General features: G+C 43.3%; 1 protein-coding gene across 1 annotated transcript; it reads left to right on the forward strand.

The window, feature by feature from the left end:
- The first annotated feature begins 6,948 nt into the window (after nt 1–6,948).
- On the forward strand, nt 6,949–55,979 carry CLDN19 (claudin 19). Its single transcript, XM_056542046.1, has 5 exons — nt 6,949–7,520; nt 42,551–42,715; nt 44,885–44,969; nt 50,398–50,547; nt 53,695–55,979. Exons 1-5 carry the CDS (start codon nt 7,298–7,300, stop codon nt 53,735–53,737), a joined length of 666 nt encoding a protein of 221 aa, XP_056398021.1. The 5' UTR covers nt 6,949–7,297; the 3' UTR covers nt 53,738–55,979.
- The last annotated feature ends 16,110 nt before the right edge of the window (nt 55,980–72,089 follow it).

Below are 72,089 nucleotides of genomic sequence, written 5' to 3' on the forward strand. Positions count from 1 at the left end.
ACTCCCAGAATGTTGCACCATAACCTATACCAGTGTTTCCCAAACGGAGAGACTCCAGCTGTTGCAAAACTACAACTACCAGTATGCCCGGACAGCCAACGGCACCCAAGGAGCTGACAATGGGGTGATAGAGGAAAACCTCTTCTTCTGTCAAACAACTTACATGCTGAAGTCACTGTTGATTTAAAGGGGTACTCCGGCGCTAAGACATCTTATCCCCTATCCAAAGGAGCATTGTGACATCACGGCTCTGCCCCTGTGTGACATCACGCTCCACCCCCTCAATGCAAGCCTATGGGAGGGGACGTGACAGCTGTCACGCCCCTCCCATAGGCTTGCATTGAGGGGGGCGTAGCATGATGTCACACGGGGGGCGGAGCTGTGACGTCACAATGCTCCGGCCCTGTGATCGCCAGTCATCAGACCCGGAGCGAACACGCTCCAGGGGCTGATGGTAACGGGGTGCTTCGTGCAAGATCACGGGGACCCCCGGGATCAGGCATCTTATCCCCTATAATTTGGATAGGGGATAAGATGCCTTAGCGCCAGAGTATCCCTTTAAGTGGTTGATATTTTCAAATCTCTATTTAAGTTCTATGCAGGCTAGGCTCTGGTTGGTAAACACTTGGAAAAATCCTGGCCCTCCTCATGGAGAATTGTATCGTAAGAACCATTGTACCATGGCCTAATCATATCTCAGACCAGAATACCATTAGTAGGATGGACTGGATGACAGTGTGCATTAAGTATAGTACTACAAGCTGTATCCTTCCGGTATGTTCTGGTAATAATACAACCCGTATAAGCCTCCCCTTAATAAAAAGATTTAAGAATATCAATTTGGTCACAACTAATGTTGCGGGTGAATTTGGGTGGGTTGTTATTCATGTAACTCATGAACTTTATAGGCGACCTCCTTATTATTTGGGGGTTGTCTGTAGTGGCCGTCCGGCCACTACAGACAACCCCCAAATAATAAGGAGGTCGCCTATATAAAGGCTGTACCAGTCAATGGGGTCATCATCCAAAAAAAAGATGCATCCTCTCGTACTTCTTTAGTGCATTGAAAGTATCTAGTCTTGAGATTGTAATTTTTACATATGACTGGTCTATACTATTGCTTTCTCTACTGGCACTAGTCATGCGTAAGGACCCATGAGGTCTTAAAATGTGTTGATCCCTCAGAAGTTTAGCGTTTTGTTTCCTGTATTTTATGGGATTACCACTATAAGGGTGAATGCTTTTACTGGATGGCTGGTTTCTCCTTTCCTCCTGGTACTTTCCATATGTTTACTGACACAAGACCAGACCATTAGTGTGTATAAGGTGGTCACCACACCTGCTTTGGTTCCTCTCTAACCTGTACATTGCTCTCTGGGATGATCATGTCCCTTTGTCATACAAATATTAACACATCTGTTAAAGGGGTACTACTATGCTGACAACTTATCCCCTATCTAAAGGATAGATAATAAGTTGCCTGATTGCGCGGGGTCCTGCGGCTGGGGACCCCCGCGATCTCGCACGCAGCACCCCGCTCTCATCAGGCCCCGGAGCATTCACCGATCATGGGGCCGGAGTATCGTGACGTCACGCTCCGCCCCCTCAATGTAAGTCTATGGCAGGGGGCGAGACAGCTGTCTCGCCCCCTGCCATAGACTTGCATTGAGGGGCAGAGCATGACGTCACACGGGGGCGGAGCTGTGATGTCACGATCACTGGCCCCGTCATCAGACCCGGAGCGGATGCTCGCTCCGGGGCCTGATGAGAGGGGGGTGCTGCATGCGAGATTGTGGGGGTCCCCAGCGGCGGGACCCTGTGTGATCAGGCAACTTATCCCCTATCCTTTAGATAGGGGATAAGTTGTCAGCACGGTAGTACCCCTTTAATGTACATAGACAGCACAAGATCCATTGGATGAAGCAGCATTAGACTTTAAGGCACAGGATGCTTTTTTCAGATAAGACAGCAGTGGGCCTGTTCTGAAGGAAACTACTGTGACTGAGAAAGGCCTCCTGCTGCCTTATCTAATGAGCAGTAATATGACCTCACCTCTTCACATCACAGGTCTCGCCCGGAGCAGACATGAGGGGGGGGGGGGGGCAGGGACAAAGCTGACTGCATTCAAAGAGTGTGACTTGATGTCACAGCTAGAAGCTAGACAGGTCAGCTGGTATGGAGAGATCCCTGCACTATGGCTAGTAGCATTAGATTAGTAAGTTGCCTTACCATACCATACACAGGTTGTTTCTTTCTGTTTCTTTCGCTGAACAACCCCTTTAAAGGGGTAATCCGGTGGAAAGCTTTTTTTTTTTTTTTAACCTCTTCAGGACATAGGGCGTATGGATACGCCCTGCATCCCGAGTCCTTAAGGACCGAGGGCGTATCCATACGCCCGTGGGAATTCCGGCCCCCACCGCTAGCCGGTTGGGGACCGGAGCCGGATGCCTGCTGAAATCGTTCAGCAGGCATCCCGGCATATCGCCCAGGGGAGTCATTATGCCCCCCCATGTCGGCGATCGCCGCAGATCGCTGGACAATTCAGTCCAGCGATCTGCGGCGATTCCGGGTCAATCGGGTCTCCAGTGACCTGATGACCCGGAATTACTGGCTGTTCGGGGCCGTCTCTGATGGCCCCGAACAGCCAGAGCCTGCAGGGGTGAGGTGGCACTGGTGCCACCTCACGATCGCCCTGATTCGTCAGCCGGATTACCGGCCGACCAATCAGGGCACCTGCTGCGGGTGTCACTCCCGCACCGCCCCTCTTCTGGAGGACGTGAGCGGGTGCGGGACGTGCACCCCGGGTGCTGGGGACCCCGATCCCCGGCGCCCCTGTTGGGATCGGGGCCCCAGGAGCAGCTGCGGCGGCGGGACTGACCTGCAGCATCTGGATCGTTGGAGGTGAGTGACAGCCTCCTGCTGTTGCTTAGCAACAGCTCCCAGCATGCAAAAAGGGCATGCTGGGAGCTGTAGTTATGCAACAGCAGAAGGCAGACCACCACAACTCCCAGCATTCCCTTATGGGCATGCTGGGACTTATGGTTTTGCAACAGCTGGAGGCACATTCTTTCTATGGAAAAGTGTACCTTCAGCTGTTGTATAACTACATCTCCCAGCTTGCACAAACAGCTAAAGTGCATGCTGGGAGTTGTAGTGGTGCATCTGCTGGTTGCATAACTACAACTCCCAGCATGCCCGTTGGCTGTCGGTGACTGCTGAGAGTTGTAGTTTTGCAACAGCTGAAGGCACACTGGTTGTGAAACTCAGAGTTTTTTTTTACCTAACTCAGTGTTTCGCGACCGGTGTGCCTCCAGCTGTTGCAAACTACAACTCTCAGCAATCACTGTACACCATGCACCGTACATGCTGGGAGTTGTAGTTTTGCAACAGCTGGAGGCACACTGGTTGTGAAACACTGTGTTAGGTCACAAACTCAGTGATACATAACCAGTGTGCCTACAGTTGTTGCAAAACTGCAACTCTCAGCAGTCACTGACAGCCAACGGGCATGCTGGGAGTTGTAGTTATGCAACAGCTGGATGTCCCCCCCAATGTGAACGCACAGGGTACACTCACATGGGCGGAGGATTACAGTTAGTATCTGGCTGCAAATTTGAGCTGCCGCAAACTTTCTGCTGCAGCTCAAATTGCCAGCGAGAAACTACTGTGAACCCCCGCCCGTGCGACTGTACCCTAAAAACACTACACTACACTACAACAAAAAATAAAATAAAAAGTAAAAAACACTACATATACACATACCCCTACACAGCCCCCCTCCCCTCCCCAATAAAAATGAAAAACGTCTGGTACGCCACTGTTTCCAGAACGGAGCCTCCAGCTGTTGCAAAACAACTCCCAGTATTGTCGGACAGCCGTTGACTGTCCAGGCATGCTGGGAGTTTTGCAACAGCTGGAGGCACCCTGTTTGGGAATCACTGGCGTAAAATACCCCTATGTCCACCCCTATGCAATCCCTAATTTAGGCCTCAAATGCACATGGCGCTCTCACTTTGGAGCCCTGTCGTATTTCAAGGCAACAGTTTAGGGTCACATATGGGGAGAAATTGTGTTACAAATTTTGGGGGGTATTTTCTGCTTTTACCCTTTTTAAAAATGTAAAATTTTTGGGAAAACAAGCATTTTAGGTAAAAAAAATATTTTTTTTTTACATATGCAAAAGTCGTGAAACACCTGTGGGGTATAAAGGTTCACTTAACCCCTTGTTACGTTCCCCGAGGGGTCTAGTTTCCAAAATGGTATGCCATGTGTTTTTTTTTTGCTGTTCTGGCACCATAGGGGCTTCCTAAATGCGGCATGCCCCCAGAGAAAAATTTGCGTTCAAAAAGCCAAATGTGACTCCTTCTCTTCCGAGACCTGTAGTGCGCCAGCAGAGCACTTTTCACCCCCATATGGGGTGTTTTCTGAATCGGGAGAAATTGGGCTTCAAATTTTTAGGGGTATTTTCTGCTATTACCCTTTTTAAAAATAAAAAAATTTTGGGAAAACAAGCATTTTAGGTAAAAATTTTTTTTTTTTTTTTTTTACATTTGCAAAAGTCGTGAAACACCTGTGGGGTATTAAGGTTCACTTTATCCCATGTTACATTCCCCGAGGGGTCTAGTTTCCAAAATGGTATGCCATGTGTTTTTTTTTTTTGCTGTTCTGGCACCATAAGGACTTCCTAAAGGTAACATGCCCCCCAAAAACCATTTCAGAAAAACGTACTCTCCAAAATCCCCTTGTCGCTCCTTCCCTTCTGAGCCCTCTACTGCGCCCGCCAAACACTTTACATAGACATATGAGGTATGTCCTTACTCGAGAGAAATTGGGCTACAAATACAAGTAAAAATTTTGTCCTTTTACCCCTTGTAAAAATTCAAAAATTGGGTCTACAAGAACATGTGAGTGTAAAAAATGAAGATTGTGAATTTTCTCCTTCACTTTACTGCTATTCGTGTGAAACACCTAAAGGGTTAAAACGCTGACTGAATGTCATTTTGAATACTTTGGGGGGTGTAGTTTTTATAATGGGGTCATTTATGGGGTATTTCTAATATGAAGACCCTTCAAATCCACTTCAAACCTGAACTGGTCCCTGAAAAATACTGAGTTTGAAAATTTTGTGAAAAATCGGAAAATTGCTGCTGACCGTTAAAGCCCTCTGGTGTCTTCCAAAAGTAAAAACTCATCAATTTTATGATGCAGACATAAAGTAGACATATTGTATATGTGAACCCCAAAAAAATGTATTCGTAATATCCATTTTCCTTACAAGCAGAGAGCTTCAAAGTTAGAAAAATGCAAAATTTTCAAATTTTTCATCAAATTTACGGATTTTTCACTAAGAAAGGATGCAAGTTACCACAAAAATTTACCACTATGTTAAAGTAGAATATGTCACGAAAAAACTATCTCGGAATCAGAATGATAACTAAAAGCATTCCAGAGTTATTAATGTTTAAAGTGACAGTGGTCAGATGTGCAAAAAACGCTCCGGTCCTTAAGGCCAAAATGGGCTCCGTCCTGAAGGGGTTAAATCAACTGGTGCCAGAAGGTTAAACAGATTTGTAAGTTAAGTCTATTGAAAAATCTTACCCTTCCAGTACTTATAAGCTGCTGTATGCTCCAGAGAAAGTTATTTTCTGTCTGGCCACAGTGCTCTCTGCTGACACCTCTGTCCATGTCAGGAACTGTCCAGAGTAGAAGCAAATCCCCATAGCAAACCTATCCTGCTCTGGACAGTTCCTGAACAAAACAGAGGTGTCAGCAGAGAGCACTGTGGTCAGACAGGAAAGAAATTAATAAAGAAAAGAACTTCCTGTTGAGCATACAGTAGCTGCTATGTACTGGAAGGATTGAGATTTTTAAACAGAAGTAATTCACAAATCTGTTTAACTTTCTGACACCAGTTGATTTAAAAAAAAATATTTTCCACTGGAGGACCCCTTTAATAGAAAGGGATCCCCTGTTCAAAATTGCCCTTTCTTGGTGAACATTGAGAGCAGCAGCAACAAGTCTTTCTTGCTTTGGAGGACCTGTCCTGCATTACTCAGACAACCTAATGATTTTAGTGGGCACGGTGTAATGCCTAATTTCCCCTTTGGTGGCACTTCATGGATATTAAAGGGGTACTCCACATAAAAACAAATTTTTTTTTTAAATCAACTGGTGCCAGAAAGGTAAACAGATTTGTAAATTACTTCTATTAAAAAATCTTAATCCTTCCAGTACTTATAAACTGCTTTTATGTTCCACAGGAAGTTCTTTTCTTTTTAAATGTCCTTTCTGCCTGACCACAGTGCTCTCTGCTGACACCTCTGTCCATTTTAGGAACTGTCCAGAGTAGGAGCAAATCCCCATAGCAAACCTATCCTGCTCTGAACAGTTCCTGACACGGACAGAGGTGTCAGCAGAGAGCACTGTGGTCAGACAGAAAGGAAATTCAAAAAGAAAACAATTTCCTGTGGATCATAACAGCAGCTGATAAGTACTGGAATGATTAAGATTTTTTAATAGAAGTCATTTACAAATCTGGTTATCTTTCTGGCACCAGTTGATTTAAAATAAAAAAATTTTTTTCCAGTAGAGTACCCCTTTAAACACTTACTGCCAGGTTTCGCCCCAGATTCAGAAGTGGGACAACCCGGTAAGTGTAACCTGGTGTTTTGCAACCAGGGTGGCTCCAGCTGTTGATAAACTACAACTCCCAGCATGCCCAGACAGCCGAAGGCTGTCTGGGCATGCTGGGAGTTGTAGTTTTGCAACATCTTAAGGCGTCCTGATTTCTTTCCATAGGGGGGGATTACAATACCGATAGCAGTCCTATAGTTCGATTATAGCGTAACTCTCCGGCTGACAAAGTGTTAATCCCAAATTCCATGAGTGTTGCCTTTTCCTCTGTGGGTGTTCCTATGAATTCCATTAATCTGAGGACCAGCCTCCTTGCATTCTGCGAGCTGCTTGGAGACATCATTGCGTGTGTGTGAGTGTGTTTTTGTTTTTTCTTTTTTTTTCTTTTCCTCTTCTTATTATCACTTTGTCCCCTAAGTGTCCTAGAGACTCATCCGAGTGTAAACATGAAGTTCTGGCCACACAAGTGTCCCCTCCGCATCTCGGCTTGGAAGAGCGCTGCCATATATTTCGACTGAAGGGTATCATCTTCTCATCCTCCAAAGTGACTGTTCTGAGACTTGCAACTACAACCCCTACTATCTCTCCATTTCTCCAACTCCAGAAAAAGTTTGGGGGGGGGTTCTCTTTTTTTTTTATTTGTTTGAACTTTATTAACCAAATTATGGCAAATTCAGGGATCCAGCTTCTTGGCTACTTTTTGGCATTGGGAGGATGGATTGGAATCATCTCGACTACAGCGTTACCTCAGTGGAAGCAGTCGTCCTATGCCGGAGATGCCATCATCACGGCGGTGGGACTATACGAAGGCCTGTGGATGTCGTGCGCTTCCCAAAGTACTGGGCAGGTGCAGTGCAAAGTCTACGACTCTCTTCTCTCCCTGGAAGGTATGTGAGGGGACAACCACGAAAATATAAGGCGGTCATATTAATGCACTTGACTCTAGTGCACCGGTCTCCAAACTGTGGACCTCCAGATGTTGCAAAACTAAAAAACGACACCTCCCTGCAGATTGTGCTGTAGTTTAGCAACATCTGGAGGTCCACAGTTTGGAGACCACTGCACCAATGCAATGGGGAGTAATTGGTGTAGTAGGTTCTGGAGGGATAGCAACAAGCTGGTCATGCTATAGCAGTATTTACCATCCAGGGTGCCTCCAGCTGTTGCAAAAATACAACTCCCAGCATGCCCGGACAGCCTTTGGCTGTCCGGGCATGCAGGGAGTTGTATTTTTGCAACAGCTGGAAGCACCCTGGTTGGGAAACACTGGTTTATACATACAGGGCTAGGGCAGCAAACTATATAATTGCACCCAGATAAAGAAAAGTCAATGTAATGCTGGGAGTTGTATTTTTGTAACAGCTGGAGGCACCCTGGTTGGGAAACACTGGTATATAGATACAGGGCTAGGGAAGCAAACTATATAATTGCCCCAGATAAAGAAAAGTCAATGTAATGCTGGGAGTTGTGTTTTTGTAACAGCTGGAGGCACCCTGGTTGGGAAACACTGGTATATAGATACAGGGCTAGGGCAGCAAGCTAAATAATTGCCCCAGTTAAAGAAAAGTCAATGTGATGCTGAGAGTTGAATTTTTGCAACAGCTGGAGGCACCCTGGTTGGGAAACACTGGTATATAGATACAGGGCTAGGGCAGCAAGCTAAATAATTGCCCCAGGTAAAGAAAAGTCAATGTAATGCTGGGAGTTGTATTTTTGTAGCAGCTGGAGGCCCCCTGGTTTGGAAACACTGGTATATAGATACAGGGCTAGGGCAGCAAGCTAAATAATTGCCCCAGGTAAAGAAAAGTCAATGTAATGCTGGGAGTTGAATTTTTGCAACAGCTGGAGGCACCCTGGTTGGGAAACACTGGTATATAGATACAGGGCTAGGGCAGCAAGCTAAATAATTGCCCCAGGTAAAGAAAAGTCAATGTGATGCTGGGAGTTGAATTTTTGCAACAGCTGGAGGCACCCTGGTGAGGAAACACTGGTATATAGATACAGGGCTAGGGCAGCAAGCTAAATAATTGCCCCAGGTAAAGAAAAGTCAATGTAATGTTGTATAGTCACTGGGCTAGGGCTGGACAATGGAGATAAAAAGCTTCAGTTGCCCATAGCAACCAATCAGATCGCTTCTTTCATTTTTCACAGGCCTTTTTAAAAATGAAAGAAGCGCTCTGATTGGTTGCTATGGGCAACTGCACCACTCTTCCTCTGCGCAGGTTTTGATAAATCTCTTCCAATGGGGGAGATTTAGGAAAACCTGTCCAGAGGAAAAGTTGCCCAGTTGCCCATAGCAACCAATCAGAGCGCTTCTTTCAGTTTTGAAAAGGCCTTAGAAAAATGAAAGAAGCGATCTGATTGGTTGCTATGGGCAACTGCACTGCTCTTCCTCTGAGAAATTTCCCCCAATGACTTTATTTAGAGGCATTGATGTTCTATATGAATGTGGGAAATATGGGCGACATATCAATGTTTTTCTACATACAGGTTTTGGTGTTTTTTTAAATAATTTTTCATGGCTCAATTTCTTTTTTAATATTAAAAGCTATGAAACATTTTTTTTCCTTTCCTGCACAGATTAGCATGAAGATTGTATATATTGCTAATTCTTCACACGGAAAAAATATCACTTGGGAAAAAAAAAATAATAATAATAATAACATAAAACTGCTTTACCGAAAATCATATTAAGGGTACGTTCACAAGTGCGGATTTTTTAGCGGGTTTTCCGCTGCGTATTTGAAAGTGGGCGGGCTCTACCTGGCTGTCCGCAGCAGATTTTCCGCGGCGGAATGTACACTGCGGAAAATCCGCCGCAAGCCCCATTGAAGTCAGTAGGGAGTGTGGCGGATTTTCCGCAGCGTAAATTCAGCCGCGGAAAATCTGCTGCGGTCAGCCGAGAAGAGCCCACCCACTTTCAAATACACAGCGGAAAACCCGCAAAAAAATCAGCGCGTGTGAACGTACCCTACAAGTTGCCCAGTGTCTCTATTAAAGGATTAAAAAAGTATAGCTCCTTTCTTCAACAAAACAGTGCCACCCCTGTCCTCAGGTTGTGTGTGCTATTACAGCTCAGCTTCATCCCCTTCATTGTAACTGAGCTGCAATACCACACACACACTGAGGACAAAAGTGGCGCTGTTTCTGGAAGAAAGCAGCTATGTTTTGATAATATTAGATTATTACTTTAGGCTCCATTCATAATGGGCTGAATTTTCTGTGTAAGGGTACGATCACACAGGTGGATTTTTTTTTTGTGGGTCTCCCGCTGCGTATTTGAAAGGGGTGGGCTCTTCTTGGCTGTCCGCAGCATATTTTCCACGACGGAATTTACGCTGCGGAAAATCCGCCACAAGCCCCATTGAAGTCAATAGGGACTGCGGCGTATTTTCCGCAGTGTAAATTCCGCCGCGGAAAATCCGCCGCGAGAAGAACCCGCCCACTTTCAAATACGCAGCGGGAAACCCGCGAAAAAATCCGCCCATGTGAACGTACGCTTAGTCAAGTTCTTTTTGCCTCCGTTTGCCTGGGTGAAGATGTGTTTTCCCCCCACATTTTAAGGAGGTGCACGTTCTTCATAAATAGCAAAGTATCTTAGAGGTGCAGTCTGGGCTGGTGTGAGATTTAGCAAAAATGTTAGTGTCTGCGCAAACATTTAGCAACAATTTTTAAATAGTCGGCGTTTCGATAAATCACCGACCACTGCAAAAAAATAAATTAAAAAAAAAGCACAATGTGCCGCACTACATTCAAGTCAAAATAACATATGCTAAAATGTTGCCACTTTTGCAACATTTAATCCTTGTTGCAACTTTTCATCCATTGCGCAAAACTGTGCTGATTTTAAATACAATATAAATGGGTAAAAAAAAAAAAAAAAAACAATGATAAATCACCCCAAATGTTTTTGAACTACTCCGCTGTTCTATATATGTTGGAATAAGGGCAAAAAAAGGTATTCGGATATATATCACGGTGTACCTGGGGCTCGCCCATTGACAATACCTGTGGCTCGCCCCTGCGTCGTCTTCTAGTGACTACATGAAGTCAAACAAATACTTATTTTTTATTTTTTTGGGAGGGACTCAATAGCGTAGCCAACATTACACACACAAAAAAAAAAAAAAAAATATATAAAATATATATATATATATATATATATATATATATATATATATACGGTATTTATATTTACAACAGATTTAATGTAGTTACTAGTACTGGTTTCTAAAGTCATCTGTACATGTAAGAGAATGGAAACTTACACAACCTCTTGCTACAGTTCATCACATGATATAAGTCACTATTTATTTTGTTTATGAATTTATATCTTTATTTTTATTATTTCTCAATAATAATAATGTAATATGATTATTATTAGTAGTAGTAGTAGTAGAAGTAATAGTATTATTATTATTATTACTACTATTATGGAAATAACTCATTTATATACATTTGTATTAATTGGGGACAAGTATTATAATAATAACATTAATGCTGTAGTAGTTGTGGTAGTAATATGAATAATTCTACAATAATAATATCTTCTCATTATTGTTGTCAATATGTATTATTATGATTTATTTATTTTTTTCTTTATGCTGCTTTTGTTCAGTAAAATTTCTCTAAATTAAGCTTTATGTTAGAAAACGTACAGGCAGGTTTCCTGTATGTATTAATGAAGTAGACGCTTTACTGCGCGGTTCATTGTGAAATCCAAGGACAAAGAAGAGTTTAACATTCCAGACTAATTATCCCGAGAGATTTATAAGGGGCAACGTACATGTCCTCTGTATGGCCAGTGGCATTTTACTGTAATGGTTTATTAATGATGAATGGTAAAACAAAATAAGGAAAAATCAGGCTCTGTTTACACTGTTGTCATGGTTTTTGTTACGATTACGAAATACATTTTGATGACAGTGTCTGATATATCACACAACAGACCCATCCATACCTAAGGGTCTGTGGGGGTTCCGCTATAGTATCTGTCGTTTTGATGGAAACAATAGTTTTGTATGTTGCCATGACAGAACTGCTGTTGGGTCTCCAAATATAGCCTTTGATGGTAGCGTGCACCCAAAGTTAAGTTGGCCATAACTATGCAGATAGCCGTCTCTCCCAATCCTCCCATACACATGTGTGATCAATGGAGACAGGTGGGGTAAGCCATTAGGAGTCACTTCTAAAGGAGGTTGAAGTCTAACTGTCTGATAGTGTTGCTCGCGAATATTCGCAATTTGAATATTATTCGCGAATATCGCATATTCGCGAATTCGCGAATTTCGCGAATATAGCGCTATATATTCGTAATTACGAATATTCGTATTTTTTTTGTTTTTTTTTCTTCACAGTACACATCACAGTGATCACCCCTCTCTGCTTCCAGCTTGTGTGGTGTAAAGAAGGCTCTAATACTACTGTGTGAGACTGGCGCGCGAAAGTTCGCATATGCGAAAATTAGCATATGCTAATTTTCGCATATGCGCATATTCGCGTATGCTAATTTTGTATATGCTAATATTCACTTATGTTAATTTTAGCATATGCGAATGTTCGCATATGCGAAAATAAAACGAGAATATAACGAATATGCGAATATTCGCGAATATATGACGAATATTCGTCCATATATTCGCGAATATTCGCGAATTCGAATATGGCCTATGCCGCTCAACACTACTGTCTGACCCTTATCTACCATAGCTTCTACTGTTGGTGAATAGTTGGGATGCCACCATGCACATGGTGATGGTGGCCAGTCTTGCTAAAATTTACAGGTTTGGCTGGCACACGTCTAATGTGTATGGCTTTAGAGTGGTACTGGCCTATGGTAAGAGGGGTTGATTAACAATGATCACCACCTTTTCTTTGCCCTGTTAGGCCATATAGATGTAATACCAGTGGGGATCAAAAGTTTGGGCACCCCAGGTAAAAATTTATATTCAAGTGCAAAAAGAAGCCAAGGAAAGATGGAAAAATCTCCGAAAGGCATCAAATTACAGATTAGACATTCTTATAATATGTCAACAAAAGTTAGATTTTATTTCCATCATTTACACTTTCAAAATAACAGAAAACAAAAAATGGCATCTGCAAAAGTTTGGGCACCCTGCAGAGTTAATATCTTGTAATGCCTCCTTTGGCAAGTATCACAGCTTGTAAACGCTTTTTGTAGCCAGCCAAGAGTCTTTCAATTCTTGTTTGAGGTATCTTTGCCCATTCTTCCTTACAAAAGTCTTCCAGTTCTTTGAGATTTCTGGGCTTTCTTTAAACAAACAATTACATTGACGTGATCTGTCTGTCACGCACTGCTCTATGAAGGTCTATCCATAGATTTTCAATGATGTTGAGCTCAGGAGATTGTGAAGGCCATGGCAAAACCTTCAATTTACGCCTCTTGATGTAATCCCCTGTGGATTGCGAGGTATGTTTAGGATCATTATCCATTTGTAGAAGCCATCCTTTCTTTAGCTTCAGCTTTTTCACAGATGGCATCAAGTTAGCATCCAAAATCTGCTGAAATTTTATTGAATCCATTTTTCCTTCTACTCGTGAGATGTTCCCTGTGCCACTGGCTGCAATACAATCCAAAGAGTTGGACAGAGGTTCTTTTCATTAAATTCTGTTCTCCTTCTTCTCCAAATGTACCTTTGCCCATTCCGGCCAAAAGTTCAGTTTTTCTCACAATCCTGCGAGCTGTTCTGTCTGATACTTTCTTGGTCTTCCAGATCTTGCTTTAACTTCCACTGTTCCTGATGACTGCCATTTCTTAATTTCATTTCGAACAGAGGATATTGACATCTGAAAACGTTTTGCTATCTTTTTATAGCCTTCTCCAGCTTTGTAAGCATCAACTATTTTCAGTTTCAGATTTCTAGACAACTGCTTAGAAGAACCCGTGGTGCTGATTGTTGGTGCAAGGTCAGATGAGTCTGGGCATTTAAAAGCTTTGAGATTGACATCACCTGGTAGCAGTAGGCGCCAGTGGGACAGACCAATAGGTGTAGGCAGCAGTCCAAGTCATACACTTAGGGATGAGGCAGAGACATAGTCAAATGCAGGCAGATGGTTGAGGCAGGCAGCACAGGTTCAGGTCAGCAATCCCATGCTTGAGTCTTCTCAGTAAAAAAAGGAAGAGAAACTTATTTTTTCACATGAGTCCCTGGCTCCTGTACTAAACTCACCTGAAGCAAATCACAAACATTCCAGATTCGAGTTTGTACCAAATCAATTCACTCCTCACTACTGATAGGGAAAGGACGGTCATGGGCACATCTATAGCCAAATCTCCCAAAATGGGATTCCCAGGGTTAATAATCATCCTTCTGGGACTAAAATTCCCAAACTAGGGAACACCATTAGATATATAAATTGATAAAGCCATCCGTAACAGCTTTATCAAGGGCTGAGGTGAGTATACACACCTCAGCCCTCGATAAAGCTGGTTATGGTTGGCGAAACGTCGGGGAGGTGTTAGAGTGTTTTGTCTTTTAACCAGCAGCATATCTGGGTCAATGTATAACAGTGTTGGAATATTAGGAAAGTCCATGGAGGAAAGAGTTAACAATTATTAGCATTTCGATGGGGAGCTATAAGTCTGATTAAAGAGTAATGAATAGGAGTATGTACTCCCTAAACCAATGATCTGGAAGCTGTGTTTTAAAAACAGATTATATATTTAGATTTTCATCACACCATTGTATTTTTAAAGATAAACTAATAAAGAGAAGTTTGATATATCTATTGGGGTTCCATCGTTTGGGAATTTAGTCCCAGAAAGGTGAAAGCCCTGATGGGAATTTGAAAATATTGGGTTATGGACACATGACCAAATCTGCTTTTACTTCTTTGCCTCTAAGTTGAGTAAAGGCAGTGTGTAAAAGTGGAATTTTCCACTCGCTCAAGTAGACAGGAAATGGAGTCCAACTTGGCTGAACACAAATTAGACCCTGAATGTTTGCTTAATAAAAAATATTATTATAACTGGAGTGCAGGACAACCCCCACATAATACTACTTGGATCTGTCAAGCTGTTTATCCGATACTGCATCCGTGCACCTGGGAATCCTTATCGGAGATCAAGCTGTACACGCATCTGGTCAGCCCTGATGAAGCTACCTCCACCTATGAAATCGCCACAAAATGTACAAAGTTACAATGATGAAAACAGACACCTGCTGTCAGGCTTGTGATCTAACAACATAGATCAATGTAACAAGCGACCAAGCTCCCACAATACTCTTCTCATCGGTCACAGGAAACCAGATTTCTAATTCAGGTTTATGCTTTAATGGAAGAAAAATAATATAGTAAAATAATGCGATAGAATGATGTCACAGTAAGAGTAATGCAACATGTGTTCATGCACATAGACATGTTTTGCAACCTTTCTCAAGACTTCTCACAGTTCTAAGCAATTTCCTGTGACAACGTAAGTTGACTTTTTGTGTATTACAGATGTATTGAGGACCTGGAATTTGCTATTAGCAGCAAAGTAACCTCAATGTCAGTGCAGGTCATAACAGATAAAACGAATTAAATCAATGAATGTCTTTTAGAGAAATGGTCTTCTGATCTGCAACAGAAGAAACAGTATGTATGGTATAGGTAAAGGTCAGGATACACCAAATCATAAAGGAACTTTAAAGGGGTACTCCACTGGAAAACATTTTTTTAAATCAACTGGTGCCAGAAAGTTAAGCAGATTTGTAAATTTAAAAATCTTAACCCTTCCCTGTACTTATCAGCTGCTGTAGTTCTTTTCTTTTTGAATTTCCTTTCTGTCTGATCACAGTGCTCTCTGCCGACACCTCTGTCCATTTTAGGAACTGTCCAGAGTAGGATCAAGCCCCATAGAAAACATCTCCTGCTCTGGACAGTTACTGACATGGACAGATGTTAGTGGTATTGCAGCCAACAGGATCAGGGCCATTCATGTCAAGGTGATTGGTGAAAGCCCACAAGTCCTGTTGTAGCACAATAGGACAGGCTGAAAGGCGACATTCACCTTGGCACAAGCCGACTTAGTGGGACCTCTAGAAGAGGTGAGGTTCCTGGTCCTGGACTGAGAGCCTCTCTAGAAGGACATGCCAAAATACACTGACGTTCATCACACGTGTTAAGTAATGTTAAGGAGTATTTGGCAAGTGTGCCTTCTATTAAAGGGGTACTCCGGCCCTGAGACATCTTGATAGGGGATAGGGGAGAAGATGTCTCACCGCCGCTGGGGACCCCCGCAATCTTGTGTTCGCCACCCACCTGTTTGAGCTGCACGCTGCGGTGCCAGCTCACAAACAGCCGGGTGGCGACCACAGGGCCGGAGTATGGTGATGTCACGACTCTGCCCCCGTGTGACGTCACCCCCGCTATGCAAGTCTTTGGGAGGGGGCGTGACGGCCGTCACGTCCCCTCCCATAGACATGCATAGTGGGGGCGGGGGGTGACGTCACGATTCTCCGGCCCTGTGGTCGCCACCCGGCTGTTTGTGAGCTGGCACCGCGGCGTGCAGCTCAAACAGGTGGGTGGCGAACACAAGATTGCGGGGGTCCCCAGCGGCGGTGAGACATCTTCTCCCCTATCCCCTATCAAGATGTCTCAGGGCCGGAGTACCCCTTTAATAGAAGGCACACTCGCCAAATACTCCTTAACATTACTTAACACGTGTGTTGTTTGTGAGCTGGCACCTCGGCGTGCAGCTCAAACAGGTGGGTGCCGAACACAAGATTGCGGGGGTCCCCAGCGGCGGGACCCCCGCGGTGAGACATCTTATCCCCTATCCTTTGGATAGGGGATAAGATGTCTCAGGGACAGAGTACCCCTTTAACCAACATGCTCTAGCACCATATATGTGCATATTGGGGGAGATTTATCAAAACCTGTGCAGAGGAAAGTTGCCCAGTTGCCCATAGCAACCAATCAGATTGCTAATTTCATTTTGCAAAGTCCTTGTTAAAAATGAAAGAAGAGATCTGATTGGTTGCTATGGGCAACTAGGCAACTTTTCCTCTGCACAGATTTTGATAAATCTCCCCCAAGATTAGGAAATTTGGGTTTTAATTACAATATAAGACAAAATATGTGTCAATAAGAGGAGGTGATATGGGAAGAGCTGGGATTTTTAATGCATTTTCTGTGTGTTGCTGTCTTTACACTTAGATCAGTTGGGATTTCAGCCCTGGGATCCCCTCTGATCATAAGATACAGCCAGATGAAGCGAACAGATGTGTATGAGAAGAAATGAAAAAGTTATAGGGGTCAGAATAGGACAAAAGTTCCCCCTCATATGTGTATCCTGTGATGTCACACCTATATAATTAATTATGCAAATTAGCATGGCCGGTATTTTTTTCCAAGAAAGTTGGCAACCCTAGTTTTATTTGATGCATGCAAATTACTCTACACAAAGGAGGGAAAAACACAAGGAAATTTTTTGAAGAAAAAAGGGACAAAGAAGCGAAATTAGAGATTTTCCTACCCTTGGTGACAGAAAATATAGATTTTATTAAAGGGGTACTCCAGTGGAAAACTTTTTTTTTTTTTAAATCAACTGATGCCAGAAAGTTAAACAGATTTGTAAATGACTTCTTTTAAAAAATCTTAATCCTTCCAGTACTTATTAGCTGCTGATTTTTTTTTTCTGTTTGGAACACAGAGCTTTCTGCTGACATCATGAGCACAGTGCTCTCTGCTGACATCTCTGTCCATTTTAGGAACTGTCCAGAGCAGCATATGTTTGCAATAGGGATTTTCTCCTACTATGGACAGTTCTTAAAATGGACAGGGATGTCAGCAGAGAGCACTGTGTTCATGATGTCAGCAGAGAGCTCTGTGTTCCAAAAAGAAAAGAATTTCCTCTGTAGTATTCAGCAGCTAATAAATACTGGAAGGATTAAGATTTTTTTAATAGAAGTAATTTACAAATCTGTTTAACTTTCTGGCACCAGTTGATTAAAAAAAAAAAAAAGTTTTCCACCGGAGTTCTCCTTTAATAAACAGTTAACAAGAAATAAGTTGAAGCAGTACATTAATCCAGTATTTAATCAGTAATGGTACAGTCCAGGTGAATATAAGGACCCCTCCTCTTTCTTTGAGGATGTGGTAGATGAGAATAATATAAAGTTGAAATTCTCGTGTAAAAACAGAATGAACGGAACTGGAACCAATTGCAGGTCAACTTAAGGATGAGTGATATAAGAAGGAATAACCGGAAACCCAGAGTTGTAATCTGTTTAGGCTGAAAGAAATAAACAAAAATTGTAAATAGATAGGGTCTGGTACATGGGAGGGATAATGCTCGTCTCCTGTCTTTAATAGAATCTATATTTTCCGTCACCAAGGGTAGGAAAATCTCCAATTTAATAACAAGACAGGAGACTCACATTATGCTTGTTTGAAGGGTAAACATTGATGAAAATATATACAATCATAAATCTAAAGTTAAAATAAAGACATAGAAACGTGTGTGTCTAAAATAAGAAGTTTTGAATGTGGATTCTGATGACCAATAAGCAGATTTCAATATATCTACCAAAGAGCCTTCTGATTGTCTAACTTTAGTGGACATGGCACTTGTAGATGAATGGGACCCAAAAACAGAAGTATTGATGCCTACCAGAGACATGACTTGTCTGATCCACCTCGCTAAAGTTGGAGAAGATACCAGTAAATTAGGTCTGTAAAAGGAGATAAGTCATTGAGAAGTCGAGAGACTCCTAAGAGTTTCCATTTTTAGTTTGTAAGATTTCAAGCAACGAACATATACGTTTTCTTGATGAAGAAAAGCTGGGTAAAAAACCTGCAAAGGTTAGTCTTAGTTCAATTAATTATGAAAAAATATAACTCTTTGAGGGGAAAATTGTCTGCGAGAAATATCTAAAGCTCTAACATTTGAGATATGATAACATTGTGAGTTTATAAGATAATAATTTTAATCATATGGAATCATTGTCTCCCCATGAATTGATCAAAATGTAAGACTACCGTGAAATCCAAGTAGATTGATATCTAGGAGCAGGGGGTCTTCTATATTTAATACCTTTCAATAACTTGCACATTACAGGGTGTTTTCCTAATGGTAAAGCGTGCACTGGTGCATGGTAAAGGTGCATCAAAAGAATCTGAAAGGAAATTGAAGACTTGAGTTATACATGCATGTATGGCATCCAAATCCCATTGTATGCACCAATTAGACCAAATTTTCCAGGCTTACCCATAAGCTGATCTGGTACCTGGAGCCCACGTGTCCGAGAGGATATCTCTAGCTGATTGTGAAAGATCGAAATCAGGTTCTGATGACCTGAGATGAACCAGGCTACTAGAGACAATTGGTCTGACAAAATCAGAGGATGTGGATTCCCTGACAGATCTGTTAGGATGGATTGATGTATTGGTATGATGTAAGGAAAATCTATAAACATTCCCAGAATCTGAGGGAACCAAGATTGGGTCGGCCAGGAGGGGTTATCAGGACAATCGTCAATTTCTATTTGGTAATAGGAGAATTCTCGGAATTAATGCAAATGGTGGAAATGCATAAAGGGTCTCTGATGGCCAAAGTTGAAGTAATGCATCTGTGCCGAGAGATTCTGGGTCAGGAAACCAACTGAAGAATCGTGGAAGTTGGCGATTCTGACAGGATGTGAACAATTCTAGATGATGGGGACCCCAAAGAGAATTGAGTTGATTGAAATCAAGAGGATCTAGTCTCCAATCGCTGTTGTCGATTAGGAAACAAGAGTTCTAGTCCGCCATTGAGTTGGACAAACCTGGGAGGTATTGTACTTTCAAAATAATGTTTTGATTCAGAAAAAAGTGCCAACATTATTTTGCAATATTTGCTAACATATTTTGATTTGGTACTGACTAGTCGATTGATGCATTGTACCACAGGAATGTTGTCCATCCGCAGTAGAATATAACAATGTGACTTGTCTTTGGCGAAACTCTTGAGGGAAAAAGAACCCACCAAAGTTCCAAACAGTTGATATGAAGAAGGGATCTTCTTCAGATCATTTTCCTCCTGTGGAAAGGGAACTGCAGCGAGCACCCCAACCCAGACGACTGGCATTCAATTCTATGATCATATCCAGAACTGAACTGAAGTTGGCTTTGCCGTTCCAAGCCAAGATATGATGAAGCCACCATAGAAGTGCTTCTTTGGTATCTAAAGTAAGGGATATCTCATTTGAATAACCCAAGCCATTTCTCAAATGTTGACCCTTGAAGTGCCCTGTAGTGAAGAGGTGCTGGGAAGATTGCTTGAATGGAAGCAGAAAGTAATCCTACAATACGAGCAATGGCTCGTAGGGACACTTATTGATTGTTCAAAAGGGATCATATTGAACTCAAAATAATTTTAAATTTCTTGGGGGAAGACTTAGTATGGCTGATTCAGTATTGACCAGGAATCCTAAAAATTCCACTTCTTTAGAAGGTTCGAGAACTGACTTCTCGAGATTGATTAGAAATCTGAGATTGGTAAGTCAGGTTAGTGTCCAATGTAAGTGAAGATGAATGAGATTTAAAGAATCGGCCATAATGAGAATATCGTCCAGATATATTATAAGACAAACTCCTCGAGCCCTCAAAATAGCAATTACTGGTTTCATTATTTTTGTAAAGCACCAAAGGGCTGAGGATTGACTGAATGGCAGGCTGGTGAATAGACTTTCCCATAAAAACAGGAGGTATGGTAGAGACATAGGGTGTATAGGCATGTGAAATTGGCGTCTTTGAGATCTATCTTGGCCAGCCAGTGGTTTTGTAATAATAGATCTCGTAAAAAATGTATTCCCTCCATTTTGAAATGATGGTAAAGGAACAATAAATTGTTTAAAATTTTTAATTTGATGTCTGGTCTGTGACCTCTGTCTTTCTTTTTCACCAAGAATAGATTGCTCAGGAAACCTGGAGTATTGAAGGGTACTGGAATTATGGTGCCTTTGGAACATAGTTCTTTGATTTTTATTTGAACGAGGTTGTGATCTGATTTTGAAAATATCAATAGTTGAGGTACTTGAGTTTGAACAGTGGGACAAATAAATTGTATTTGGTATCCTTGAACCGTGTTCAAAATCCAAGTGTCTGAAGTTATCATGGACCAGACATGGAAAAATCTTCTATTTTCCCTCCTACAGGTATTTGAGAAGAATATGGAGGAGCACTTACCTGTAGGGGGTCTCGATTGTGGGAAGCCTCTCTGGCCCCTAGCCCTCCATGGACGCCCTATGCTTGGAAAGAAGGAGGTTGGTTGAAACCTGTGGTAAAGAGAAGCTATCTGGTCTAGGTGGGGGAAGGCCTCTGTATGGTTGTCTGACATATTTGCTTATCTCTTCAATGTATGAGACCCCAAACAGATAATTATGAGCAAATGGGGTAGAGTCTGAAGATGCCAAATGGATTAATTGCGGATCAAGTTTCATTAGAGTGGATCGCTTCTGCTAAATACATATAGAGGCATTGGGATTTCCAAACATGCATAAAGCACATTGTGCCCAACCTTTAAAAGTAGATAGATCAATAGGATCTAGGGCACTCCAATTTTAATTTGTTCCTGGCCGTTTTGTCAAGAGGTTTCTGAACCCACAGGCTAATAAACTTTGAAACCAGACCGCGGGTGTTTAATCTCAACCGGGTCAAAGTATGGATTTCTCAAACTATCCAGAATGACAGGACCAGATGATTGATCATCCAATATCATCTCCTTCCTCAGAAATGTCCTCATATTGTGATTTGTCACCAGGGTCCAAAATATCAGCCTCATGAGAGGAGGAATGAACAGGTGAAGTAGGGAAGGAGCTAGGCTTTCTCTTTGGAAGAGGCCTTAGATGCCCGCTTATGGTACACTTCCTCTGGGGCCGAGGGTCTATGAGGGCCTAGTAGAGAAGGAGGTAGGCTTTCTCTGGGAAGATGCCTTAGCTGGCTACTTATGGTATAGTTCCTCTGAGACCTCTTGAATTGAGCTTTAGATAAAGCCTTTACAGAAACCTGATCCCCTGCTTGTGATGCCAATCTCTTTTGTTTGGCAGCAGAAGGATCAGTAATGAGGTGACGTTGTTTTGGGGTAGCTTTACCCTGTTTAAATCCACCCGTCATGTGAGAGGTGGAGTCCTCTGCGGACCACAACAACTCAGAGGGTGTGGCTGGACCCATTTGAGCGGAACCATGAAATGTGTTACGATTCATTGCTGAAGCCACGGATTTAGCAATTACAGCGTGTTTGGAAAACATAGCAGAACGAACCGCTGTCTGTACAGATTTATTGATCGGTCTGGTCCACCATAGGCTGTAATTGATTTTCATCTACAGGGTGGGCCATTTATATGGATACACCTTAATAAAATGGGAATGGTTGGTGATATTAACTTCCTGTTTTATACACATTAGTATATGTGAGGGGGGAAACTTTTCAAGATGGGTGGTGACCATGGCGGCCATTTTGAAGTCAACTTTTGTTTTTTCAATAGGAAGAGGGTCAGGTGACTTGTTCAGCTCCCTTAATAGACTGCTGCCATTTAGTGTTCATCTCAGATAACTACCTTCAATATATTATAGTAATTCATTTTGTTCAGATTCCTTTTCTTCAATTCATACTACTAATGCAATTAATTTAATAATAAATATATTAATAGCTAAAGTCCATAAATATGTATAATTTATTTATTAGTAAATTAATTATTTAAGACTAAAAAATTATGAATTATTATTCAAATGTACTATTAATTATTTACACATAATTTACAATTACTATATAATTAAATTTATCCTTCATTTATTATATTATTTCCCATATTTTCTCTCAAATATACAGTATAATATCAAAATTATGAGTGTGACATTTTTGTTGTTTCCTCGTTCTCCATGTATGAATAGAAAAATATATATTTGAGAGAACATATAGGAAATAATATAATAAATTAAGGATAAATTGAATTGTATAGTAATTGTAAAATATGTGTATATAATTAATAGTTTAGGAATAAATATGAATTAAGTTTAATAATAATTAATAATTTATTAGTCTTATGTATAATTTATTTATTAGCAAATTATTTATTTATTTATGGACTTTCGCTATTAATATATTTATTATTAAATTAATTACATTAGTAGTATGAATTGAAGAAAAGGAATCTGAACAAAATGAATTACCATAATGTATTGAATGTAGTTATCTGAAATGAACACTAGATGGCAGCAGTCTATTAATGCAGCTGAACCCTGACTGAAAGCTCTGGCTGCCGAAGCTGTGAAGTAACCAGCTGACAGGAGAATCAGTGCTGTGCCAGGGAAATGGATGCCTGGGTCTGAGGGGATTTGAGCACATGGAGCTGGTCACCAGCTCAAGCGCAGGAAGCAGGGACACCACAGACCTGTGCCTGAGGTAATTGTACAATTGGACAATGAATTGTTAAACCGCAGTAACAGGGAAAAATATATGAAAAGAAAGTAGCTAAGAATAGAAATATATAGCATATATATGAGAGAAAATAGGGATGAAAATTTATAGAAATAAAACAAAAAAGGGAATATATATCTTGAAAAAAATAAAATAATATATATATAGAGAGAGAGAGAGAGGGAGAGAGAGAGGGAGAGAGAGAGAGAGAGAGAGAGAGAGTAAAAATACTGTATTTTCTTAACCATTAGCAGCAGAGGAGGGACTTCACCTGAGGGGTCCTTATATTCACCTGGACTGTACCATTACTGATTAAATACTGGACTTAATGTACTGCTTCAACTTTTTTCTTGTTAACTGTTTATCAAATCTTTGTTTGCTGCTATCAATTCGGTAAATAAAGAATTTAAATAATGTGAGTCTCCTGTCTTGTTATAAAATTAGGATTCAATTATGAATATACTGTATTATAAACATAAATATAAGTATATATAGTGTACACGTACTATAAAATTACCATATCAGGGGGAAGTTGGGTGGTGTAATGAAATGGCACAGGGGGGGGGGGGGGGGGGTTAATGAAATGGCTAAGGTGATGGGGGGTTATTGAAATGGCTGAGGGGGTGGGTTAATGAAATGGGCTGAGAGGAGGGGGGGTTAATGAAATGGCACAGGGGGATTGGGGGGTAATTAAAATGGCACAGCACAGGGGTGAGTGGATTGTGAATGAAATGGCATTGGCGGGTAGTTAAAATTGCAATTAGGGGGATTAGAGGGGCCACCTCAATTCCCAATCCCCCCCTCTGATCCCCGGTGCCATTTCAATCCCCAGTTGCTCCCCTCCCCTCTGATCCCCTGTTCTATTTCATAACCCCCCCCCCCCCCCCATAGCTGTCCGAGCATGCTAGGAGTTGTAGCTTTGCAACAGCTGGAGGCACCCCTGGTTGGAAAAAACTGACCTATACTACACTGCTCAAAAAAATGAAGATAACACATCCTAGATCTGAATGAATGAACTAATCGTATGAAATACTTTCGTCTTTACATAGTTGAATGCGCTGACAACAAAATCACACAAAAATTATCAATGGAAATCAAATTTATCAACCCATGGAGGTCTGGATATGGAGTCACACTCAAAATCAAAGTGGAAAACCGCACTACAGGCTGATCCAACTTTATGTAATGTCCTTAAAACAAGTCAAAATGAGGCTCAGTAGTGTGTGTGGCCTCCACGTGCCCGTATGACCTCCCTACAATGCCTGGGCATGATCCTGATGAGGTGACTCCTGGACAGTCTGTGGTGTAACGTGGCGTTTGTGGATGGAGCGAGACATGATGTCCCAGATGTGCTCAATCGGATTCAGGTCTGGGGAACGGGCGGCCAGTCTATAGCATCAATGCCTTCCTCTTGCAGGAACTGCTGTCACACTCCAGCCACATGAGGTCTAGCATTGTCTTGCATTAGGAGGAACCCAGGGCCAACCGCACCAGCATATGGTCTCACAAGGGGTCTGAGGATCAAGGATCTCATCTCGATACCTAATGGCAGTCAGGCTACCTCTGGCAAGCACATGGAGGGCTGTGCGCCCCTCCCCCCCCCAAAGAAATGCCACCCCACACCATTACTGACCCACTGCCAAACCGGTCATGCTGGAGCATGTTGCAGGCAGCAGAACGTTCTCCACGGCATCTCCAGACTCTGTCACATGTGCTTAGTGTGAACCTGCTTTCATCTGTAAAGAGCACAGGGCGCCAGTGGGGAATTTGCCAATCTTGGTGTTCTCTGGCAAATGCCAAACATCCTGCACAGTGCTGGGCTGTAAGCATAACCCCCACCTGTGGACGTCGGGCCCTCATACCACCCTCATGGAGTCTGTTTCTGACCATTTGAGTGGACACATGCACATTTGTGGCCTGCTGGAGGTCATTTTGCAGGGCTCTGGCAGTGCTCCTCCTGCTCTTCCTTGCACAAAGGCGGAGGTAACGGTCCTGCTGCTGGGTTGTTGCCCTCCTACGACCTCCTCCACGTCTCCTGATGTGCTGGCCTGTCTCCTGGTAGCGCCTCCATGCTCTGGACACTACGCTGACAGACACAACAAACCTTCTTACCACAGCTCGCATTAATGTGCCATCCTGGATGAGCTGCACTACCTGAGCCACTTGTGTGGGTTGTAGACTCCGTCTCATGCTACCACCAGAGTGAAATCACCGCCAGCATTCAAAAGTGACCAAAACATCAGCCAGGAAGCATAGGAACTGAGAAGTGGTCTGTGGTCAACACCTACAGAGCCACTCCTTTATTGGGGGGGGGGTGTTGCTAATTGCCTATAATTTCCACCTGTTGTCTGTTCCATTTGCACAACATCATGTGAAATTGATTGACAATCAGTGTTCTTCCTGAGTGGACAGTGGGATTTCACAGAAGTGTCATTGACTTGGAGTTACATTGTGTTGTTTAAGTGTTCCCTTTATTGTTTTTGAGCAGTGTATATATATTGCTATTTAGTCCAACATGCTGGGAGTTGTAGTTTTGCATCAGCTGGAGGCACAACTCATTGGGAAACACTAACCTATACTATATATATTACATGCTGGGAGTTGTAGCTAGTAACTAACTGCAATTCCCAAATTTAATTTTAAAAAGCAATCAAAAAGTCACATCGAGACAAAAAGGGTACTGTTAAAAACTAGAGATCGGGGATCCCTCATACAGCCCATATAAGGAAAAATAAAAAAGTTATAGGGGTCAAAAGAATAGGACAAAATTTCCCCCGCATATGTGTATTCTGGGATGTTACGCTTATATAATTACTTATGCAAATTAGCATGGCCGGTATTTTTTGGCAAGAAGGGTGGGGCTTTGCAAGGAGCCCATAGGCTACCTGTGGGTCACCTGGTGCTCTCTGGGTAACAAACATTTGACTTAAACATGTGACAAACATTATCATGTGACAAACAATTATGTGACCAACGTCAGAGGTCCTTTACACTTAATAGACAACCTATTCACATTATGGGGGAACACTGCAGGAGAGCCCTGAGGACGTACAGGGACTTGACAGGACTTGACAGGTGTTACGCCGAGCGCTCCGGGTTCCCGCTCCTCCCCGGAGCGCTCACGGCGTCTCTCTCCCTGCAGCGCCCCGGTCAGTCCCGCTGACCGGGAGCGCTGCCCTGACATGGCCGTCGGGGATGCGATTCGCACAGCGGGACGCGCCCGCTCGCGAATCGCGTCCCAAGTCACTTACCTGTCCCGGTCCCCGGCTGTCATGCTCTGGCGAGCACGGCTCCGCTCTCTAGGGCGCGCGCGCGCCAGCTCTCTAGATTTAAAGGGCCAGTGCACCAATGATGGTGCCTGGCCCAATCTTCCCAATTAGCTTGATTAGTTTCCACCTGTGCACTCCCTACTTATACCTCACTTCCCCTGCACTCCCTGGCCGGATCTTGTTGCCCTTGTGCCTAGTGAAAGCGTTCCCTTGTGTGTTCCTAGCCTGTGTTTCAGACCTCCTGCCGTTGCCCCTGACTACGATCCTTGCTGCCTGCCCTGACCTTCTGCTACGTCCGACCTTGCTCTTGCCTTATCCCTTGTACCATGCCTATCTCAGCAGTCAGAGAGGTTGAGCCGTTGCCGGTGGATACGACCTGGTTGCTACCGCCGCTGCAAGACCATCCCGCTTTGCGGCGGGCTCTGGTGAAAACCAGTAGCTACTTAGAACCGGTCCACCGACACGGTCCACGCCAAACCCTCTCTGACACAGAGGATCCACCTCCAGCCTGCCGAGTCGTGACAGTAGATCCGGCCATGGATTCCGCTGAGGTGCCGCTGTCAAGTCTTGCCGACATTTCCACGGTGATTGCCCAGCAATCCCTAATGATCACCCAACGTAATCACCAGCTGGCATACTTGACCACCGTGACACAGCAACTTCAGTCACAGATACAGCAGCTGCTGCCGCAGATACAGCAACTTCAGTCACAGACACAGCAGCTGCAACAGCAACAACCATCTCCTCCGCCGGCTCCTGCAACTCCTCCGCAGCGACCGGCCGCTCCTAACCCCTGCTTGTCCCTGCCGGACAAATTTGATGGGGACTCTAGACTCTGCCGTGGTCTCCTGCCTGGCAAGGCCCTGCCATGTGCCACACCGCTCGGAGCACCTCTCTCACAGTATCCTTTGCAATCCACCCCTGTGCCTCCCGCCGAGGAGGCTATGCAAGTGGATCGGTCTCGCCTGACCCCTGAAGAGAGGACTCGCCGCAGAAAGAAAGAAGATTTACTTCTATACTGCACTGTGCGTTACCGCACAGAACCCCTGCTCTTGAGCATGGAACTTTTTGTTTTGCCCAAATGCTCCTCTGAAGTCCTCCTCGGTCTGCCATGGCTCCAACGCCACTCCTCTACCCTTGTCTGGACCACCGGGGAGATCATGAGCTGGGGTGCTTCTTGCCACAGAAAATGCCTCACGTCTGCTCCCAGTCCCGTCAGTCAAACCTCTGTGTCTCCTCCTTTACCTGGTCTCCCCAAGGCCTATCTGGACTATGCTGTGTCTCCTCCTCACAGCCCCCGTCCTGTTAACACTCTGCCCCGTGCCAAGCTTGACCCTCTTCCCTCCCTCCCCACCCCCACGCCTTCTTGTGTGCCCGCTGTTGATGTGGTTTCCCGGGGCTTCACCACCATCTGGAAAAAGACTCTAAAGTCCCTCATACTAGCCTCATCCCGGGTAAAGAAGCTTGCCGAAGAAAAAAGAAGAACTCCTCCTGTTTTTGTGTGGCTCTCCACCAAGTATATCTGCTTCCGTGTCCCCAGTTTTAATCTCGGACCACGTTATCTTGGACCCTTTGTACTTGAGTGCTCAGAGGAGAGATCTTGGGAACCTGAGGACAACATCCTGGACAAAAGTCTTATCCTCAGGTTCTCAGGCTCCAAGAAGAGGGGGAGACCCAAGGGGGGGGGGTACTGTTACGCCGAGCGCTCCGGGTTCCCGCTCCTCCCCGGAGCGCTCACGGCGTCTCTCTCCCTGCAGCGCCCCGGTCAGTCCCGCTGACCGGGAGCGCTGCACTGACATGGCCGTCGGGGATGCGATTCGCACAGCGGGACGCGACCGCTCGCGAATCGCGTCCCAAGTCACTTACCTGTCCCGGTCCCCAGCTGTCATGCTCTGGCGCGCGCGGCTCCGCTCTCTAGGGCGCGCGCGCGCCAGCTCTCTAGATTTAAAGGGCCAGTGCACCAATGATGGTGCCTGGCCCAATCTTCCCAATTAGCTTGATTAGTTTCCACCTGTGCACTCCCTACTTATACCTCACTTCCCCTGCACTCCCTGGCCGGATCTTGTTGCCCTTGTGCCTAGTGAAAGCGTTCCCTTGTGTGTTCCTAGCCTGTGTTCCAGACCTCCTGCCGTTGCCCCTGACTACGATCCTTGCTGCCTGCCCTGACCTTCTGCTACGTCCGACCTTGCTCTTGCCTTATCCCTTGTACCATGCCTATCTCAGCAGTCAGAGAGGTTGAGCCGTTGCCGGTGGATACGACCTGGTTGCTACCGCCGCTGCAAGACCATCCCGCTTTGCGGCGGGCTCTGGTGAAAACCAGTAGCTACTTAGAACCGGTCCACCGACACGGTCCACGCCAAACCCTCTCTGACACAGAGGATCCACCTCCAGCCTGCCGAATCGTGACAACAGGACTGTAGGAACATATCCGGTACTGGGATACCACAATGAGCTAAGATGGCCTAGCCTGTGGACTATACTAGCAGATTGCCAATATAACTGATCAATGCCGTGGCATAGCATTGAACAGTGTAAGCAATCAAAAGATTGCTTATCTATACAAAGAGAAAAATAGGTGGCACCGTCTAGTGAAGATTAAATGAAAAATTAGACAATTATAGAGGACGCTGACTGAATGAACACCTGGATGGTGCCGGCTGCATGAGACTAAATTATCAAAAAAGTATTTAGAAAGCGGAACAAAAGCCACACTCACCCACTTTGTTGTGTTTTTTGGAGCTTTAATTCACAGAATATCCATAAAAACAGGTGAAGATGTGGACGGAGGAAAGACTACATGTTGACATAAATAGTGTCAAATAAATAATAATAATTGAGATATATATATATATATATATATATATATATATATATATATAAATAAATATTTTATTTAAAAAAAATATATAAACAAAGCGCCTAATAAAAATAAATCACTCACTTTTCTCATATGACAAGTAAGATAATGTAAACAAAATAATTTATACATATGTAATGTTTTTTTCACATTATATATCAGAAACAATATAGAAAAATTGCTGATAAAAACTACAGATAACGACGCTAGAAATAATCCCTCATTCAGTCCTATATAATGAAAAATAAAAAAGCTATCATAATTGTGCAATTTTAAGCATATTTATGTTGTTTAATTTGTACAATAATAGAAAGGCTATGTTATTTTTTTTTTATCATATTGACCCACAGAACAAACATAAAATGTCAGTTTTACAGTGAACTGAAACACCCCCAAAAGTTGCAAAATTGCATTGTTTTTTCTTTTCAGTTCCCTTCCCTATAAATAATATTTTTATTTTGCCATATATTTTATAGTAAAATGAAAGGTGTCATTACAAAGTACAATTTGCCCAAGCAACCAGCCCTTATATGGCTCTGTGGATGGGAAAAAAGCGTTATTGCTCTTAAAACACGAGGAGATAAAAAGTAAAAATAAAAACTGACTGTGTCCTCAAGGAGTTAATGGAGATCTGCAGCGGTATATAATTTTGATTGCAGGTGGTCCGACTACTGGGATCCCCTGCGATCTCCCGTATGGGGACCAGGCACTGCTTTGGCTCTACCTGGCTAGTGCTTGTGTAGTCAGCCTCACTAAGAGGACAACAGACGCACCCCCTTCATTTAGCTCTATCGGAGAGGCGGGGATACACGAACGCTGCATCTCCGCCTCTACCATAGAGATACATGGAAGGGACGTGTCGACTGAGGCGTCGTGCTGCAGCCGACACACCTCCTGAACGGGGAGAGCCCGGGCCCCGTAAAAGAGATCGTGGGGGGTCCCAGCGGTCAGACCCCCTGTGATCAAACACCTATTCCCTATCCTGCAGATAGGGGATAAGTTATATACCGCTGCATATCTCCTTTAAGGATCAGTATTAAAGGAGAACTCCAGAATATAAAAATTGTCCCCCATACTGCCGGCAGTAAAAAAATTAAGATATACATACCTTCCTCCGCTCCCCTGGGGCCTTCGGTAACCGGCTCCGGTCTCCGCCGCGATCCACTTCCTGGTTGCCGGTGGTCAGCGAGTCTTACTAAGCTCAGCCAATTACCAGCCGCAGTGAAGTCCCGACTCGGCCGGCGATAGGCTGAGCAGCAGTGTGAAGTTTTCGGCCCCGGCAGCAGGTGCCGCTCAGCCTATCGCCGGCCGAGTCGGGACTTCACTGCGGCTGGTGATTGGCTGAGCGCAGTATGACTCTCCAACCACTGGCAACCAGGAATAGGATCGCGGCGGAGACCGGAGTCGGTTACCGGAGGCCCCGGGGGAGCGGAGGAAGGTATGTACATCTTTACTTTTTTTTACTGCCGGCAGTATGGGGGACAATTTTTATATTCTGGAGTTCTCCTTTATAGCATTTTTTATTTTTTATTTAGCGCATATAGACCACTATCCCGTACCCCCAAAGCCCCCCCCCCTTTTTCCTTTTGCCCCTATAGACAAGGCAATAAAGTATGTAAACCGAATTTTGGCTCAATAAAAATGGCGCCAAAATTCTAGCTCATTTGCAATAGTAAATCTGGCCCAATGTAGCCCAAATGTTCTTCTGATGTTTTTTCTATTTGGTTTTTTTTTCCGACAATTTTGAGTGGCACTCCCTAATGAGGAGCTGAACAATACAGCTCTTATAGGCCAATTACGCCATATTTACTCATTAAACCCCATGTTCCCATATCTTAAAATCCTTTCATGTCAATCAATCTTCTTTGTTGCAGCTTTGGAACTCTCTATATTAGATTAGCCCTTACTCCGAGTCCTTTATCTAAAACCCCAACAAGAAAGCTCAGACGTCTCCTAATAGGAGACATAGGAAAACAAGGAGATTATTTCAGATGTGGAATGCATTTTGTAGACTGGTCCTTATTTAATACTAATCTGTGATGCTTACAGGTCCCTTGGAATTAAACACAATTTAATGATATCCCATAAAAATTAGCAAATTCTTGGAATACTTTCTCCAGCAGCGATATCGCCCCGAACCCTGGAAATAACTGTAGCATGTGACACTAGATATTACTCATTGAACCACACTGGAGGGCCTTGTGTGTTTTCTATATACAATAGTAACATTGCCAGTTATTACTTGTTGGGGCACCAGGGCCGGTTTTGGACTAAGTGTGATCCTGGCAAAAATAAAAAATGGGGCCCCCAGATTGCGTGACCAAAAATCCCCATGTTGCACTCCCTGAATTGTGCTGCATCTCGGCTAATGTAAGTAAATGAAATTGCGCTGCAAACCACAAGTGGCTGTGACTACATCATGAGAAACGTAATAATTCCATCCAGGATGAATTTGTGGCTGCGGTAATTTGGGGGTCGCAACGTGACCCCATTTAGTGCAAATCAACTCAGCTCCCCCCTCTGCAAGAATGAAGTGCACGGATAGCTCTGGAGCAACAGCAACTTGTAAGGACACACAGAGAAATCCAGCAAAAATCAGTTCTTGCTCTCTTCCCTGTTACGCTCGCTACACTTTCGTTACTGCAGCGCCCCGGTCAGATCCACTGACCGGGTGCGCTGCGATACCGCCTCCAGCCGGGATGCGATTCGCGATGCGGGTGGCGCCCGCTCGCGATGCGCACCCCGGCTCCCGTACCTGACTCGCTCTCCGTCGGTCCTGTCCCGGCGCGCGCGGCCCCGCTCCCTAGGGCGCGCGCGCGCCGGGTCTCTGCGATTTAAAGGGCCACTGCGCCGCTGATTGGCGCAGTGGTTCTAATTAGTGTGTGACTACGATCCTTGCTGCCTGCCCCGACCTTCTGCTACGTCCGACCTTGCTTCTGTCTACTCCCTTGTACCGCGCCTATCTTCAGCAGTCAGAGAGGTTGAGCCGTTGCTAGTGGATACGACCTGGTCACTACCGCCGCAGCAAGACCATCCCGCTTTGCGGCGGGCTCTGGTGAATACCAGTAGTGACTTAGAACCGGTCCACTAGCACGGTCCACGCCAATCCCTCTCTGGCACAGAGGATCCACCTCCTGCCAGCCGGCATCGTGACATTCCCCTTGTTCCAAATTATTATGCAAATTCTGTTTAAGTGTCACAAAGCTTAAATATTTTTTTTCAGTTTAACTTATGGATGGCATTGTGTCTCAGGGCTCTTTTGATCACTGAAAACAATCTCAGACACCTGTGATCAGGGCTGCCATCAGAAATTACACGGCTTGTTGAGGATGATTTCTGCCAGATCCATGCATCGGATCAAGAGAGCAGATGCTAAAATGCCATTACATAGCAGCAAACATATATTTGAAGCTGCTGGTGCCTCTGGAGTCCCACGGACGGTCTTGCAACTGTGGATAAACCTTCTATTCGGCCACCACTAAACAATGCTTACAAGCAGAACCGGCCGCATTGGGCGGAAAAATACATGAAGACTAATTTTCAAACAGTCTTGTTCACTGATGAGTGCCGTGCAACCCTGGATGGTCCAGATGGATGGAGTAGTGGATGGTTGGTGGATGGCCACCCTGTTCCAACAAGGCTGCAATGTCAGTAAGGTGGTCGGCCCCTTTAGGGTCCCAGAAGGTGCAAAGATGACCTCTGCAAAGTATGTGGAGTTTCTGACTCACCACTTTCTTCCCTGGTACAGAAGGAAGAACTATGCTGTCCGTAATAAAATCCTCTTCATACATGACAATGCACCATCTCATGGTACAAAGAATACCTCTGCATCAATGGCTGCTATGGGGATAAAAGGAGAGAAAGTCATGGTGTGGCCTCCATCCTCCCCTGACCTTAATCCTATTGAGAACCTTTGGAGCATCCTCAAGCAAAAGATCTATGAGGGTGGGAGGCAGTTTACATCCAAACAGCAGCTCTGGGAGGCTATTCTGACATCTTGCAAACAAATTCAAGCAGAAACTGTCCAAAAACTCACAAGTTTAATGGATGCAAGACTAGTGAAGCTGTTATCAAATAAGGGGTCCTATGTTAAAATTTAACGTGACCTGTTAAAATGTTTAAAATGTTGTTAAAAGTTTGATTGAAATAGCTTTTGATGTCAGTAAATATGCTGCAAACACAACAAATCTTAAGTTCTTTACAACCTATAAAGTGTTTTGCAACTTACTGGGCCTCATTTACTAAGCTGAAACCGACCAGTTTTTGTCTGTTTATTCTGTCTGAGACATGTCTGCGCCAGTGTGCGACAGTGTGCGACAGTGTGCGCCTGAAAAAACCTGACAAACCCGAAAAGGGGGCGTGGTCTGTCACAAAAGGGGCGTGGTTTCACAACCCGACCGATTTACTATTGAATTCACAGAAAATCCTGTGGGTAAATGGCTGGAAATATCGACCTAGAAAAAGCTGGTCAGAAAATGTTCCCGACTTTTCCCAATACTAAATAGAAAGAAATCCTGCAAGTCTGAAACAACTTTTCCCACTAGTAAAAACCCGAAACTCTTAGTAAATGAGGCCCACTGCGTGTAATAATTTGGGACAGTGCAAAGTAAGTTTTTTATGTTTAAAAAAAAATACCGTTATCATTAGGAGGTTTGTTCAATAGAATTTGAATTGTACTCTTAATAGTTGATAACATGAGAATTATGCTGAATGTTATTTACATCAATTATTTAGGTAAATGAGAAAAATATAATTTGCATATTAATTTGGAACAGGGTGTAGGTGATTTATTAAATGCTTAAAACAGCATTATAAAATGTATGGTCACAGTAAAACCACAGGGTCACAGAATTCCATACACTCCATGATGCCATTTTAAGCATTTAATAAACCACCTAGAGAGCAGGAACTGATTTGCGCTGGATTTCTCTATATGTGACCACATTTACTTACATTAAGTGAGATTCAACAGGATTCAGTTGGAACAACATGGCGATCTTTGACTGTGCGACCCATTTTTGCCATGTAGCCCTAAACTAATATTGTCACCTCATTCTTTATACTGTAATAGTCACCACACACAGATAAACAGTGATCTTCTCAGTGCTGCTTGTCAGTAATAGCGCCCACATATACTATAGCAGTGATCTTCTCAGTGCTGCCTGTCAGTAATAGCACCCACATATACTATAGCAGTGATCTTCTCACTGCTGCCTGTCAGTAATAGCGCCCACATATACTATAGCAGTGATCTTCTCAGTGCTGCCTGTCAGTAATAGCACCCACATATACTATAACAGTGATCTTCTCAATGCTGCTTGTCAGTAATAGCGCCCACATATACTACAGCAGTGATCTTCTCAGTGCTGCTTGTCAGTAATAGCGCCCACATATACTATAGCAGTGATCTTCTCAATGCTGCCTGTCAGTAATAGCGCCCACATATACTATAACAGTGATCTTCTCAGTGCTGTTCGTCAGTAATAGAGCCCACTTATACTATAACAGTGATATTCTCAATGCTGCCTGTCAGTAATAGCGCCCACATATACTATAACAGTGATCTTCTCAATGCTGCCTGTCAGTAATAGCGCCCACATATACTATAACAGTGATCTTCTCAGTGCCGTTCGTCAGTAATAGAGCCCACTTATACTATAACAGTGATATTCTCAATGCTGCCTGTCAGTAATAGCGCCCACATATACTATAACAATGATATTCTCAATGCTGCCTGTCAGTAATAGCGCCCACATATACTATAACAGTGATCTTCTCAGTGCTGCCTGTCAGTAATAGCGCCCACATATACTATAACAGTGATCTTCTCAATGCTGCCTGTCAGTAATAACACCCACATATATTATAATTGTGATCTTCTCAATGCTGCCTGTCGGTAATAGCACCCACTTATAGTATAACAGTGATATTCTCAATGCTGCCTGTCAGTAATAGCGCCCACATATACTATAACAGTGATCTTCTCAATGCTGCCTGTCAGTAATAGCGCCCACATATACTATAACAGTGATATTCTCAATGCTGCCTGTCAGTAATAGCGCCCACATATACTATAACAGTGATCTTCTCAGTGCTGTTCGTCAGTAATAGAGCCCACTTATACTATAACAGTGATATTCTCAATGCTGCCTGTCAGTAATAGCGCCCACATATACTATAACAATGATATTCTCAATGCTGCCTGTCAGTAATAGCGCCCACATATACTATAACAGTGATCTTCTCAGTGCTGCCTGTCAGTAATAGCGCCCATATATACACTATAACAGTGATCTTCTCAATGCTGCCTGTCAGTAATAACACCCACATATACTATAATTGTGATCTTCTCAATGCTGCCTGTCGGTAATAGCACCCACTTATAGTATAACAGTGATCTTCTCAATGCTACCTATTAGTAATAGCGCCCACATATACTATAACAGTGATCTTCTCAATGCTTTCTGTCAGTAATAGCGCCCACATATACTATAACAGTGATCTTCTCAGTGCTGCTTGTCAGTAATAGCGCCCACATATACTATAACAGTGATCTTCTCAGTGCTGCCTGTCAGTAATAGCGCCCACATATAATATAACAGTGATCTTCTCAGTGCTGCCTGTCAGTAATAGCACCCACTTATACTATAACAGTGATCTTCTCAGTGCTGTCTGTCAGTAATAATGCCCACATATACTATAATTGTGATCTTCTCAGTGCTGCCTGTCAGTAATAGCGCCCACATATACTATAGCAGTGATCTTCTCAGTGCTGCCTGTCAGTAATAGCGCCCACATATACTATAACAGTGATCTTCTCAGTGCTGCCTATCAGTAATAGCGCCCACATATACTATAACAGTGATCTTCTCAATGCTACCTATCAGTAATAGCGCTCACATATACTATAACAGTGATCTTCTCAATGCTACCTATCAGTAATAGCGCCCACATATAAAAAACCCGAAACTCTTAGTAAATGAGGCCCACTGCGTGTAATAATTTGGGACAGTGCAATGTAAGTTTTTTATGTTTAAAAAAAAATACCGTTATCATTAGGAGGTTTGTTCAATAGAATTTGAATTGTACTCTTAATAGTTGATAACATGAGAATTATGCTGAATGTTATTTACATCAATTATTTAGGTAAATGAGAAAAATATAATTTGCATATTAATTTGGAACAGGGTGTAGGTGATTTATTAAATGCTTAAAACAGCATTATAAAATGTATGGTCACAGTAAAACCACAGGGTCACAGAATTCCATACACTCCATGATGCCATTTTAAGCATTTAATAAACCACCTAGAGAGCAGGAACTGATTTGCGCTGGATTTCTCTATATGTGACCACATTTACTTACATTAAGTGAGATTCAACAGGATTCAGTTGGAACAACATGGCGATCTTTGACTGTGCGACCCATTTTTGCCATGTAGCCCTAAACTAATATTGTCACCTCATTCTTTATACTGTAATAGTCACCACACACAGATAAACAGTGATCTTCTCAGTGCTGCTTGTCAGTAATAGCGCCCACATATACTATAGCAGTGATCTTCTCAGTGCTGCCTGTCAGTAATAGCACCCACATATACTATAACAGTGATCTTCTCAATGCTGCCTGTCAGTAATAGCGCCCACATATACTATAGCAGTGATCTTCTCACTGCTGCCTGTCAGTAATAGCGCCCACATATACTATAGCAGTGATCTTCTCAGTGCTGCCTGTCAGTAATAGCACCCACATATACTATAACAGTGATCTTCTCAATGCTGCTTGTCAGTAATAGCGCCCACATATACTACAGCAGTGATCTTCTCAGTGCTGCTTGTCAGTAATAGCGCCCACATATACTATAGCAGTGATCTTCTCAATGCTGCCTGTCAGTAATAGCGCCCACATATACTATAACAGTGATCTTCTCAGTGCTGTTCGTCAGTAATAGAGCCCACTTATACTATAACAGTGATATTCTCAATGCTGCCTGTCAGTAATAGCGCCCACATATACTATAACAGTGATCTTCTCAATGCTGCCTGTCAGTAATAGCGCCCACATATACTATAACAGTGATCTTCTAAGTGCTGTTCGTCAGTAATAGAGCCCACTTATACTATAACAGTGATATTCTCAATGCTGCCTGTCAGTAATAGCGCCCACATATACTATAACAATGATATTCTCAATGCTGCCTGTCAGTAATAGCGCCCACATATACTATAACAGTGATCTTCTCAGTGCTGCCTGTCAGTAATAGCGCCCACATATACTATAACAGTGATCTTCTCAATGCTGCCTGTCAGTAATAACACCCACATATATTATAATTGTCATCTTCTCAATGCTGCCTGTCGGTAATAGCACCCACTTATAGTATAACAGTGATATTCTCAATGCTGCTTGTCAGTAATAGCGCCCACATATACTACAGCAGTGATCTTCTCCGTGCTGCTTGTCAGTAATAGCGCCCACATATACTATAGCAGTGATCTTCTCAATGCTGCCTGTCAGTAATAGCGCCCACATATACTATAACAGTGATCTTCTCAGTGCTGTTCGTCAGTAATAGAGCCCACTTATACTATAACAGTGATATTCTCAATGCTGCCTGTCAGTAATAGCGCCCACATATACTATAACAATGATATTCTCAATGCTGCCTGTCAGTAATAGCGCCCACATATACTATAACAGTGATCTTCTCAGTGCTGCCTGTCAGTAATAGCGCCCACATATACTATAACAGTGATCTTCTCAATGCTGCCTGTCAGTAATAACACCCACATATATTATAATTGTCATCTTCTCAATGCTGCCTGTCGGTAATAGCACCCACTTATAGTATAACAGTGATATTCTCAATGCTGCTTGTCAGTAATAGCGCCCACATATACTACAGCAGTGATCTTCTCCGTGCTGCTTGTCAGTAATAGCGCCCACATATACTATAGCAGTGATCTTCTCAATGCTGCCTGTCAGTAATAGCGCCCACATATACTATAACAGTGATCTTCTCAGTGCTGTTCGTCAGTAATAGAGCCCACTTATACTATAACAGTGATATTCTCAATGCTGCCTGTCAGTAATAGCGCCCACATATACTATAACAGTGATCTTCTCAGTGCTGTTCGTCAGTAATAGAGCCCACTTATACTATAACAGTGATATTCTCAATGCTGCCTGTCAGTAATAGCGCCCACATATACTATAACAATGATATTCTCAATGCTGCCTGTCAGTAATAGCGCCCACATATACTATAACAGTGATCTTCTCAGTGCTGCCTGTCAGTAATAGCACCCACATATACTATAACAGTGATCTTCTCAATGCTGCCTGTCAGTAATAACACCCACATATATTATAATTGTGATCTTCTCAATGCTGCCTGTCGGTAATAGCACCCACTTATAGTATAACAGTGATATTCTCAATGCTGCCTGTCAGTAATAGCGCCCACATATACTATAACAGTGATCTTCTCAATGCTGCCTGTCAGTAATAGCGCCCACATATACTATAACAGTGATATTCTCAATGCTGCCTGTCAGTAATAGCGCCCACATATACTATAACAGTGATCTTCTCAGTGCTGTTCGTCAGTAATAGAGCCCACTTATACTATAACAGTGATATTCTCAATGCTGCCTGTCAGTAATAGCGCCCACATATACTATAACAATGATATTCTCAATGCTGCCTGTCAGTAATAGCGCCCACATATACTATAACAGTGATCTTCTCAGTGCTGCCTGTCAGTAATAGCGCCCATATATACACTATAACAGTGATCTTCTCAATGCTGCCTGTCAGTAATAACACCCACATATACTATAATTGTGATCTTCTCAATGCTGCCTGTCGGTAATAGCACCCACTTATAGTATAACAGTGATCTTCTCAATGCTACCTATTAGTAATAGCGCCCACATATACTATAACAGTGATCTTCTCAATGCTTTCTGTCAGTAATAGCGCCCACATATACTATAACAGTGATCTTCTCAGTGCTGCTTGTCAGTAATAGCGCCCACATATACTATAACAGTGATCTTCTCAGTGCTGCCTGTCAGTAATAGCGCCCACATATACTATAACAGTGATCTTCTCAGTGCTGCCTGTCAGTAATAGCACCCACTTATACTATAACAGTGATCTTCTCAGTGCTGTCTGTCAGTAATAATGCCCACATATACTATAATTGTGATCTTCTCAGTGCTGCCTGTCAGTAATAGCGCCCACATATACTATAGCAGTGATCTTCTCAGTGCTGCCTGTCAGTAATAGCGCCCACATATACTATAACAGTGATCTTCTCAGTGCTGCCTATCAGTAATAGCGCCCACATATACTATAACAGTGATCTTCTCAATGCTACCTATCAGTAATAGCGCTCACATATACTATAACAGTGATCTTCTCAATGCTACCTATCAGTAATAGCGCCCACATATAAAAAACCCGAAACTCTTAGTAAATGAGGCCCACTGCGTGTAATAATTTGGGACAGTGCAATGTAAGTTTTTTATGTTTAAAAAAAAATACCGTTATCATTAGGAGGTTTGTTCAATAGAATTTGAATTGTACTCTTAATAGTTGATAACATGAGAATTATGCTGAATGTTATTTACATCAATTATTTAGGTAAATGAGAAAAATATAATTTGCATATTAATTTGGAACAGGGTGTAGGTGATTTATTAAATGCTTAAAACAGCATTATAAAATGTATGGTCACAGTAAAACCACAGGGTCACAGAATTCCATACACTCCATGATGCCATTTTAAGCATTTAATAAACCACCTAGAGAGCAGGAACTGATTTGCGCTGGATTTCTCTATATGTGACCACATTTACTTACATTAGCTGAGATTCAACAGGATTCAGTTGGAACAACATGGCGATCTTTGACTGTGCGACCCATTTTTGCCATGTAGCCCTAAACTAATATTGTCACCTCATTCTTTATACTGTAATAGTCACCACACACAGATAAACAGTGATCTTCTCAGTGATATTCTCAATGCTGCCTGTCAGTAATAGCGCCCACATATACTATAACAGTGATCTTCTCAATGCTGTTCGTCAGTAATAGCGCCCACATATACTATAACAGTGATCTTCTCAGTGCTGTTCGTCAGTAATAGCGCCCACATATACTATAACAATGATATTCTCAATGCTGCCTGTCAGTAATAGCGCCCACATATACTATAACAATGATATTCTCAATGCTGCCTGTCAGTAATAGCGCCCACATATACTATAACAGTGATCTTCTCAATGCTGCCTGTCAGTAATAACACCCACATATACTATAATTGTGATCTTCTCAATGCTGCCTGTCGGTAATAGCACCCACTTATAGTATAACAGTGATCTTCTCAATGCTACCTATTAGTAATAGCGCCCACATATACTATAACAGTGATCTTCTCAATGCTTTCTGTCAGTAATAGCGCCCACATATACTATAACAGTGATCTTCTCAGTGCTGCTTGTCAGTAATAGCGCCCACATATACTATAACAGTGATCTTCTCAGTGCTGCCTGTCAGTAATAGCGCCCACATATACTATAACAGTGATCTTCTCAGTGCTGCCTGTCAGTAATAGCACCCACTTATACTATAACAGTGATCTTCTCAGTGCTGTCTGTCAGTAATAATGCCCACATATACTATAATTGTGATCTTCTCAGTGCTGCCTGTCAGTAATAGCGCCCACATATACTATAGCAGTGATCTTCTCAGTGCTGCCTGTCAGTAATAGCGCCCACATATACTATAACAGTGATCTTCTCAGTGCTGCCTATCAGTAATAGCGCCCACATATACTATAACAGTGATCTTCTCAATGCTACCTATCAGTAATAGCGCCCACATATACTATAACAGTGATCTTCTCAGTGCTGCCTGTCAGTAATAGCGCCCACATATACTATAACAGTGATCTTCTCAGTACTAGAAAAAATCACACTGCACATGATTTGCATTTAAAAATTCTTCTTTTTAGTAATATAAACCATCCGGTTATTTCTTAGTAATATTACAAAAGTATTCACCCAAAGTGCTCACTGAATAGGGCGACAGTCCGTTAGGTCTCCGGTATATATTTCACCCATTTCCGGGCATTCCAGAGTCCATGTGGTTGGTTCACCTTCCTCTCACAAAGGAGAAGCCGCAAATGAGCGCCGGACACTTCCGACGTTTCGGAGGCCACACCTCCTTTCTCTTTTGTGGCTTCTCCTTCGTGAGAGGAAGGTGAACCACATGGACTCTGGAATGCCCGGAAATGGGTGAAATATATACCGGAGACCTAACGGACTGTCGCGCTATTCAGTGAGCACTTTGGGTGAATACTTTTGTAATATTACTAAGAAATAACCGGATGGTTTATATTACTAAAAAGAAGAATTTTTAAATGCAAATCATGTGCAGTGTGATTTTTTCTATATGTCTCAACATGGATTGAGCCTCCGTTTTTTAAGACGCATGATAAACCCATTGTGCGGATACATGGGCCCAAAGAAATGCTTAATTTTTGTGCACCGTAAATAAATCAGCAATATTATGCATACTTCTGTGGTGAGTGCCTCTTCAATTTCTGCATGTATTGATATTCAGACAAATGTTGAACCTTATTTATCCGCAATACCTACGTCCAGTGTTTGGGTCCAGATATCACTAAGTGCATTGGAAATTGATTCCGCCCTTGTGGTTCACTTCAAAACCACCTTCTAGTGGAATTACATTCGCTGGACTTTTGTGTTAGCTCCCAACAGAGGGTCCTTTAGATCTACGACTACATCTTCCAATATTACTGTTTGGTAAAATCAAATAAGTACATCAGGGAAGGTTTATCAAAACCCGTGTAGAGGAAGAGTGGGGCAGTTGCCTATAGCAACCAATCAGATCGCTTCTTTCATTTCTAAAAAGGCCTCTGAAAAATGAAACTAGGGATTTGATTGGTTGCTATGGGCACCTGCGCCACTCTTCCTCTGCACAGGTTTTGATAAACCTCCCCCCATAATTGCCATGTTATTCTTGCCCCAGCAGTGGGATGTTAAAGGGGTACTCCGCTGCTCAGCGTTTGGAACAAACTGTTCCCAACGCTGGAGCAGGGAGCTTGTGACGTCATAGCCCCGCCCCTTCATGTTGTCACGCCCTGCCCCCTCAATGCAAGTCTATGGGAGGGGGCGTGACAGTCATCACGCCCCCTCCCATAGACTTGCATTGAGGGGGCAGGGCGTGATGTCACGAGGGGGTGGGGCTATGATGTCACAAGCTCCAGCGTTTGGAACAGTTTGTTCCAAACGCTGAGCAGCGGAGTACCCCTTTAGACTCTACCATGTCATGTATATGTCTGTATTTGTCCCGCAGTTCACATCCAGGCGACACGGGCTCTCATGGTGGTGGCCTTACTCCTAGGATTCGTTGGAATTATTATCAGTGTTGTTGGAATGAAATGTACCAAAGTGGGTGACAACAATCCCATCACGAAAGATAGAATCGCGGTGGCAGGCGGCATCCTCTTCCTGTTAGCAGGTAAAAAAAATGGATATATGTAAAATGTTTTTTATGTGAAATCAATGGTAAAATGCTTCTTTACATGGGATCAGTAGTCTACATCTTAAAGGGGTACTCCGCCCCTGGCATCTTATCCCCTATCCAAAGGATAGGGGATAAGATGTTAGATCGCCGCGGTCCCGCTGCGGCACCCCGCCATCATTACTGCACATAGTGAGTTCGCTCTGTGCGTAATGAAGGGCGATACAGGGGCCGGAGCAGCGTGACGTCATGGCTCCGCCCCTCGTGACATCATGGCCCGTCCCCTTAATGCAAGTCTATGGCAGGGGGCGTGACGACTGCCACCCCCCCTCCCATAGACTTGTATTGACGGGGGCGGGCCGTGACATCACGAGGGGCGGAGCCGTGACATAACGATGCTCCGGCCCCTGTATTACCCGTCATTACGTGCAGAGCGATCTCGCTCTGCGCAGTAATGATAGCGGGGTCCACAGCAGCGGCACCACGGCGATCTGACATATTATCCCCTATCCTTTGGATAGGGGATGAGATGTCTAAGGGTGGAGTACCCCTTTAACTACCAGCTAACCTGTCTCAGGACCGAGGCTGATATGTCCATATGTAACAGCATCCAATAGGCGGCTAATACATTAAAGTAAATATTTTATTCCTCCATGGCAGGCAGATGAAACGTTTCAGCCCTTATGTTAGTCTATTTCAAACATATTAAACAATGACCAGTGCCATCATAGTTATATAGTTTATAAAGTAAAAAAAAACGGACAATAGTCCATCAGGTTCAACCTAAAACTCTACTGTGTTGATCCAGAGGAAGGCAACCCCCCCCCCCTCCATTATGTTGATGCCAATTGCCCCATGACAAAAATTCCTTCTCAACCCCATCTGAATAAGGCCCAGGATCAACGTTCTATCCCCATAAAGCTAATAGCCATAACCTGTAAGGGTAGAGTCACACTGAACGGATAAGCAGCATATTTTATACTGCCGATCCGCTGATGACGGACACATACCTACAGTGTGCCTCCAGCTGTGCCGCTATGTGCAGCAACGCGCCCCTACCAGCAGACACACAGCGATCTGCAAGTTGCCATTCGCAGTGTACTCCCAGACATCACAGATTGCCGCTACGGGGAGGCACAGCTGGTGGCACACTGTAGGGTCCATCATCGGCGGATCTGCCGCGTAAAATACTGCAGATTTATTCCGTGTGATCCTACCATAATATTATATTTTTCCAGAAAAACATCCAGCCCCCCCCCCCCCTTTGAACTTGTTTATTGAGTCAGACATCCCAACTTCATGTGGCAGAAAGTTCCATAGTCTCATTGCTCTTACAGTAAAGAATCCCTTCTGTGATGTGACCCTGACAAGGAGGCATCTTCTACGTCTAGATGGAAGAAGGTTTCCCCATCATCATGCCCCTAATGTACTTTGTCAACATGCCCCAATGAACTGAGCCATCATGCCCTAGTGACCTATGCCATTGTGCCCCTAATGTACCGTGCCACCATACCCACTAACACTAAAACATTGTTTTCCAGTCTGTGGCTTCCCAGATCTAACAAAACTACATCCCTCATCCATCCCCAACAGCAGGACATGATGGGAGTTGTAGTTTTGCACCATCTGAAGAGGAATAGATCGGAGAACACTGAACCTGTATAGCCTGCTCCCCTGGTAATACTCACCTGTCCCAGCTCCCACACTGATCTGGGCTCCTCTGGTTGAGTCTGACTTCTGTGTATGCAGACAGCGCTTATCATTACTGCCTTACCCAACAAGGCTGAGGGGCAGGACAGGGGGCCGAGCACTCACTTGTTCCTACTGGCACTCAGCTTCTCAATTGGTTTGGTGTAGAAAGAATAGAGGGACTAAAAATCCATTATGTGGTGACGGGGTCTTTGTCGCAATTGCAACTGTTGTAACTCACATTTCTATGATGCTGGGACTGGGCCATTTCCAATTATGGTTTGGGTATTCATGCCACTGGCCCAGTCTATGTTACTTTTACACTAGCCGAATAGAGACTTGTGAAATATAGATCCTGTGGGTGTATTATGCAGCATTTGATGCTATTCTGGTGTGACCCATATATTATGTTACCTATTGAGTTGGACAGTCATGTGACGCACGCCCTCATTTTTCCTCTTGTTTCTTTATCATCAGGTTTACTGACCTTAATAGCTGTCTCTTGGTACGCAACGCAAGTCACTCATGACTTCTTTAACCCGAATACTCCGGTTAATGCACGGTAAGTTAAAGTATGGAGGAGGATTCGTGAAAACCAATGCAACGCTTAGTTGTCACATATGTGGGCTAAATATTACACCTATGCTGAGTGATGACATTTCTTGCGTATTGTACCTCCCAACCTTTCCAATTTCTATTCGAACACAGCCTGTTTTTATAAAATAAAATTACACTATATGGAGAATTGTGCAGTCACTGCCCAAGCGCCTCTGGTTACCTCCATGATGACGCGCGCTCCCTGCTCTGCTGATGACGTTCCCAACAATCTGCAGCCAATCACTGGTCCTAATGGGTCCTGACATCATCAGGAAAGCAGGGAGAGAAAACAGAGTCACTGGGTGAACTGGAGCAGCGGCACTGGACTTGGTAAGGTGAGTATAGCCTTTAGCGCTGTGGAGTGTGTCATCCGCGGAAAAAGTGACATGCCGCTTCTTTCTTCATTCTGTACCACATCTCCCATTGAAATAAATCAATGGGAGTTTCTATTTTTAGGTGAAACCGCATAGATTTTGATGCAGGGGCAGTGGAGGGCTTCTACCTCTGGGACACCTCGAAATCTCCTGTACGGGACTCAGGCGACTTGTGTCTTTGGCCCACTCTGTCCCCCACCTTCCTGGATGAACACAAGTGATGGCCAATCATTGGCCGCAGCGGGACATCACTGCTGACGGTGATTGGCTGAGCGGGCCATCACTTGCGTTGCTCCGAGAATGTGTAAGTAGCCGAGGGCCCATTCTTAAGAAAGTGAAGGGTCCCCTGTCCTGTGTCTAAAAAGTTCAGTTCTCTGTACTACCCCTTTAAATGTACAGTGGTCCCTCAACATACGATGGTAATCCGTTCCAAATGGACCATCGTTTATTGAAACCATCGCATGTTGGGGGATCCGTGCAATGTAAAGTATAGGACAGTGGTCTACAACCTGCGGACCTCCAGATGTTGCAAAACTACAGCACCCAGCATGCCCGGACAGCCAACGGCAACATCTGGAGGTCCGCAGGTTGAAGACCACTAGTATTGGAGGTTATACTCACCTGTCCCCGCCACTCCGGAACGTCACCGCTCGTCACCTCTGCCCTGGATGTCGCCTTTCATCGCTGTCGCCGCGTCCCCGGGGTGTCCCCGACGCTTCGGCAAGGCCTCTGCTTCCCCGGCATCCTCGCTCTCACGTCGCCGCCATCACGTCGTTACGCACGCCGCTCCTATTGGATGACGAGACGGCGTGCGCAGTGACGGCGTGCGTCATGACAACGATGGAGAGCGCCGACGATGGAGGGGATCCCGAAGAGGACGCGCCGGAGCCCAGAGGACAGGTAAGTGATCGTCAGCGGACCACACGGGGCACCGTAAACGCCTATCCGGTGGCAGCTGAAGCAGTCTGCGCTGCCGGATAGCCGTTTATGCGATGGCCCCGACATACAAAAGCATCGTATGTTGATGCTGCCTTCTGAGAGGTCATCGTATGTGGAAATGATCGTATGTCGGGGCCATCGTAGGTCGGGGGTCACTGTACAGAGACTAGGCAGGAAAGGGTTAAGCACTGTGAAGATTGACTGTAAAGAAGTTGTCTTTTGCATTTTATACCATTGGGAAACTGCCAAAAAACAGCCTCGTACCTTTATTCTATAATGTCATTTACACAAAGTCTGTACACATTCATGGACACTTTAAGAGCTTGTGTCATTCACAGCAATGGACGGCAAATGTGCTGCCAAGTAGTGGAAGACACTAAAATTTACAAGGTGCTTGGAATGTGTCCATAATAGCTCAGAAAAGAAATAAAGGAGGAGAACGGGAAGGAGGGGTCCTGCACACAATATAGTACTATAGCGAATTTCTAATGGTTAAACCCACAATACAATGTGCGTCTCATCAAACATTCAGCTTATGTCTGGTCTAAGCCTTATACATGATCCCTATTTAGACGCCATGTTCATAATTCGCCTAGTAGATTTCATAAAAAATACTCTATTGGCAGGATTGGGATATTAAAGGGGTTCTCCGGCGCTTAGACATCTTATCCCCCATCCAAAGGATAGGGGATAAGATGCCTGATCGTGGGGGTCCTGCCATTGGGGACCCCCGTGATCTTGCACGCGGCACCTCGTTTAAAATCAGTCCCCGGAGCGTGTTCGCTCCGGGTCTGATTACTGTCGATCACGGGGCCGGAGCATTGTGACGACAAGGCTCCGCCCCGTGTGATGTCACGCTCCGCCCAGTGTGATGTCACGCTTCGCCCCCTCAATGCAAGCCTATGGGAGGGGGCGTGACAGCTGTCACGCCCCCTCCCATAGACTTGCATTGAGGGGGCGGAGCATGACGTCACACGGGGAGGAGCCTTGACGTCACAACGCTCCGGCCCCGTGATCGACAGTAATCAGACTTGGAGCGAACACGTTCCGGGGACTGATTATAAACGGGGTGCAAGATCATGTCTAAGCGCCGGAGTACCCCTTTAAGCAGAGGCAGGGTTTTCCATGAAGTTCCCCCTGACTGGTAAACCTGGTTATTTTGACCTGAGTTTTCTACGATTGAATGCCATCAGGACTCTCCAGTGACAGAGCCCCGTACATTCACGGACCAAATAATAACGCACCAAGGACTTGTTAGAATAGAATGGACCATGAGTGATGGAACGCTTGGCTGGACACGTGTGTTTCTTATTTTTTATTTGGGCTACTCTATGATTACATTTGTTCACTATCTATAGTGATTTGATATCGATATAGTTTACCATTGTGCCTTAAAGGGGTACTCTGCCCCTAGACCTCTTTTCCCCTATCCAAACGGTACATGCACTATTTTTCTCCCGTCGCAAAATAACGTCCGTTATTAATAATGGGCTATGACGGGTTAAAATGGATAATGTAACAATCACATGGGGGGAGATTTATCAGAACCTGTGCAGAGGAAAACTTGCCCAGTTGCCCATAGCAACCAATCAGATTGCTTCTTTCATTTTTCACAGGCCTTCATAAAAATGAAAGCAGCGATCTGATTGGTTGCTATGGGCAACTGGGCAAGTTTTCCTCTGCACAGGTTTTGATAAATCTCCCCCTATATACTTTAATGGGATTTTGTAACAGTCGTTTAACAGACATTTTTAAGGGTTTTCATACCGGAACATTATAATGGCTTTTTAAAACGGAAAAACTTTATAGTGTGAAAGCCGCCTTAGGCCATGTTCACACGCCGGAACTTCTGTGTTACTGATCTTAGTAGAGATAAAAGGCAGGCTTTAGTAGTAAATACAACTCTATTGGCTAAATTTGCGGAAGAGGTGGTTTGGCATGGTGTCTGAAGACTTTTAAAGGGGTTCTCCACTGCCCTGCCTTCCGGAGCTCCGCTCGCAGCGTCCGGAAGTTTATTACTCCGAACGCTGTGTGCGGGCTTCCGTGTTCGAGGCCGCCCCCTCGTGACATCACGCCCGCCCTCTCAACGAAAGTCTATGGGAAGGGGGCGCGCCCCCTTCCCATAGACTTTCATTGAGGGGGCGGGTGTGACGTCACAAGGGGGCAGGCGTGACGTCACGAGGGGGCGGCCTCGAACACGGAAGCCCGCACACAGCGTTCGGAGTAATAAACTTCCGGACGCTGCGAGCGGAGCTCCGGATGGCAGGGCAGTGGAGAACCCCTTTAAATCCATACAAAGAAGTCTTTACTTGTTTTAGCACAAAAATTACAAGACATGTTCTCGCATTGACCTCTTTTTATGTAATCATTTGGCGTCCATGGTAAAGAATATTAGATACCATTCACACTGTGATGTCAATAGAATCTTTTTGTGGTGCTCAGATAAAACCAAAATCCCATTGTTTAAACTGTTACTCTGGAGAATTTTATTTATTTTTTTAAATCAACTGATGCCAGAAAATTATACAGCTTTGTAAATGACTTCTATTTTAAAATATTAAAGGGAAACTCCGTTACTTAAAGGGATACTCCGGTGGAAAACTTTTTTTTTCCAATGAACTGGTGCCAAAAAGTTAAACAGATTTGTAAATGACTTCTATTAAAAAATCTTTACACTTCCAGTACTTTTTAGAAGCTGTATGCTACAGAGAAAATTCTGGTCTTTTTGAATTTCTTTTTTGTCTTGTCCACAGTGCTCTCTGCTGACACCTCTGTCCGTATCAGGAACTGTCCAGAGCAGGAGAAAATCCCCATAGCAAACCTATGCTGCTCTGGAGAGTTCCTGATACGGGCATTAGGTGTCAGCAGAGAGCACTGTGGACAAGACAAAAAAGAAATTCAAAAAGAACAGAATTTCCTCGGCTGCTAAAAAGTACAGGAAGGGTAAAGATTTTTTAATAGAAGTCATTTACAAATCTGCTTAACGTTCTGACAACAGTTGACTTCTAAAGACCTAAAAAAAAGTTTTCCACCAGAGTACCCCTTTAAAGGGGTACTCCACTGCTCAGCGTTTGGAACAAACTGTTCCCAATGCATCGGGAGCTCGTGTGTCATAGCCCCGCCCCCTCAATGCAAGAGGCGGTACACCTGACAAACCGTAACGCAGGAGTCCTAAGGCGAGCTCAGGGAGGGCAGAAACCTCCCGTGGAGCAGAAGGGCTATGACATCACAAGCTCCCAACGCTGGCTCCAGCATCTGGAACAGTTTGTTCCAAATGCTGAGCAGCGGAGTACCCCTTTAACTACTTATCCCTATCCCAAAGGATAGGGAATTAGTGTCTGATCTTAGGGGGTCCAACAGCTGTGACTTCCCGCATTTTCCTGCCTGGCACCCTGGCTCTCCTCCTGCACTGAGCACCTGGAGATACATGAACACTACATCTCTGGCTCTCCTATAGAAATGCATGGAGGGGGCGGTGGGTGCTTCGTGCATGACAAGAGCTGGGGCACCGGGCAGGAGATGGCAGGGGGTCCGACCGTCTGTCAAACTAGAGGATAAGTAGTTAAAGGAGATCTCCAGTCCTGAAAAACGTATCCCCTATCCTGAGGATAGGGGATAAGTTTTAGATCGCAGGGGGTCCGACCGTCAGGGCCCCCTGTGACCTCCTATACGGGACCCCAGCAGCCCAAAGGAAGGGTGCGTGTTGACCACCGCACGAAGTGGCGGCCGACACCCCCCCCCTCAATACAGCGCTATGGCAGAGCCGGAGCTTACCGAAGGCAGTGCCCCCGGCTCTGCCATAGAGTTGTATTGAGGGGGTGTGTCAGCCGCCGCTTCGTGCTAAGTTTTTCAGGACTGTACTACTCCTTTAAGTAACAGAGTTCAGCGGCTGTATGCTTCTGAGGAAGTTGTGTAGTTCTTTCCAGTCGGACCACAGTGCTCTCTGCTGCCACCTCAATGAATCTTGTGTGGAACTTTGTCCTTTTCTTAAAATACAAACAAGAGCAAAGACCCCTTGATGTTGACTCATGCCAGCCAATTTCTTTGTGGAATACTGAGACAAAACTTTTTGTGTTGCAGGTATGAGTTTGGCTCCGCATTGTTCGTAGGGTGGGCCGCAGCCAGTCTCACCATGCTAGGAGGAGCCTTCCTGTGCTGTTCATGGCCCAATGAAGAGAGAAGAGGACAACAGTATTATAGACAGTCCCAACCATCAGGAACAACCAGAGAGTACGTGTAACCCCCCGCCCATACCAACACATCCAAGTCAGCGGCGTCGCCAGCTGTTCTCCATGCACAATGATATTACATCTCTTATTACTTGTATTTTTTTTTATATACCTTTCATGTTGTTTATGTTTTAGTAGAATTTTTATATTTTTCATATTTTCCAAATAAATCTCAATATAACAGTCCATCATCTATTATCCTTATCAATACGAAAATTTGGTAATGGATGTATCATGTGACTTTGCAGTAATTTCTATAATCTTTATGATTTCCAACAGAGGATGTAAGAACGTGAAATGTTTACTAAGAATTCAGGGCCCTATTACATGGAGTGACTATTGGCTATACAGGTCAATGTGTAATAGGGCCAGCGATCCGCCCACAAATGCCTGTCCATCGGCCGATCGTGTCATTTTGCCTTACTAAACAACCAAAGCCACAACAATCTTGCAGCCATCCAAGCAAAATAGTCAAGCCTTGTAATAGGCTCAGTAAACATGTGCAGAGCTATGAGATCGGACCACATTAAAGGGCCCTTAGATACCCCTATAACACTTATGAGTACATTGCATAGCCCCTTAAAGGGGTACTCTGCTGCCCCAGCGTTTGGAACATGTTGTTCTGAATGCTTGGAGCGGACGGCAGGGGGTCGTGACCACGCCCCTTATGATGTCACATCACGCTCATCAATGCAAGTCTATGGGAGGGGGCGTGGCGCCAGCCACGCCCTCTCCCATAGACTTGCATTGAGGGGCCGTGGTGTGACGTCACGAGGGGCATAGCCATGACGTCACGACCCCCACAGCCCACACTGGAACGCACAGAGATTGCGGGGGTCCTAGTTGCGGGACCCCCGTAATCAGACATTTTTTCTCCTATCCTTTGGATAGGGGATAAGATGTCTAGGGGCAGAGTACTCCTTTAACTCCTGACCATGAGCAAGTGGATCCATTCAGCTAAGATAGTGGCACCATTCTACCTACAAAACACATTTCCAGATGGCCCCTAAACCCAAGTGTTCATATGTTCTGGATGGATATAGGAGGGGTAAGCTGATTCCAGACTCCTCTGGCAGCAGCTAATCACTCTGAGAACAAAAGGATGAGGCATTAAATTCAGCCAACTTATCTGTTGGGAAGAATCGGGAGGCCTCCATACACATAAGATAGTCAGCCGATCCTACTAAAATTCACAGGTTCGGCAGGCTTTTGTCTAATGTGTATGGGGATTTTAATGATTGCCAACACCTAAGCTGAACAGCTACCCCTCCTGTCTCGTTTTTTTCATGGGGGAAGAGGGGAATAGGTCCCTGGCAAACATCTCTACTAGCAGTGCATTCCAGGAAAAAACTTTTTTTTATATATCAACTGGCTCCAGAAAGTTAAACAGATTTGTAAATTACTTCTATTAAAAAATCTTAATCCTTTCAATAATTATCAGCTGCTGAAGTTGAGTTGTTGTTTTCTGTCTGGCAACAGTGTTCTCTGCTGACATCTCTGCTTGTCTCGGGAACTGCACAGAGTAGAAAAGGTTTGCTATGGGGATTTGCTTCTAAACTGGGCGGTTCCCGAGACACGTGTCATCAGAGAGCACTTAGACAGAAAAGAACAACTCAACTTCAGCAGTTAAAGAGTAATGAAAGGATTAAGATTTTTTTATTAGAAGTAATTTACAAATCTGTTTAACTTTCTGGAGCCAGTTGATATATAAAAAATTTTCTATCCTGGATAACCCCTTTAATTTACACGGCTATCTTAACTGGAGTTACAAAAATAAATAAAGTTTATCATAATATTAAAATGCACAAATTGTGAGTGCTGCAACTGTATGGCGGATATCAGTCAATTTATGATAAATTTCTTATGACCCTTGTATTGACTGCAGGATAGTCCCAGATTTTGAACACTTGAAGGAGTATTCCGGCCCATAATTGTATAGTATATCGCCTATCCACAGTAGACCCCCTATCTATCTGGGACCCCCCACAATCTTGAGTATGGGGCATCAACTGAATGGATTGGTGATTTGGCATCTGTTCCATTTATAGGGGCTGAAACAACCCTTTAAAGTGGTATGGCTTGTGGAAATGTGGGTGTCACTGGCTGGATTGGGTTGATTCCATGGAGGGTGAACTGAGATTTCATTTGGGAAATTTAAATTTTGGGCAGCATGTAAAAGTTTATGGAAAGATCCTATATCCTATGAACTTTTTGCTCACCAGAGTGTCCACTCTCCATCATATTCCTGTGACCAGCTTCAATAGGGTCTACATGTATGAAGACGGGCACCACCATATCGATAAAAGATGGGGTGCTATCAGTGGCTACAACAAGAACTGTATACCAAAGGAAAGAAAAGCTAGCCCCTATTGATAGATGCACACCACAATGATAATATAAAAAATATATAAAGTCTTTATTAAATCACACAACAAAAGCACAGACATTTAAAACCACTTAAAAACACAAAAAGAACATGGTGGAGCATTATAATAAAATAACCACCTACCCCCCAGGGGTTATTTGGGTTATAATCCACCACCATGTTCTTTTTGTGGTTTTAAGTGGTTTTGAATGTCTGTACTTTTGTTGTGTGATTTAATAAAGACACTTTATATTATCATTGTGGTGTGCATCTATCAATAGGGGCTAGCTTTTCTTTCCTTTGGTATACAGCTTCAATAGGGTATCTAGATAAGTGGACATGCCCAGCATGGCAATGGCTCACATCCTAAATTACATATCGTTGTACTGGTTTACAGGAGAGTAGCTATAGGTGGTTCATAGATAGCAGTCATAGCCCGGGCACTTGAATATGAGAGAGCCGAAGGACCCCTCTACCACATAAGAAGATACCAGCATATAAATGGCATGTGGTACATGGACCCTGGTACAGATTTTATACTAGGGCCCAGTACATTGATTACCTATGAGGCGAAAACACAAAATATAAATTATTATACAAAAAAAAAAAAAAAAAAACAGAAACACATACATGATACAATAATATATATAAAAAAAATAATTTGATTTATAAAGATATTTAAACATCCCATTTTTCTAGTGTTATGTAGAGTGAAAGCAATATACTTGTGAATCTCATAAACCATCCTTCCTTTTTTTGTAATGCAATCGTTCTTCTACCTAGAATTACAAAAGTTCCCATGAAGAAAAAAGAAGAGACCAGTTAATGTGAGCGCCAACCATGACATCAATGTTACATATGTTTTGGGAAGGAAACAGTAGAAGATTCTGGAAATGGAACAAGGATTATTTCATCCTATATAGAGACTGTTACTTTAGTCAGAGACTTTTCCTGTAAAGAAAATGTGGCAGATCTTCTGTAACGGAGAGGAATCCAAACGTAGAGGAACCTATTGTAAAGAATCAGAGGTGTGCTATAAATGTTACTCCCCAACACTGTCCTTTACAGACTTCTACTTCACCGGGGTGTCCCACAATGTAATCCTGCCTTACTCTCCTTTCCCACCATTGTCCTTTAGACTCTGCCTTCCTTCCTTTAGTGCCTCATAAAGCCCAGTCTACTGCTCAATCCCTGGTTGTGTCCTACTTCTCACCAATATTCTACAAACTCTTCTTTTCACCAATGTCTTCTAAACGCTACATAAGAGTCCTACACATTCCCCTCCCTACTGGTGTCCTTTGAGCTAGTTCCCGGTTTGGTCCTATAAACCCTTCTGTCCAGTAGTGTTCAGTGAACCTTCTTGCCCTGTAGTCTTCTATAAAGCAAACTCTCCCGTTGTGTCCTACAAACCCCATCTCCTATAAAGTCCGCTCTTCTGTAGTGTTCAATGAACCTCCTGCCATCTACTATCCTATAGACCCCTGTACCTTGTGGTATCCTACAAAGCCATCTTTTGTGTAGCGTTCAATGAACCTCCTCCCATCTAGCATCCTATAAACCCTAGTTCCTGGTTATATACTATAAAGCCTTCTCTCATGTAGTGTTCGATGAACCTCCTCCCATCTAATATCCTATAGACCCCAGTCCCTTGTTGTATTCTATAAAACCTTCTCTTCTGTATTGTTCAATGAATATCTTCCATCCTGGTATCTTGTAAACCTCCTGGGTATTTGCTATTAAGTCTTATCTTCTGTATTGTTTAATGAATCACTTTCCCTCTAGTATCCTATAAACCCAAACCCCATTTTATACCCTATAAAGTCTTCTCTTTAGGGAGCAGAGGATGGATCCTTTACTTGGTGCTTCCTTCTTTGTAGATAAAAGATGATTCAGTCATAAGTAAGGTCCGATTCACTTTGATGTCTGTTAACCTAACACATTTTGAGGCTGTACTAGCCACTTCTTCAGGTAAGACAAAAAATATGTGAATTACCTTCAGGCCCTATAGTAACCTCTAAACGCCTCTTTTGCTCGCTAGTATTGATGAGCAGCAGGGGCCATATTCAAATTCGCTATATTTTGCGAATATATGGATGAATGTTCGTAAAATTCACATATTCATTATGTTCGTTCTCATGTTTTTTTCATGCAAAAATTGGTAATGAAATTCGCATAGTGCGCATGCGCAATTATTTTACCTAAAAGAAGGGAGGCATCAGTGTCCAGTCTGAAAGTGCCGATATTTGCATAAATATTAGCATAAATTTGCATTAAAAACGTAATATTCGTCATTCCGTATATATTACTATATTCTAAATATTCGCATAGTGCCGATATTCGCGGAAAAAATTTGCATTTCGAATATTCGCGCTCAACACTACTCGCTAGTATGCTGAAACCCTACTCTCTAGTAGTATCATATAAACCCTACTTGTTTAGTGGTTTTCTAGAAACCATATTTCTAATGGGTGTCATGGAAATCCTGTGTTGTCCTATAAATCGTAATCCCTAGTGATCTTCCATGAACCCTACTACCTTGTAGCATCCTACAAATCCTTCTCCATATCTACCCCCCCCAGTCCTGTACACCCTGCTCCTAAATAGTTCCCATAAATCCTTCCACTCTCCAGCATTCTGACTAATATTGTGGTGTCCATGGGACGACATTTTACAAGGTACCATCAGCATTATACAGAATTGTTGTTTTACCTAAAGTGTAACCAGCCCTACTGAGGTCATCAAATATTTGCTTGTTATTCTCCAGGATTTTGGTTAACTTTTGGATTTTGGAGACAAGCCACCAACTTTTTTTTCTTATGTAAATTTTAGCTTTTCTGCATTCACCATTGTCTATTCTTATTAACAAACTAAACCAAAAATGTGTTCGAGTATTTTCCTGTGAAGAGTCTGATAAGTAAGTTGTCAATTTATAAAATAATACTTTAACATCCAGATATTTGTCCTTATAGAATTGTACATATTGGATATAGAATGAATTCCGAAGAACATTAAAAATGTTTTGCTGTGAATTTTTAACTTTTTGTCAACTAATAAAATAAAGGTAATGAGTCTGAATGTCACATTTTATATTAAACTACGTAAAGGAGTAGAAAAGGATAGACTAAGGCTTTGTTCACACGGCGGTGAAGAACGGTGGAGAACACATTTGGCTTAAAGGGGTTATCCAGGAAAAAAAACTTTTTTTATATATATATATATTTGTGATCGGGACTCCATACGTGTACTAGTGACAGGAAAGATTGCCTACATACCTATACAAGATCTTACCCTAGCATAGCGGTCTGAGTTGTGCCATAACCGCGCAATGAGGGCACGCCTATAGAGGGCATGCACTATAGTGAAGGAATAAGATAAGGGAGGGTTGGGAGGGTTCCACAAACGACACGTGCTCCGCCCCTGTAGGAGAGGGGGAAGTTATATACACACGCCCCCACCTGTTCCCAATGAGCCCCACCTGGAAGTGCAGGGAGCGATAATTACTTCCGCCCCTCGCACAAACACAGCCCATCAGGCTTTATACTTGTGATCGGGACTCCATACGTGTACTAGTGACAGGAAAGATTGCCTACATACCTATACAAGATCTTACCCTAGCATAGCGGTCTGAGTTGTGCCATAACCGCGCAATGAGGGCACGCCTATAGAGGGCAAAAAGCAACCATGCTAGGATGAATACAATTCCTGAAATAAAACATCCTACATCCAGCATCAATCTTCACATACCCGAAGTAGACTATACCTAGTGTGCTGAAAGAGTAGCCCTGACCAACTAGTGACTACTAGAGGTGGTAACCATACCTTTGAAACCGTGGTAGTAACGTCCATCTGTAAAGAATCAACCTGAGAATAACCTTCCCTGCCAAATACTAACTGAACTATACCTATCACCATCCCTACTTGTGACATTACTTCAAATGGACACGGAAAGGCTAACTTCATGGCAGGTCTGAGAAGCACCAATCCCCTGCTATTTAAGAGGCAAAAACTAAACTGACAGGTAAATGACAAGAAATACCTATCTACCTGATAGATCGTGTAGGTCATGTCGCATGACAAGGTTCACGAAGGCACCTTACCTGATTGAGACTGTAACAACAGACATACCTAACTAGCCACTGTACTGACCCAACTGGACTTGGAAGTGATGACCCATTGCAGATGACAGCTCCCTGCGAGAGCAACGTATCTGTAGACGTGACCAGTGTTTAGATGAACCATCATGTCTGTAGACCTGACAGGTCTTTGTGACACCGTCGTGCCTGAACCCGTCACAGGTCCCCGCGGAACCATCGAGCCTGTAGACATGACAGGTCTTTGTGAAATCATTGTGCCTGTAAACGTCACAGGTCTTTGTAAACCACTTTTTTTTTTTCTCAAATACGTAAGTGTGAAATGCCATATTGAAATTGTATACTATCTGAAACGTGTCAGATTACCTACATAACCATGTCAAATCAATTGCTCTGAAATGAGACAGCAGCAACCATGATTCAATCCCCGATCCTAAAGAAATTAGTCATGAAACTGTGTATTAAATGCAGAATATATCTGCAACTAAATGCTGGCCCTCCTTAAAAGAGAACGTGCATTTATGCCAGATAGTTGAATCTGTGTACTATAACGAAATTATAACGTCATCGAGAAATACAACAGACGAGGTTGTATCTGACCTGAAAACGTGTCAGGTCATAACAAATATAACACGACAAAATTGCTCTGAAAACGAGTCAGTAGCAACTGGCATTACCCCTTTTAACCTGAAGAGGAGTCAGGCAACAGGGTAACATCATGAGTATTCATGACAAGATACCTGTATGAAGCTGGCGTGTTGTTCTGAAGGCGTGTCAGTAACAAAAATGACCAATTGTGTCCAATACCCTAAGCAAAGGATCTACCTCCCCTGTGTGCACCACATGAAACATGTTAACCGTATGTGCGGCATAACCTGCTAACAGTATACCCAACTACAAGTCGCTACTCAATATGTTATTGCTCTGAGACATGTCTAACAATAACCTATGTGGTGCATCCCCCCCTGCAGACGTAGGAGGTTTAAGAATATGTGCTCGATATATCTGCAATGAATGTAAGCACCATATGAATACTGTAATCGTGTCTTGTAAATATATGTACAGCCAGAGGTGCAACTGCTATTCAACACTAGGAACGAATGCACATAACCTACCCGCATACAACTATGGTAGTATGCAACAAATGCTGTGTACTGGTGCATGTATCATACACAAGCTGGGAGCGTAAGTACCGTGAAAACGTAAGGAACGTTATGAATTTATGCTCTAACATCATTATGAGTACCTCATACATGCCTAGAAAATAAAGTGTAAACATATATCTAAAAAGATAGACAACGTGCAACTATGCCGAATAGTTGAATATGTCTACTATAAGTAACTGATAACGTGGTCATGAAATACCACGGAGGAGGCTGTATCTGTCCTGAGAACGTCTCAGGTCGTGACAATGAACCACAATGTAATTGCTCTGAAAATTTGTCGGTAGCAACCGACATTAACTCCTTAAGCTGAAGGAGTCAGGCAAATAGGGCAACATCCTAACAAAGCTGTATAACCTTTCCGTATAAACATTATGCACGAATATGCAGTATGAAAGCTATGAGCATGAGTACAGTAAGCTACGGGAGCATATGTGTAGTGTAGACTCTAAGGATGGAAATGCAGAAAAACCATTACCCATGTGCAGTACAACAAAATAAAGCTATGAACGTAACCAGACTATGAGCGTAACGTGCAACTATGCCAGAGAGTTGAATCTGTGTACTATAACGAAATAACATAATCGAGAAATACAACAGACGAGGTTGTATCTGACCTGAAAACGTGTCAGGTCATAACAAATACACCAACGACAAAATTGCTCTGAATACGAGTCAGTAGCAACCGACATTACTCCTTAACCTGAAGAGGAGTCAGGCAACAGGTTAACATTGAGTATTCCTGAAATTGGTTGCTCTGAATGTGAGTCAGTAACAACCGCGATTCAACCCCTGAAGGAACGAGTCAGGTGACCGGGCATTGAACAGCTGATTAGTGCCACTAAAATGATGACCACCCTTGAACGAGTACCTGTGCCGGATAGTTGAATATGTGTTCTATAACTAACTGATAACTTAGTCGTGAAATACAACAGAGGAGGTTGTATCTGACCTGAGAACTTGCAGGACATGACAATAAACAACAATGCGATTGCTCTGAACAAGTCAGTAGCAACCGACATTGACCCCTTAACCTGAAGAGGAGTCAGGCAATAGGGCTACATCCTGACACACCTGAGTGAACTTTCCGTATAAAAGACTATGCACGAATACACAGAATGAATGCTATAAACATACGTACAGTAAAAGCTACAGGAGCATGTGTGTAGTGTAGACGCTATGGATGAACATGCAGAATAAATACCATTACCCATGTACAATAAACGCTATAGATGTTAGTGCAGATAACATAACAGAATGAATGCTACATGTACGCAGAATAAGTACTACAACGTGTCAGCATAATAATTACTACCATCGTATGTACAGAATGAATGTTACGAATGTCCGTGTAGTGTATTGCTACAATTCTATGTGCAATATACATGACGTGAACATGTCTGTGGTATGAATACAACGAGCGTGTATGTGGTATAAATGCTATGAGCGTATAGTGATATGATACTATGAGCAGTATAATGCTATGAGTATACTTGCGATATCAATGCTAAGAGCGTATGTGCCTGATGTAGGCCATGTGTATGTGCAGTATAAACGCTACAAGTACATGTGCAGTATAAGTGTCGAGCATATGTGCTACGAATTAATATGTGGTATGACGCTATGAGGTATGAGTACTATGAGCAGTATAATGCTGTGAACATGCTATGAGCGCGTGGCCACAACTGCACGAAACAGCATGTCACTATGTGTGAGAACCATAGGAAACCTGCGTGTATGAATGCGGTGAACATGTGAACAACAAAACCATGACCGTGTAACCAATATAACTGCCATGAGCGTATGAACTAGGCATGTATGAATGCGATGAACGTGTGAACAACAAAACAATGACCGTGTAACCAATATAACTGCCATGAGCGTATGAACCCTGCATGTATGAATGCGATGAACGTGTGAACAACTAAACCATAACCGTGTGACCGATGTAACTGCCATGAGCGTATGAAACCTGCGTGTATGAATGCGGTGAACGCGTGAACAACAAAACCATGACCGTGTAACCCATATAACTGCCATGAGGGTATGAACCCTGCGTGTATGAATGCGATGAACGTGTGAACAACAAAACCATAACCGTGTGACCAATGTAACTGCCATGAGCGTATAAAACCTGCGTGTATGAATGCGGTGAACGCGTGAACAACAAAACCATGACCGTGCAACCAATACAACCGCCATGAGCGTATGAACCGTATGAACCCTGCGGTGAACATGTGAACAACTTAAGAACCGTGAGAGTGTGACCAGTATAACTGCCATGAGTGTATGAACCGTATAATTGCTATAGGCAGTATACTGCCGTAACCAGTATGAAATACCATTAACATATGAACCGAATGATACTTTGAGCGTATGAACCAGTGATAATTACGAGGTGTTTGATTGCCATGAACGTAACATGGTAGAAAGACTGTAAGACCGTGAACATGCCAAGAATATGTGAACAGCATTAATGCCAAGTTTGTGGACCGTGTAAAACACCAGTGAGTGAGAGAATAACCATGAGGTGAACAGCATAAACGAGTTTGCCCAGTATAAATGCTGTGAATGTATCGTCAGTGAGTATATGTACCGTATATAATGATATTAGCACATGAAACTGTATACATACTAAGCGCGTACGAGCAGTGTGCCATAAGCGTATGAATTAACCATGAGAGTACGGACAATAAGAAACTCATGGAGTTATCAAACCGTGAAGATGCTCTACTCGTGTGCACCTTGTACCAGTAATGCGTGTATGCCCATAATAAACCAAGCGTATGAACCGTATGGATACCATGATCGTGCAAATAACACTGTGTATACTATGATTTATTTGGATGTAGCCTATGTTATATCTCTACAGAGCATTGCACCCTACTATATACTATATTGAAACAAGACAGTCTACAGAGCACTGTATCACCACACACAGCATATGCTACCCTGCAACGTGATCCTCTGCAGAGTATTGCACCACACCAAACAGTAAATGCCACCCTGTGTTGCAACGAGACCCTTCGCAGAGCACTGCACCACACTGGACATGCTAACTGTAACGACCCTCTGCAGAGCATTGCACTATGCCCTATATAATATGTGGTATTGAAACCATCCCATCTGCAGAGCATTGCACTAACTGTATAAAGTTTGTTTATAATGAGACCATCTGCAGAGTATAGCACTATACTGTATATAGTATATATTATATTGTAACAAGACCATCTGCAGAGCATAGCACCATAGCTGCATATCATGAATACTATATTGTAATGAGACCATCTGCAGAGCATTGCACCTTAACTATATATCATGTATACTATATTGTAATGAGACCATCTGCAGAGCATTGCACCTTAACTGTATATCATGTATACTATATTGTAACGAGACCATCTGCAGATTATTGCACCATAACTGTATATCATGTATACTATATTGTAACGAGACCATCTGCAGAGCACTGCACTATACCGTTATACAGTACATGTTATATTGTAACGAGACCCTTTGCAGAGCATTACACTGTACCGTATACTGCAAGGGCACCGTATACCCCGCAGAGCACCGCACCACACAGCAAAAGTTATATTGAAACGACTCTTTGCAGAGCATTGCACCACACTGTATACAGCAAACTTTATATTGAAACAACCCTCCGCAGAGCATTACACTATACTTTAGATTAACGATAGCAGACAAGCTGACAGGACCGCCTAACGAGGACTGGGCAGCTGCCGCCACCTGTCCCAAGAGCATAGACAATTGTAGTTGTGTGGGTGGCGGGCGGTCCACATGTCGCCATGAGGCAGCTAGCGGGCTGCGCGAAATGCTGAGGCCGCACCACCCCCAGCACAGATTTAACTCACCTGCTTGCCGCTCCTGGCCCCCACTACCGCTGCGGGCAGAGCCAGCCAGAACCATACCTGCCCAATATTACCTTATAATCAGAGTGAGACAGCATCCCCAGATAAGACAGCCAGCGGAGCTGCCAGGATGCCGCGCCTGCACCACTCCAGACTCATGATCAGCAAGGCCTCCGCACCGTGAGCAGCAGCTCTGAAGATTTTTGTGGGAGATTCAAACACCAGCCTGCCACAGGAAGCAGAGATTCCACAAACGACACGTGCTCCGCCCCTGTAGGAGAGGGGGAAGTTATATACACACGCCCCCACCTGTTCCCAATGAGCCCCACCTGGAAGTGCAGGGAGCGATAATTACTTCCGCCCCTCGCACAAACACAGCCCATCAGGCTTTATACATATCAACTGGCTCCAGAAAGTTAAACAGATTTGTAAATTACTTCTATTAAAAAATCTTAATCCTTTCAGTACTTATGAGCTGCTAAAGTTGAGTTGTTCTTTTCTGTCTAAGTGCTCTCTGATGACACCTGTCTCGGGAACTGCCCAGTTTAGAAGCAAATCCCCATAGCAAACCTCTTCCACTCTGTGCAGTTCCAGAGACAAGCAGAGATGTCAGCAGAGAGCACTGTTGCCAGACAGGAAAGACCAACGCAACTTCAGCAGCTGATTATTATTGAAAGGATTAAGATTTTTTTAATAGAAGTAATTTACAAATCTGTTTAACTTTCTGGAGCCAGTTGATATAAAAAAAAATGTTTTCCCTGGAATACCCCTTTAACTGTTGATCCAACAAAGCATACTGGACTGCTCTCTCCTATAACACGGGCAGCCACAGAGAACACATACTGTGTGGTATATATATATATATATATTTTTTTTTTATTGCATTGTGGGTAATGGTCCGTGTAAGCTACTTTGTGGCTATACAGTAGCATCAGAGAAAACGTTAAGGAATACTTCCAATGCATACCTCCATGTTATAGATGAAATGTCATGTGAACATAGCCTTAAAAGGTAACAACAATAGTTTCAGAGGGAATCTGTCAACTCTATGTCATACTCAGAGCTCAAGTGTCAAGGAGGTGGTGCCAAACTGCAGCATGCATGCCTCCTTCCTCCACCACCCCTTCCTACCTTGATTGATTAATGTACAGTCCTTTGCTTCTAGTACTAAGTCCAGGGTACAGTACTCGTGTATCTCCGGCACTCCAATAGAGAATGCACTACATATTAACATACACAGGGAGAGACAGGGCCCTATTCTGAAGATCACAGGCGTACCCTGGGATCAGCTTAAAGTTGGGGGACCCTTCAATAAAATAAAAGTTGGCAACCCCTTTAATATGGATCTACAACTATGACTATAAATCTTCACATGTAGTTGCACATGGAGGACTGCCATTGACCAGGAAAAAATTTAAATTTGTGACGTCCCCCGTGTGACGTCACGCCCCGCCCCCTCAATGCAAGTCTATGGGAGGGGGCTTGACGGCCGTCACGCCCCTCCCTTAGACTTTCATTGAGGGACGGGGCGTGACGTCACACGGGGGCGGAGTCGTGACATCACTATACTCCGTCCCCGTGGTCGGGAGGCATAAGACTGAAAGCCTCCAGTGCTTCCGGCAAGTGGGTGCTGGATGCCAGATTGCGGGGGTCCCGCTGCTGGGGGATAAGATGTCTTGGGGCCTTAGTACCCCTTTAACTGGAGGAGCCACCGGAAGGGGATGAGGCAGGAAAGGGCATGGATTATGCATTTGCCTAAAGCCCGCATGGCTATGTGACAACATGATATCTCTTAAAATGGCTACTGCTCTTGTGATGCAGAATAAAGGAGGACCATACCATAACTTTCATGAGTTTAATTTTGCGCAATGAAATGAAATTGACATCTGCTACAGACCCAACGCACTGTAAAAGCTCATCCCTTGTACAGACATTTGGAATGTTGGACAGATAAAACAGATTTTGACTGCAGGATCACATGATACAAGGCTTGTTTGTAGTCGGTAACCATGGTAACACAAATAAGAGCTGTAGACTCTTTGCAAAGACAAATTGCAAAGTTGCTTCAGAGGCAATGGCATAACAAAAAGATGATTTTAGATGTCCCCTTTATGAAGCGTAAAAGTGGGACTTCTACAGTTACCGCACAGACATTTGCTTATGTGGCGTCACAGGGCCTTGTATGCTGGTGTGGTGTCCCGGTACTGTATTACATACAGTACCTTGGCAGGGGTCTCCAAAGTCAGAGTTCCTAGGAACCGTGGGGTCCTCAGGTCTAGTCTTCCCCTAGTCACCCCTTAAATAATTAATATATTACTTAGGTAAATGTAAATAAATGTATATAGAAAGTGTACTTACCATCGCAGGACCTGTGGGTCACATGACGAGGCTTTAGTCTTTATGGTAGAGTAAAAGGACCTTTGGAGGTTCATGGGACATGTGATACCCACAATGCCTTGTAAAGCTGATTGACAGATGGTGTGGACCAATCCTGGAAGGGCCAGCCCCTGCCCATATAAGGGAGCTGCGGCCATTTTCGCTCTCTTGGGTTGCTGTCACTGAATGAGGTAGGACCTCCGCAACTTTCAACGACAATTACTAGGCCAAAGCCTTGCGGCCTCAGCTGAATTACACAGTGAGTTCTTCTAAATTCCCCGCAATTATCGGCAAGGACCCTGGACCTAAACATAACCCTAAATCCAGCGGATCTGCGCATATTAAATTCCTACAAGCTAAAGAACTTACTAAAAGTCCCAACCAACTGTCAATCTCAGCCAAGCTGTTCATAGACTCTGTTACAAAGACTGTTCCTGTATTTGCATGTTACAGAAAATCTTCAGTAAAGTTTACGCAAGTTTTCAGCGAAGCTCTGGTTGTGGACAATACTTTATTCTGCAAACACCTATCGTCCTTGGGCAGGGTGGCGATAGGCCAAGACATACAGCATTTAACCCTCACCCTGGCGTCACGACTGACAAGGGTTAGCAGCACCCTTTATAACCTGCACAGCAACATCCCGATCACCATTCACACCCACAAGGCACCACACTGGGACCTGTAGTTCTAATAATATTGTCAACAGTGGTGAATGTGGTGTTTTATATGAGAAACGATTCCTCGCGGTCCTGCAGTCACCACCGCACGTACAGACGCTCACCCATGATTTCCTGGATACTGCACAGTTTCCACCCCATTACTATGCTAATGGCTCCGAAATCACATTGGAGAATGTAAAGCGCATCAGACAAGACTTGGAAAGACTTAAAATAGTTCAACATCAATACTGACTGACACTTTCTCCTTCTTTCCAATGCTGGAAGGTGACTTGGACCCGCGTCCGGCCTCCCCAGATCACTAGAGTTTGTCCCCTGGCTGATCTTTTTAAACTAAGTCCATTTTTATAGGTCTGTAAGTCCTGAGTGGCCCAGAGGACCAGATGTCACTTGTATGGGACAGGAGCCATGAGTCCTGCGAGCAGAAAGGGCAGGTGACCTTACACAATGGCCCCGATTGGAAAGCCGACATGTTTTGTTGGGTCGTGCGCCAGAAGGAGCACCAGAATTTTTAAAAACCCAACCATTTTACTGAGAAAAAAACTACAAACACTCCACTCTTAGTAAATCAGGGCCAATATGTTTTAAGTCTAGGGAAAATACTGCAAAATATATAACAAAGGTAAAATATAGTAAATGTACAGTAGGTTATATAAAGGGGAACGGGTTTAATTCTATCCATCTGTCTGATGAAGAAATAACTGCATCGCCCCCATATGGGAGTATTCAGCCCGATCCAAGGGGCAGAGTAGATTTTAAAATCAAGAAATGACTGCACGTATATAGCTGAAGCATTGCCTGATATTATGATAGAACAAAACTACTCCCATTTTCTTCTCCATATGGGAGCGATGCAGTCATTTCTTCACTCTGGCCCTTGGATCGAGGCTGAATACTGGTTTGCACCCCAAAGATCTAATCATTGGGGCTGTGCTGCTCTTCTATCTATCTCATATCTATCTATATATATCATATCTATCTATCTATCTCATATCTATCTATCTATCTCATATCTATCTATCTCATATCTATCTATCTATCTCATATCTATCTATCTCATATCTATCTATCTCATATCTATCTATCTATCTATCTCATATCTATCTATATCATATCTATCTATCTCATATCTATCTATCTATCTATCTATCTCATATCTATCTATCTATATATATATATCATATCTATCTATCTATCTCATATCTATCTATCTCATATCTATCTATCTATCTCATATCTATATATATCATATCTATCTATCTCATATCTATCTATCTATCTATCTATCTCATATCTATCTATCTATCTATCTATCTATATATATCATATCTATCTATCTCATATCTATCGATCTATCTCATATCTATCAATCTATCTATCTATCTCATATCTATCTATCTCATATCTATCTATCTATATATCTCATATCTATCTATCTATCTATATATCTCATATCTATCTATCTATCTCATATCTATCTATCTATCTATCTCATATCTATCTATCTATCTATCTATATATCTCATATCTATCTATCTAAAAAAATTCACAGAAGAGCAGCACAGCCAAAGCTGAGGCTATAAGTAAATGGTGCAAGCTGTTTCGGAGCCTTGGCAAGGGGATCCCAGCATAGATATATCCAAATAGGCAGCAGCACACACGAGGTAGGTGAAAAAACGTGGCAAAATTTATTGCATCATACCAGTGTACAGAGAACGTCTGTCTATCTATCTATCTCATATCTATCTATCTATCTATCTATCTCATATCTATCTTTCTCTTATCTATCTATCTCCTATCTATCTACTGTTTCTCCTATCTATCTTATATCTATCTATCTCATATCTATCTCATATCTATCTATCTATCTATCTATCTCATATCTATCTACTGTATCTCATATCTATCTTATATCTATCTATCTCATATCTATCTCATATCTATCTATCTCTCTATCTATCAATATTACCATCTATCTGCAGTATGTTATCATTGGATCCAATTATACAATCCAGGGGTCTTTCCCCACTATATTTTGCAATGCCTGTTACAATACCTTCAACTGTGGCGACGGGTATGGAAAGGCAGATGTTACTAACCCTTTATGATCGTGACGCCAGGGCATGGTTGTCCTGTACACCACCCGAGATAGACCAGCTTCACCTGTGCCAGGCACGGGGGAAAAAAATCACTCTGACGCAAGGTTACGGTTAACTGGTAGGCTTTACTGAGGTAGACGAGGTGTTAAAGTCCATACAGCTCAGTTTGGCACTAAGGAGATGCAGGGTAAACTTAGGGAAGCTTATCAGCTTGCTGGGACTTGTAGTTGTAATTGACTTGACTGAGGCAGCCACGCTTGACTTGAGCAATTGATAGGCTTGACTCTGACTGACTACTTGGACTTCTGTAATTTCCCCACTGGTTTAGTTCCTACCTTGCAGCTTTGACGTTCACTACAGGTGCAGGGGTTAACTTGCAGTAGAAGCGTGGTTGCAGGACTAGGCCTCAGGCCTCCTTCTGGATCACACAGACTCCTCAGATCCTCACTTCACTGTACCTCAGCTAAGACTGAACTAGGCTTGCTCCTACCAGCGAGGTCTGATAGCAATTTAGAGATCCCATTGGCCAGATAAGTCACCTGTTCACCTTGCATACTCCCCTTTACAACAGGGTTAGTAAGAACATTATTTAAAGTGACAAACACCTCAAAAAAAGATTAACCAACATATAACCTGCGATTTTATAGTCCTTAGGAGGGATGTGGACCCAGGGGGACACTGGAATAGAAGCTGCGATACGGGACGGGCAGGTGTACAGAATAACAGATTTTGTACTGGGCCACCACACAACCTATACAATGAACAGATGAGATCTGTAGCTTCTAGGCTTTAACCTAAAGAAACATTTACAGTGCAGTAAACATATTTTACTGGATGCCTCTGTATAGACTAGCACAGCCGGCTACAGCATAAAAAGGGACCAATAGAAATCTGCAGAATAAAGGCCAAGGGTGTGTGTGTGTATATATAGTATATACTGGATGTATGTGCCAGGAGCACTGTAAAGCACAGTGTAAAAGTAGTTAGACTGGTATATAAGCATGGTATGGTCATGTGTGTATCTATTCATCAGTCTGTTAATTATGTCATATCAATGTATTTATATAATTTTTATATATATATATATATATATATATATATATATATATATATATATATTAGGGGTGTGAATCGGCAAGAATTTGGCGATACGATACGCATTGCGATACACGTATGACGATACGATATATCCCGATTCTGTTTACGAGACGATATATCTCGATATATCCCGATTCTGTCTCAAAAACAATGTCTTTTACACTTTTATTAAAACTTTTTTTATACACTTTATTAGACTTTTAGGAGGAATGATTAGATTCCTCAGACAGATGAATAGAGTTCTATTGGACTCCATTGATCTGTGATCCATTGATAGAGCCTAGTCAAGCCAAGCTCTATCCCTGACAGAATCACGGGACAGCAGGAAGCAGAGGCAATCCCTCCGGCTACCTCCACAGTGGATAGCCCGCCCGCGATCGCGCTGCGGGGAGGGGGGGGGCGGAGGGAGGGGCGATCCACCCCACTAGCCCACCAGGGAGCATTCACAGATCCCTTTAGAGGCCACTGTCAGCTTTGACAAAGGGTTAATAGCCAGCCGCGGCGATCACCGCATGCTGGCTATTAGCAGCGGCCCCCGGCTACTGAAAACAGCCGGGGGCTGCAGAGTATGAAGCGGGCACGAGTCCGGAGCCCACTCTATACATACTGCTGAGCACTACATTCTGGCTATTAGTGGCGACCCCTGGCTACTGAAAACAGCAGGGGGATTGCAGAGTACGGAGCGGGCAGGAGTCCGGAGCCCGCTCCATACAGACTGCTGAGCGCTGCATGCTGGCTATTAGCGGGGGCCGCAGAGTACGGAGCAGGCACGTGTCGGGAGCCGGCTCCATACACCCAGAGCGCCGCCACGCTTTTCAGGTCCGGCCCTGCTTGCACGAGCCGGAAAAATTCACCTGCCCGGCGCCCGGAACTGCATGTCCCGGGTATCTGGAGATACGAATTCCACATACCTATATATATATATTATTGGAGATTGCACACACTAAACAAGAGTAGAAGTAGCACCTGTTCTTTACATTATCTAATTCATTATAATCCACAACTGGTTTTGGCTTCAAACCTGCAGCAATGGCGTTGCCATTGCTGCAGTTTTGAAACCAAAACCAGTTGTGGATTATAATGAATTAGATAATGTAAAAAACAGGTGCTACTTCTACTCTTATTTTAGTCCACCCCTGGTATAGAATGGTTCTCTATATTATCTAATTTAGGATGATCTTCACCTGGCTTTGGCTTTGAAGCGGACACAAAACTGTTCCATGTAAAGGTAGATTTGCACGTACTATATATAATGGGGATCTCATGTTGCAGACAGCATGCTGGTACGTCAATCATAAAATCAACAGCATAAAATCCACAGCACATGAACTACATGTCAACATACACTAAGTTAAACAAGAAAACGATCCCTGAAGGTTCCAGGGCAATAAATCATAATCATTTAAAGGGGTACTCCTGTGGAAAACTTTTTTTTTTTTTAATCAACTGGTGCCTGAGCGTGATCGGTTTTCCAGACCATGTACTCAATGTGTATGTGCATCTTAAACACTGTTTTATGATTATATTTATTATGATTTATGTACTTTTTCACTTGTTTGTACACTAATTAATTTATTAGATACTAATGATTGTATACCCTATATATATGTATCACTGTGAGTCATTTGTTGCTTGAAAATGGCTGGGCGAGCCAGCTGAAACGTTGCCTAACACGTCTTTTGAATAAATCACCTTTTTTTTTGCTGACACCTGGTGTGCCACCGTCTATTTAATTTTTCTGTGTTTTGGAGGGGTCCCCAACCTAGACCCGACACAGTAGGCACCCGAGCACCTTTTTTTTACCCTGGAGTGCTGCTTTCCTGCTAGATATATATATATATATATATATATATATATATATGAAGTGAACAATAGCTGGAAAATTTGACTTTTATGTAGTTATAAATATCTTTATTCGATGTCAGAGAACAATATATCTGTGTCTGAGACCAAACATTCGGGTGAGATTTACAGAAAATAATTTGGGGTTATTACCATGAGCCCCAGAAGATCAGGAATATGCAGATCGGGGAAGTTACCTCGGGACCTCAGCTCATTTCCATTCTTTTGTTTCTTTGCAAGGAAAATGACTGTGAATATTAAGTATTATAGTAATTAAAAATCCATCCCCGGGGACCAGGACGACGCTCCGGAGCCAAACATCCACATCTCACATTTGTTTTATTTTTTATCCTTTAACTTTCACCATTTCTCAGCCGACTTATTCATCACTATAATCTTGGATTCGTGTGTAAATCATTTTTTTGAACCTTTCACGAATCTTTTCTTGTATATTGGGGTTCCTCAACTTACAATGGCCTCTGGTTACAAGATTTTCAGGTTTTTCTGGACCATTGTAACTTAAAACCATACTCCCATAACAATGCTACAGACAGTCCAGATCTGTGAAACGTGTCATTGGCTGGAAGAACCGACCAGTCAGAATGGACATTCACTGGTAAGACCCCTGTATTACTGAAGTGTATGCACTGACTGGTGTCTGGTAGCGCCCCCTACAGTAGAGGGAGGTATTACATGTTCTGTACTACTATTTAACTTTATTACTGAAGTGTATGCACTGACTGGTGTCTGGTAGCGCCCCCTACAGTACAGGGAGGTATTACATGTTCTGTACTACTCTTTACCTGTATTACTGAAGTGTATGCACTGACTGGTGGCTGGTAGCGCCCCCTACAGTACAGGGAGGTATTACATGTTCTGTGCTACTCTTTACCTGTATTACTGAAGTGCATGCACTGACTGGTGTCTGGTAGCGCCTCCTACAGTACAGGGAGGTATTACATGTTCTGTACTACTCTTTACCTGTATTACTGAAGTGTATGCACTGACTGGTGTCTGGTAGCTCCCCCTACAGTACAGGGAGGTATTACATGTTCTGTACTACTCTTTACCTGTATTACTGAAGTGTATGCACTGACTGGTGTCTGGTAGCTCCCCCTACAGTACAGGGAGGTATTACATGTTCTGTACTCTTTACCTGTATTACTGAAGTGCATGCACTGACTGGTGTCTGGTATCACCCCCTACAGTACAGGGAGGTACTACATGTTCTGTACTACTCTTTACCTGTATTACTGAAGTGTATGCACTGACTGGTGTCTGGTAGCGCCTCCTACAGTACAGGGAGGTATTACACGTTCTGTACTACGCTTTACCTGTATTAATGAAGTGCATGCACTGACTGGTGTATGGTAGCGTCCCCTACAGTACAGGGAGGTATAAGATGTTATGTACTACTCTTTACCTGTATTACTGAAGTGTATGCACTGACTGGTGTCTGGTAGCACCCCCTACAGTACAGGGAAGTATGACATGTTCTGTACTCTTTACCTGTATTACTGAAGTGCATGCACTGACTGGTGTCTGGTAGCTCCCCCTACAGTACAGGGAGGTATTACATGTTCTGTACTCTTTACCTGTATTACTGAAGTGCATGCACTGACTGGTGTCTGGTATCACCCCCTACAGTACAGGGAGGTACTACATGTTCTGTACTGCTCTTTACCTGTATTACTGAAGGGTATGCACTTACTGGTGTCTGGTAGCACCTCCTACAGTACAGGGAGGTATTACATGTTCTGTACTACGCTTTACCTGTATTAATGAAGTTCATGCACTGACTGGTGTCTGGTAGCGCCCCCTACAGTACAGGGAGGTATTACATGTTCTGTACTCTTTACCTGTATTACTGAAGTGCATGCACTGACTGATGTCTGGTACTGCCCCCTACAGTAAAGGGAGGTATTACATGTTCTGTACTCTTTACCTGTATTACTGAAGT

Source organism: Hyla sarda, chromosome 10 (genome assembly GCF_029499605.1).
Source record: "Hyla sarda isolate aHylSar1 chromosome 10, aHylSar1.hap1, whole genome shotgun sequence".
Lineage (NCBI taxonomy): Eukaryota > Metazoa > Chordata > Amphibia > Anura > Hylidae > Hyla > Hyla sarda.

Bases quoted from the DNA above. Each gene is read 5' to 3' on its own strand.
- CLDN19 (XM_056542046.1), top strand. From the start codon at position 7,298: ATGGCAAATTCAGGGATCCAGCTTCTTGGCTACTTTTTGGCATTGGGA. The intron at 7,521-42,550 runs GTATGTGAGGGG...TTTGTCCCGCAG, and splicing joins CTCTCTTCTCTCCCTGGAAG to TTCACATCCAGGCGACACGG. The intron at 42,716-44,884 runs GTAAAAAAAATG...CTTTATCATCAG, and splicing joins CATCCTCTTCCTGTTAGCAG to GTTTACTGACCTTAATAGCT.